Raw genomic sequence first — 72,089 nt, 5'->3', positions numbered from 1 at the left:
GTCGGGAAAAAAGAGAAAAAAGAAAAAGGCTTAAGGTACACTGCAGCGCTACCTAGCGGCCAGAATAAATCGCGCATAGGAGTCGGTTTCCATGAGACGGAAAATCTCCTTTTGCGCTTCGTCAAAGGTGGATTTGTCGGCGTTTGAGAGTTGAGATTTGATCGTGGACTTTGTGCGGAAAGTTAGGTTGATCTGGAGAAAGGAAGCACTTTGTTAAATTCAGATCAGCGAGCATGGAACTGGCATTTAGTTGCTATAATCTCGGTTCAAGTTCGCCCACTTTAAAAAAGGCGAAGAAAAAGCTGGTGTTGCCCCTACAAACTAGTCTGGCGCCGAAGCGACACAATTTTGTATAAGGGTGGGGAAATTTAACTTTGGTAGAGCAAAAGCTTACGCAAGACGCTGCGATGTTTTTCACCAACCCAGTGTGAAGATTAAGGCCCAACTGAATATCAAAACGCGTAATTTATATGCTGAATATCTTCCAACCATGTATTGTGGGTAGATAAGTTATATGACACCCCTATAAGTGGACAGCTGAATATCCACCGTATTTAGTTACGTGAATTAGCGGAATACAGGCTCTACAGTCGGAGCCAGATTGGGGGCTCGACGAAATCGCACATTTGGCCAAAGTCGGACTCGGGTTAGTTTTAATCGACTCGGCAGCCCTGACCCCCTTTGTACCAAGTGAAACACCCCAGTGCAGTGTTTGTGACTCTTACCTCGCGCGGCGAATTGGTCTGGATGTAGTTTGCGTAGATGATGGCCGCCAGCTTGGCGTGCTTCTCACAGGATCTGTATTCCTCCACGTCGTTCCAGAAGTCCAGGTTCTCCTCACTGTATTCCTTTCGCAGAAAGAGGCGGAAGTCACTGCACAAGCCTGGAAAAGAAAGATTGTGATGTTAACGAGGTGTGAAACAAAGATAATTTATCAACAAATTGCTTTATGTACTGCTCGTAGCCTACATGAGCTTGTGCCTAAAATCATACAAGAGTTTAAAGAGATGGCAACTGACATGATACTTTACTTCGTTCTTTACCTATAGTTTTAATATTTTAAAAAGACTTTCTAATTTGCGCTAATGTATTTTTAAATTATGTAAAATGGTTTTGTTGGTAAAAGACCAGTAACTTGCCATAGAGTTGTGTACCTAATCGAAAATTGGCTGATCACTTTTTGAACACTTTCATGTTTGTTTGATGAAACATGGAAACTTTTTTTTTAAATAATCCTTTAATTCTAATAGAGCCGGGCTTCATTACATTGTTCGCCGAAGAATAGTTTGGGTTGATTTCAACAGATGTGAAATTTAGACTGTTTTTTTTGGCAATTACAAAATACTGTGAAAAAACAAATAGTTTCTCACCTCTGTGATTTAGGACGTTTAGGAGGGAAGGTTGGCAGCCGAGTTTTAACAGGCTCTCGAGTTTCCTGGACAAAACAAAAAGAGAAAGGTTAAACAAACAATACGAAACCGACATTTTCAAATATTAAAAATAAAAACACCCTTCTCCATACAAGCAATAGGCTTCCGTCGTATCCCGGGTTTATCGTATGTACATTGTTTTTTTCTCATTGCATGGCGTTTTGAGCTTTTATTTGCTTTACCAAAGTGAAGATCAGATTTAGAATTTAAGGGGAACAATAAACGTTTCTCCATTCCTATATAGAGCATTGTGATTTTGGCGACAATGTTGACTTTGCTTGGAGCAACAAATACTTGAACTACGGGGCATTTCAACACTGGACGAACTTTAAAGATCAGCGCAATTGCGCCTAACCCTGTTTCACTTTGAGTAAACAAAAACGCTTGGCTTATTGTGTCACGCCAAGATATCATCCAATAAAGTTACAAGGTTAATCTGTGCTTGAACCAAAGCGAAGCTGTTTTGAGTTGTGAAGTTCCTAGGCATTAACAAAGTTTTCACCTTCAACTCTGATCCTTTATTTAATTGATTTAACCAACTGGTTTTAATCGTAACAAATGTTTATTTTATTTGACACCCTAACAATAGTTGACACGGCAAATTTACGAAAACAAATATCTCAGTCATTTTTAAGTTTAAGACTCTATTTTTGTACAATTTTAGACTCATTTAAATTGTAGATTATTTTTCACAAGGTAAAAACTCACGTTAAATGTGCCATCATTTCAATAGTGTTTTATTTTTTAAGACTCGTTTTTTTTCTAGAATTTCAGACTCATTTAAATTGTAGATTATTATGTCCCCCCAATTTCAATAATTTATGTTTTTTAAGACTCGTGTTTTTTTCTAGCATTTCAGACTCATTTAAATTGTACACTATTTCCAACGAAATTTCTTCCTTAAGATAAAAACTTACGTTTTCCACCTATCGTCGTTCGCGGTCACGGGGATGTCCCGATCGTCGGCGGCCCTGCTTCGCTGTAGCTGCGCCAATGACGTCACGGCGTGACGTGGAATGCGGAAGGAGAGGGAGCCGCGCTTGGACTTGGCGCGGACCGGCGCCGCAGTGGCCTCCGGAGCGGAAAGAACGCTCTCAGTTGAAGAGGAAGAAGTGATCTCATCTTTGGAGGAGTTTTTTTTGGAGGAGCGGACTCTGTTGAGGAACTGGAGGCGCCATTTTCGCGAGAAGGCCGCGAACCGCGCGCTGGGGGGTTTCTGCTCGCATCCGGGGGTCCTGGAGGAATCGAAGGAGGAAGAAGACGAAGAAGTTGGAAGGAAGAGACTGGCGGAGGAAAGGCGGTGATCAGGATCCGTGCTGTGCTCAAAGGCGGAAGAGTTGCGCTTCTTCAGTCTGAAGGACTTGTGTGAGAGGAGAGAGGAAACTGCCGACCTCCGGCTTCTACGTCTTCTCTGATCCTTGTTGTCGTCCTGACGACCGTCGCCGGCTACCGAGTGACGCTTCGGGGATCGGAGGCTCTTCTGGAGGAGAGAGGAAAAGTTTTAGTTGAAGAAGAAAAACAGTTTACAGGCTTTCTGTTCAATAAAAACTCTGCAAGCTGGCTTTAAAAGCAAAACAATTAAAAAGAAGGAGCTAAAAAGATTTAGAGTTTTTTTTAACAAAACATAAGACATTAGCATAATATGTTCGCATTTAATTAATATGAATCATGTCTTCGCAATGCTTATGCGAATTTCTCAAGCATTGAATAAATCTAGCTAAAAGTCAATCTCAATCAAAAATTCAATAAAAACTTCAACAAACACAAGGTAATTTTAACTTAACATACACCATTGTCCTCAGTATGTTCGCCTTTAATTAATATGAGTTTCTTCCTTTTAGACAAATAAATCTAAGTCGAGCTATTTATACACGTGCCGTATATTACCAATCTCGATCAAGCTGAAATTAATAATATAATCACTCTTACAAATTTCTCAGCATTGGATAAATCTTGCCTAGGATCAATCTTAATAAATCTAGCCATATAAAACGACTTTAGTCGGCAACACAATCAATTTGAAACAGTGAAGGTTTCCGAAACAATATAGCCAAACAGCGCATATATGAACTTACCCAATGCAAAATCGAGTCTCGTTTCATTGGTTCCAGCAGGGCTGCAGCCACAGAGCTGCTCACGTTCTTATTGATGTACTGCTCGGCCTTTGCGTATTCACTCCTACACGCGAACTCGGATAATGTGGATGTGTTAAAGACATTTTCAAGGCTCTCTTCAGAGGACACACTACTCCGGCTCTCCCTGGACTTGTTGTTGTTCCTGATTCCTGCATCCGATAACTCGTCTTCCTCTTCTTCTTCCTTAGTCGGCCAGACTATCTTTAAGCTCTCGCCACGATCGGGAACGGAAATGGACCGCATGACAAAGGGCGGGGGAGTTGCAACAGCGATCATTGTTTTGACTGTGGTATGTGCTGTTACTTTTTGATTGCTAATTAAATCAGATAAGGTATCTAAAAAGAGTAGAGTAAATACGTTAATAATCTCGAAAAAATACAGAAAAAGCAACAAGGCTTCAGAAAGCTTGAAACAAAACAAAAATCTTAAATGTTCAGAAAAAACCTGGGGGAGATCTGAACAAAGCAGAGTTTAGGACAAGTAAACGCAGAGATTAATCAGAAAAGTTGAACTTTAGATTGAGTTTACACGATAATAATTAGCAATTTTCCTGATTTTCTGCCTGAACTGTTTTTAAATGCATGTTTTTAAATTGCCAACCACTGTTAAACTGGTGCAATACTATGGCACATCGCTGAAATATAAACACTTTTGAACTAAAGCAATGTGGCCATGGCTAAACTGCTTATTGCCCAATTGTAAATCCTTGCCAAGATTTCTATCTCTCTTTTTATTTTGTTATTAATTTACCTTTAGATCTAGGGTTAGGTTTTTTTAATTTTTCGTATCTCGAGACTCTCTTTTTCTATCGCCTCAGCAACTGATGATTGTAGAAACGAGGGTCCGATCTCTTATACCAACAAAACGACAGGCCAAAAAAAAGAAGAAGGAAAGTCTCTCGGCCAATTCGCACAAAGATTACATTTGGCAGCTCGCATCAAACGGTGCGCGCTCGCTGCCAGTTGCCTTTGCTTATCTCCGCGGCTCCGATAGCAGGGGTGTTGTGACGTAACTCGGGTCACACGTCACCAGGGGTGTGGGAACTTCCCACTCGAGATTAGGTTGGCAAATTAGCACTTCCGACTTTGCGCCAGTGTGTTCTTATCTTATCGCGTTTGGCACGGCGACGTTGGCTTGTGCGCTCGTAAGGCGAACATGAAAAGAGATTTGTCCGACAGTAACACATGGCGTTACTACTCCGCGGATTAACCTAATTCTATTTTGCCTCTGACTTTATTTAAAACGTGCATTAGATTTTGATTTTTTTTTACTTTCATTTGAAGTGCTATAGGTGCAACGACTGTCTATTTTGCATTTAAGTTTACTTGAAACGCGAATTCTAGATTTTATTTTTTTTTCATTCATTTGAAGTGCTTTAGCTGCTGTCTTTGCGTGATGAGGTAGTAGAGAGAACTGTACTCTTCACGGATTTACAAAAACAAATTACGGCATTGACATTTTACTTCTTAATATATTGCAAACCGTTGGTAATTTACGCTTTTAGAAATTTATCTCAAGTCACGGCCGTTGCGACATATCTCTATGAAAAAAGAATATAAACTTAACTGCATTGTAAACAAACGATTGAATTTACAACGGCAGTTCTCCTAACGTAGGATATTGCCAGATGGAAATATGTACGTCAACTTAAAACAAAACAAACTGAATATTTCATGTAAAAAGTATTTAAGTTCGGCAGGTATCTGTTCTTAATAATCCTCGTTAACTAATTTCATTTAAAAATTGTAAAATAACGATTGTTTCTCTCCCAAACTTACAACGACGGTTCTCCACATACAGAAAATCACCAAACAGAACTTTACGCATAACATTATTAAACAAAATAAACCGAATATTTTATGTCAAAAAATATTCAAGTTCACAGGGTATCTGTTCGTGATAACACATAGAATCCTCGTCACTAATTTCCTTTTCACCACATCAAGTCGGAACGGCAGCTATTTAGATAAGGGCTCGCGACCCAACGATATCACCCTGCCGGTGTTAATTGGGTCGAGCGGCTCGTTATCAATTTGCCGTTGATAAATAACGATAACAGCATAAAATCACACCCGGCGGGCGACTGAATAAATCTCGGCAAACTAACGAAGCGCAAGGGCGAAGTGCTAAAACTTGATTGCTCTCGCAAAAGCACCGCGGTGCGCGTGCAACTTAAAACAAACTCCTATTTTTTCAGCATTAAAACTCGAAGTTTAAAAAGCCGAGTAAAACCAGGATCAGAAATCTTTTTAAAGGAAAATATTTCGCATGTACTGGAATAGTCAGTTCCTATACGTAGAGTAGAATACATATATGGCAGCGTAATGATAAAAATTGGTAAAAAGTACAGATTAGGTAAACGTTTAAAACGAAACAGGCTATCAAAAGAAAAATTAAAGCTATTTAAAAAAAAAACGTTGCCAATTCCAAATGAAGATTTACGGCGGCCTAAATTTAGCCTAATTTTTTTGAAACTGCAGCACTATACACGTGACGTCAAATACAAATACAAATTATTTTTTAACTAAAGCGCTGACCAGTTCCACAAAAAAAAAATTACAACGGTACCATTTCCATAATTTATTTTCAACTCTCGCGAACTAAATGTGTGATCCTTAAAACATAATAAAAAAAATATATAGCTTAAATTTTTATTTTTTAATTTTGCCCGAATTTTACTCAAGCACAGGCCTGCAAACGTTAGACAAATAAAATCATTTTAGTTTTCACAAGTTTTAACCTTGGCCATTTCTAATAAGGAAGTTACGACACCCAAACTTAACTTAATTTTAAAACAACCCTAAAATGGACAAAATCAAGCAAAACTACAATTTTCTATGCTGTTCGGTCTGACGTTTCTGACAGTTTCACCACCGCAGCGCTATTATTCTCAAACCACCGTATTTGTTTAACTCAATTCAGCGGCCTTCTGCTTCGATACACATTAAGTGTGTGCGGCATTCAACTTTACTCTGCGGGCGCCTACGGTAACAAAACGTTACACAACAGACCTCATCTTTGTTGGAACGCGCCGCTTTTGTCGGAATACAAAAGTTGGAGCCCCTAAGTGATGCAACAGGCGACCACGGAGATTAAACCAAACAATGGGAAGATGTGATTTATTGTGGGAGGACCACTTCGTCTAACGCAAACGCAACAAAAACTTGCTGTAACACCGCGTTCTTGTGTATATTGTAATTGACAATTATTACCGGTCCTGGGACTCCAGCCAAAAAAACCAGGTCCTAAATATATTTAGCCAAATACTGCCTGTTGATTTTGGAGCATTATGGTCGTTGAAACAGAATAAAGAGTTGAAAAGTTCAAAATGATACCTACTTCTGTATGGGCTTTTACATTCTTATTGCCTGTTGATTTAAGTCGGTTTTCGAAGAAATAATGAACTGGGTAAGCAAACTATAGGTCTGAGTACGATTTGAAGGAGTTTCTTCGAAATTTAAACGTTAGTTTTGTTGGCAAACTACCCTTTTCAAAAGCGAAAAAAAAACAACACTTAGAACGTGAATTAAACTGCTTTTTAAACTATAATCTGTTTGCAGACCGCCTTGTAACGATTGGCATTAGGTAAACGGTACTATTTTTCGTTTAAAGCCTGTTCAAATCGTTAATTCCGTATCTGTAGCTCTATCAGCTGACTGTTAAAAGTCATTTCAAAAGCTAAAACCGACATCATCGGCTTTAAATCAACTAAAAACGTCTTGTCCTTTTGCATGCTGCTGCCAAACAAGCGCTGAAACAAGCCTCAAGTGGAAATAACATTTAAGGCCTGACAACGCTTGTAAAGCCGTGTAAACACTGAAAAAGCGCTGAAACAACACTCAAAGAGTCTCTATGCCGGCAGTGACTCTTAAGACCTGACAACGCTGGCAAAGCGATTTAAAAATCAACCATTTTTCAACGTTCGGGTCATCAGCACAACAACAGCTAAAAAGAAATCACACAGCGCCGCGGCAATAACAATGAGTGAATCCATCCAAAGCCCTGAAACGGCTTAATCCAGCGTTTGTGCCCCGAGCGATAATCGCCGTGGTCTTCTTTGGTCCTCACGACCCTGATTGGCGTCGCTAATAACGCTCCCTGAATGCGCGCGCGCTTTAACACGAAGGGAGCGTCACGATTAAGACAAACTCGTGCTGGCAATTAAAGGACAGTCAAAGGCAGTGGGCACACGACTTACGGTGACTTCAAAGCGGCCTTGGACACAACGACGGTCACGAGGGTTGGATCCCACGCTTTCAAAAGGTCACTTTCGGAGTGGCTTTTTCGGTGCTTTCAGATCATTTCCAAATCCCCACGCTGGTTCCGGCTCTGCTCTTATTATGAGCGGCCGGTGCGGCGAATATGCACGTAGCACCGCCCCTGGCTATACTACGCTTGCACTTGCTTCGAATTTAGAAAGCGTTTGGAGCCGCGATGGAAAGTCAAACGCCGTTCACTGCCGCGTAATTGCCCTACACGTCACTATACTCTTACTGCCCACGTAATGGCCCATTGTTGTATTCCATTGTGAAAGACGGCGTCGCGGTTTTTGCGTCGAGCGCTTTTCGCGGTTTTACAACTGGGCGACCAAAAGTGGACCTGGAATTTTTTAAGAGGCCTTAAAACCGCCGAAAAAGACAAGTGGAAAGCATGACCTTTTGTGGTCTCGTCTTAAGAAAACGTTTTGTCATCGCGTTTTAAAGAAATGTTTGGATTACCGTCTCGTACACTTATAAGGCTTCTGCGTGGTATCACAGCTTTTACAAATCTGTAGGAAATTAGCTGAAAACTTTAGAGGTTTTTACCTTGACAAACGGAGGTTTTTGTCTTGACAAACAAATAAATGCTTCTGTGGCAAAGTTACAAATCTTCGGGATTTTAACTCAAAAATACTCCGTTTTTCCACTGATGCTTAAATTTCATGCTTAGCCTACCGTACCACGTAAAGGGTTTTTCTGTTATTTAAACATAGTAGCAAATCTAAAAATGGTTTACATTAATTTGTGGAACCAGGATATCTTGAAATCAATTACAGATTTAACTCTCCTTAAAATACCCGTTTGTGTTTTTAAAATTAATTCGTGGTTGCCTTAACTTACGGAAAGTGACGCTTAGTGCTTATTGCCCAAATTGCCTTGGTTTTGAATGAAACAAACTTACAATATTACTACATTTAAAAAGCTACATACTCATCGTTACTATGCTAAAATTTAGCATTACGCATTGAGTTGGAAAACGGCGTAAATCGAAAAAAAGAATCCCTGAAGAGTAGCAAGAAACGTTGACGTACCTGTAAAACGCGCCGTGGTTTTTCGACAGTCGGATATCGTTAACTTTAGCGAGGCCTCGTTAAGAATACGACAAGATCCAGGTCGGTCGTAATTGTCTGGCGACGAATTTTTGTTCTATTTACACGGCATTTTTGCCGAGCCAACTGATGTAAGTGCGGGGGATGAATTATGTCACTGTTTGGACACTTATAGAAAGGCCTTTCTTGCTTCGTAAAGCTGTTAACCCGAGAAGTATTTTGTAGGCTTTACCGCCCAGTGTCTGCCCAAGAAATTTTAGTGTGAGCTAAAATAGGCCAAAGCGGTTTTATAAAATCTCCGGTCGGTGCAAAAGTGACGTAAAAATCGAAACATACACCCTCAGGAGGAAATAGGTGTCTAACTTAAAATTTAAGAGCGTCGGAGCATATTTACATATGCAAGTTAAAAATATAGGTATTGCGTGTTGTGAACATGCGGCCTTTCCTTAAAACAGTTTAAACCCCCCAAAATCAGTACGTGTGGTAATTTACAAGACGCCATTTGTACATCGAGATTGTCTCATTCTTTAAGAAATTACGGAATATTAAAGTAAAGCTCAACGATTTAATGCAACTGTCCATTAATTAAGAAATTGTAAAAAAAAACGTATCTTTATAGGAATAGTACATTGACACGAACGATTATATTAGATCTAGTAATGAGTGTCCGATAATTTAAATCGGACCCTGCATCCGATGCCAAGTGATAGTATTGGTATACTCGACCGATACTAGCGAGATATCGCTGCCGATACGATACCAATTTGATACGTGAGTTTCAGCCATGATTAAATATCCAGCACAGCTATTCTCTTGTCAAAGTTTTCATTTACGAAATAAAATAAGTTCACAATTAATTAAAGTAAAAAAAGTTCTGACCGCTTAAGCGAATTTTAGTTCCATCGCCTGAAAAAAAAATCGCCTTAAACAAATTAATGTAATCAATTTTGCTCGTTTGACCGTAGGAATGACGCCATTCGTTATTGGGTCCCACTTTGCAAGGAATAAAATGCCAAATTTCTGACACCCCTACCTCCGAATATCTCTTTGCAATCAACAGCAGGTCCCCATTAGCAAACCAACCCGGGTTAATACGGGCCTGCAAAACAATATACCAAGACGTAATTCAAAGATAACTGAGCACTGTAATGTAAATGATAGTTTCACGACCCAACCCTGTTGTTCGGTAATTTGTCTAATCGCGCCTAAGTTCGTCGTAATGATGCATAATTGTTCGATTACGAGCGCCCACGAGTCTAGTGCTATTTTCCAAAAAGTACCGCGCTTCGATCTAAGACCAAATTATATATTAGTGCTATGTCATCACTAGAAAATGACGTCATTTCTATACAATAAGCAAAATTGATAAAATTCAAACGTTTTTATTTCATTGGTCAAACAGTTGTTCGAGATTTAAGAAGTTTACTTACTTGATAGACATTGTTGCATTGGTTTGTATTAATACTAAAATACCCACATTAACTTGGAAAAAGGCACCAATGCTATTCTAATATCGAACAAGTACAGATACTATCACTACCGGGCAACCCTTAACTAACTGTGACAAAGCACTGCGGCTGTAGATTATTCCAATCACTTTACATAGAAACTCTTCCAACTTGTAAACTAAAAAATGCATCGAGAAACAAAGCAAACGGGAATTTATTTCTTCAAGTTGTTAAGGCGAAATCTCGAATCCTAAACTTGACACCAAGTTACGAATTTCGCCACGTAGCTTAAACCACCGTTTGATAGGCAAGTCGCAATTACGAAGCAGAAGATATATTTTTGGAACACACATTCCCGCCTTATTGCTACCTTCGCATCAGACACTCACAGCACACATCTCTAGACGCAGAAGGTTAAAACGTGTACGAAAATGCCAAGAGCTTTGCCTAAATGTAATTACACCCAGTGCCTATACTTTTCCTCTTACTGAACACGAGTCTACTGTTACAACAACAAGCTCTAAGCTCGCCGCACATGCGTTTAAAAATTCAGGAGCGAACTGAAAGTAGCAGAGAAACCCCGTACAGTTAGCGCTGTTTCAACTGTAAAATGTCAAACTGCAGGTAAATCCACCGTAAACCAACAAGTGACACTTTGTTATTGCAAGCTGTGTTTACTTTGTCGCCCTTTATACGACACCGGTGTGTTTTTTGCGACCGCGGAACCCCACCCAGGAAAAACAATGTCTGCAGCCCGGCCCGTCCTATACAAAACCCAGTTGCAACTGTTTCGGAACGCGCACGCGGCCGCGCGAGCCCCGTTTATGACGTAGACAATGGACCGCGCGAGGCAGGTTCGACCCAATTGGGTGACGGACAACAATGGCCGTCGATAGCGCACTGCAATAGTGACGTGCAGATGCAAGAAACACGTGTCAGCTGACCCTTTCAAGGATCAACGAAGATCGATTTGTTATTTTTATCAGCTGCTGCTGCTGCTGAAATGAGGGTCGCGATCTATTGTTAAGTATATTCATGGGATTCACGGCGAGCGTTGTTTTTTTTCAAGTCTCCAAAATCAAATATTAATGTTTTTCGATTTAATGCAGCGACAAAAGTAAGCTGAAACGGTCTGAAACGGCATCCCGGAAAATAACTTTTGCAATTCCGCCATACCTGTAAGAAACAATGTTATTTTTAGAATTCCGACATCGTCAAACACATTGATTAGTGACGGAGGTCGTTATCTGAACGATTTGCATATTTGGGGGAATTATCACGACCGTTTCAATGTCCCATAAAATGGTGTGTTTTCATATTTTGACTATTTTTTAATGATAGGTGTGTGTTGTGTGTTTAATAGTGTGTCTCGGATCGAATGTTATGATTTCTGAGAACCAAATAATTGTTTAGCGATAAAATACCTTTATTCAACGTTGTTTATGTTCTGGGGAACCACCATGACAGTTCTTATGGTTCTATATTAAACCAGTGAAATAAATTGACTATTTTTAATTTTCGTGGTTTTGGTTTAAATGTTTTGTGTCTCATTCACAGTATCTCTCTGATATAATGTCCACAGAACATTGCTGAAATAATGAGCGGTGGTTTTAGACTATTAATCAAATTCGGGCTAACAGCACGTCAATTTGTAAGCTTAATAACTCAGTTTTAACCCAGAAACTGAAACAAGAACTCGGTGTTTATGCCTTGTAATAGGGTTAATATCGGATTGGAGCCGATACCCGATACCTTATTATCGGTACCTGTCTGATGCTAAGTGGTAGTATCAGTACTCGTCCGATACTAGGGTGCTATCGGTGCCGATCCGATACTAAATTGATATAGGAAATTCAGCCATGGTTGTCGCAGCGATTCTACCATGAAGGTAAATTAATAGACAAAAAACACTAGCTTCAATAACCGGGGTCAGCTAACTGCTAAAACAAACTTTACCCTGATCACCAGGACAAAATACCTCGTTTTAATTTCATCTATTTTGCCCATTTGAACATAGTGATGACGTCATTTGGCGTGATCGCGATACTTTTTGTCCAAAATATCGGGCATCTGTATCGCATTAAAATGCCATTATCGGACATCGCTAAACTTGGCATATGCGGTAAAAATTATACAAGGCGGTAAAACCATTACGTGGGAAATTAATTATCAATTGAGTGTTATTTGTGTCTTTAATTTTTTTTTACATTTTGTATCGTAGACCTAGCGCAAATGCCCTAATTTTTGGCAGTCCACGATTTAATGAGATTAGCGACGTTATCAGCTGCTAAAATGAAGGTCGCAATCGTTCAAGTTATTCTATAATCGGCGGAATCACCACAGCTGTCGACAGGCCGATTGGCACACTATAGCATTTTAAATAGAAGGATTTCGTCTTAAACCTGGGACGTGGATTTCGAAATACTATACAAAACGTTTGTCACGAATAGTGGGCGGGTTATTATTGTTGGTTATGGGTATTTCCTTATTTCTTTATATTTTTTCAAAGAAAAGTTTCGATTTTTACTATTTTTTGTATCTCGAAACAGATGTCTTAATTCAAATATAGTATTAGCTGACATTGTCATTTATGGTTGCCTTACCAGCCTGCAATTGAGTGTATCGTATTGTTTGTAAAGCTTTATTTGTTCTTTAAGATACGGGTAAACGGAATGCTATTCTTATAAAGAAAACCAGTCATTTGACTGAACAACAAACGGACGTAAAGTGTTAAAAATGAATCCTTAATTGGCCAGAAATGGATCATATATACACAACGTTTTGCCGCCATCGAAAAACATCGCTAATTCGTGTTCCCACTTTCTTTTAATCTACGGTACATCATCTACGCCATTTCGTTAGAGCAGTGGATCTCAAACTGCGGTCCTAGGACCCGTAGGGGTACGTGAATTCGTTTTAGGGGGTCCATGAAGGCCGAATTGAAATCGTAGGGTATGACTTTAAATTTTAAATAATTGTTTCAAAATTGTTTTCAAAAAGTGGCTTCTTCGTCAAACTACTGGCACATCAATTCGACCAAATATTTTAGGTCTATTTGTTTTTGAACTACCTTTATTGGTCCACGAAAGCCAAGGAAATATTATAGGGGTCAGCGATAAAAGAACGTTTAGGAACCTTAAGAGTGGTTTGTTTTAAACAGTTTTTAACCCGATGATGCAATACGAAGTGAAAAGCATTGCGATCCCACTGATTTCAGAAAAACTGGACAATTAATTAAAACAAAACCAAAAGCAAGGTAGAAATTTAGCTGCCCTGACGTTAGAACACATAATATTATTTACAGGCGCTACACTTGGCATATCGTCGCACAAAATAGTCTGTTAAACGCGTTCGCACAAAAAATCCGAAAAATTGGTACTGCGCAAGCACACGTCGGACTCGGGACTCGGGTAGTTTTATGTGGTCTTACTCGAGTCCCGAATACCGAGTCCGACTACAGCAAATAACCGACTCCGTCCAGTAACTTTTAGTTGAGCTATTGATTGTAATCAGCCAAATTTGCTCATTTGTTTCGTCAAGTGTTTTCTTTTTATGCCAAGAACTTGACTGGTGCATGACTTGGAAACTGACTTGTTATTTGTTTTAAAAGACTTGAAATTTTCTTCGCATAGACTTAGCCGGGACTTAAGTCATTTCTAGTAAAAATCTTTACACACTATTGGTGGTCGATCCGGAAACTCGAAGAAAACTTCGCGGGCAATCCAAAAAAAAACATTCATCAACGTCTTGGAATCGAGTTTCAAACTCGTCGGTTTATTTCCTGCGCGGCGGAGCGACCTTGAGCGCCTGGAGGCAGAAGATGACCTTGCAGCTCCAGTAGAGTCTCGTGGACCTGAATCGCTTGTAGCTGTCGAACTTCACCAGGTTGTAGATGAAGAGCTGCGCTTCGTCGAAGAGGTCGCGCCGGTGTCGTCGCAATTCCTTTTGAATATTCGTCACGCAAACCGCTGGCAAGTTGACCTGGATGAATTCGGTACCCGATCCGTTAGAACAGTCGTCGGGAACCTTTTTAGCTAAGGGGGCCATAAACGTCAAATGTTCTTGGTTGTATTTCCGTGAGAGCCATATTGTATTTTTTAAATCTTGTTATAGGTTGCAAAAAATAGCAATTTGAACAGAGCCTTTTGTTTTGTTCTCATTTAAAAGACAGCACATATTAAGCACGAAAAAATTTGTTAAGTTTACACGACTTTCATTCAGAGCCCAGTCGGAAGAGCAAGGCCTTTTGGATATAAAAAGATTTTATCAAACGGGAACAGTCCTGAAAATACAAATAGGATCCGCGCGATTCGCCGAAAACTTTACTACTATGTGTGTAAAGGAAACATAAAGTTAGGAAAGCGGCCGTGGCCTAATATTGATGGCTTATATTTATCTGCAAGCAAGATTCTTTCATTAAAAGAGCCATATGGCGTCATAAAAAACATGTGGCTCGCGAGCCTTAGATTCCAGACCCTGCGCTAGAAATTAGTGCAGTTCTAAGCAAGAAGGTCTACGACAATTAGAGCATCCAAGGACATAAATGTCTGACTTTTAGATCTCGAGGTCGTGGCAATGCACTAATTTAACCTTTAGTCAATCCTATATACCCTGGACGAGAAATTATTTTATGCCCACCCGAGTTTGGACGTTTTCCTCAGCATTCAAATACATATTAAATTAACGCACATTATTTGGGTTAGGGTTTGAGTTAGCGTTTGGGTTCAGGTAGGTCAAGTATTTAATTATTAATTCTATATCATATTTTTTTAATCTTTTGTGAACTTTTTTTTTTTTTTCAATTCTTCTAAGCCGGGAGTTTACCTATAAAATAGTTGCATCAGGAATCTTGCCAATTGAACAAAAATCAGATTCCTAATAATTCTCAAATACCTATCGACAACCTTGAGCATTAGAAATGGCACACCAGGGCGCCGTGGCACCCCGGTTGAGAACCACTGGGCTATACTGTAGAAAAAACGGTAGAAAGAAGAAGCAAACCTGTCTTGGCGCGTCGTCATGGATGTAGTGCTTTATGATGAACTTGGCTTTCCGACCTCGCCAAAACATCTGCTTCTTATAATCCTCCACGTCAAACCAGAAGTCCAGGTTCTCGTCGCTATACTCTTTGCACATGAAGGATTTAAGTAGGTCGGTAGCTTCTGCGCAAAAATAATGAATTGTAAAGCCAAAAAGGTCCAGTAGATCGACATCATCTTGATTAAGGAGTTTCGATACGAGCTTGTATCATCTTCAGTTAATGTGACCGAGAAGTAAGTCAAAACATTACTTATAAAAGATGGGACGCAATTGTTATCTATTTAACACCTTAAGGTGCTAAATAATGCTCTTAACTATAGAAACTTAGACTGGTAACAATTGCGTACCACCTTTTATAAGTGATGCTTGATTTACTTCTCAGTCTCATTAACTTAATAAATTAAACAATTTTTTTACAACTTGTTATGGCTGACTTTGGTTGAAGCGGTAAGCTTCTATAGCTGTGAGAGGTTCTACTGATAACCGAACAACTCTAATACACTTTTACCACCGAACTAACATTGCTGGCACCCAATGGATAACAGATTTAAATAAAAAAAACAAATCCAAATAGAAACCCTATTCTAAAAATTCGCCTGTGGTTGTTTTTTGTACGTAAACTGATGAAAAAAATCGTCTTGTTTGGGATTTTAAAAGTTTTGTACCCACCGTTGTATCTGAGTAGATCGGTTTCAATTTTAGGACAAAAACACGACATTCGGCCAGAGTACAGTAGTAATTTTCTAAACTGGTGCATGTGCTCAACGTACGAAAAAATGTAGTCAAACAATGATAAAACAACTGGCACGACGTAGAAATAATGTTTTGCTATTCGCAATAGTTACCTCTGTTGTTGAGTATTTGTTCGAGTGTGCATTGCATCGCTAGGAGATCGCTCAGCCTATAATTCAAACAGAGGTCATTAGATAGGCACCCACGTAATACAGCATAAATATTTTCTAGTTTGTCACCTAGCGAAAAATTAAGCAATATTTTTCCACTGCGAAGTAGCGCCCAGAATTCGTCTTGCATTTTTTTAAATCCGTTAAGTGGTGTTGTCCATTGTCGTGTGTATATTGTTCGTTACGGTGGTTAGGCCAATTTAACGCATTTGACAATAATCATAGAAATTTCCGATAAAAAATAAGGCCATTTCAAATTCTCTAGAATCCCAATTTTTGCTCTATTGGTAAGCTTCTTAATACAATTTTTTGGCCTAGACCAGTGGTTCTCAACCTTTTTTAGCTTACGGACCGGTAACATTTCAAAACAAATTTCGCGGACCGGTGGACCTTCAAAAATCAAAATCTATTCAAAATGTAATTACGACAAAAGTATGCAACTTAAAAGCATAAATGGAAACTTTAATTGAATGAGTAATTTGCTACTGTCTTTTTGATATCATATGTGTTGTACCTAACTTGTACGTGGTTCTATTAAAGTTTTCCACATAAAACTGGTCTTAAAGTTTATTGAGAACCACTGGCCTAGACCATATACTTACGTGTGTTCGTGTTTTCTCTCCTCTTCGCTAGGGGGATACCCGCTGTGCGAATGTCTCCTTGGAAGTCGGGTTCGTTTGACCGAAACCATTCGCACTTCGATCAGGACTGAAGTGTTCCTTCGGCGAAACAACATTTTCATCTCTGACACACACACGTGATGCTTATAAAATCTGTTGCTTTTTCTGCTAAAAAAGTAAACCAAGTTTGAGATTGTATCTGTATTACGCATGCGACTATATATACCACTGTATAGACTACACGGTTCATAAACTTTTGTAAAAAATTTGGCCTGGTTGATTCTCTGCAATTATTTTGATATTTCGCGGCCCTATCAAAATCAAAGAATGCTATAGGAAAAATACAAAAACACACAAATTAAAGAAAAAAGCAAAAACTATCAAATACGGTAAGCGTTTAATGGAATGCGTGCACTAGTTTTGCTGCAATTAACTACCCGAGGTAGTAAAAAGCTTTAGTACCGAATCACAGTTATTGCTATACATTACGGACCCTCTGAAACTGTTTAAAGATTTAAAGACTACTCTCATTGCGGGCCTTCTGAAACTGCTGTACTGACCCTAGTTGGTCCGCGGAACCCAGTTTGGGAACCACTGGTATAGAGCATTTGGAAGTATTGCCGCCACTGTAAAACATTTGGTCTCGGATTAACTCATACAGTGATTTTTATGATAGAGCCTACGGCACAAGTTTCGGTACTAAAACCATGATGTATATCTATATATAATATATTTTCTATTTTAAGGATTTTAATTGATATCACAGCTACATCCCGTCTTACTCTTTCGCAGTGTTGTAAATGAGCTGTTTTGAAATGATTATGTTTAATATAAGTATTTTGCCAAATACTAGTCCAGTCATTATTAAAGCAAGTCATTGGCATAAAAATAAAAGTTTAAACTATTAAAATAGGTAAACTTTTCCATTTTATAACACATATGTAATGAAAACAACACAATTCAATCAAATTTGTTTGATTAAATGACTTACGTCAATTAAGTCATTTGAATACAAGAACATAAATGCAAGTCATTAGAATGCTGCTCTTTAGTTTCCCGCAAACGCTTCCACAGCAAACTAAACTGACTGGAACCAAGCCGCCTTTCAGACAAAATGATCTTTCCACTGAAAATACCAACCCTTTTTTATCTCAATAATCGTTTGCACAGGTAGCCCGACTTGCAAATCCTATCGATTAGTTGTTTACGACCACCGGGCCGGGATTATTCATCTGTTTCACTGCCCGGCGCTGTCAAATATGACCTGTTGGGAGAAAACGTAGATCGTTTTGTCCTAATGAAAACCAACAGTGTTGTAATGACTTAAGTCAATGACTTGAGTTCACTTAAGTCACTTTTTTCAAATGACTTGACTTGACTTAATTCTTTTCAATTATTGTCCCTAGTCCTACTATATAGTTTATTTTAACGTTTTATTTCTAAGACAAGGGCGTGACTTGAAGTTGACTTGCTCTAATTACTTCTTGACTGGGGCTTGACTTGTTATTTATTTAAAACTTCTTGACTTAAGCTTAAGTTATTTTACAAATGACTTGACTTGGACTTAAGTCATTCAAAAATGACTTATATGCAACACTGAAAACCAATGAACACCATAAACGTAAAACATTTTCTGGACTGGTAGTTTCGTGAAATAAAATCTGAGAAATGTATTTAAAAAAAACTACTTATTTGTTATGTTTTTTTTGTTTTGTTTTAAGTGTTGGAAAGGTCTGATCCACCAATGTTAACATAATGCTCACAAAACCAGAAACAAACCACATTAAACAAGTTTTTATTAACAAGAGAACATCGGCACCTGGTCCTATGCAATTTAATTATAAAAATCGAATTGGATGTTAATAAATGTGAAAAACATAAATTGTTAATGCAAACAACCGATGGTTTAAATAAAGTTAAACGATTTTTAAAAATCACCCGCGTCAAAGCCCACCGCAAAGTAGGAATTAACTACATTTATCAAGTTTAACTCAACTTATGTCACAGTATTCACTAAAACATTTGGGTAAAATGACTTAAGTTGAGCCTGTCGGACAAATTTAGGACTTTGTACCAGTCATTGTGGCAAGCTGAATTTAATATTTGCTTATTAAACAGGTTACTCGCTAAATGTTACAATTCTGCTGTTTTTCAAACAAAACACGGGACTGGAATTGGCAAGTTTGCCAATTTTAAATACATAACATTTTGTTTTGAATGAAAAAAACTAGATTGAGTCTTTACTTGCTAATATAGCTAATGACTTGCCTTGTACTAGATTTATTTTGCACAACATTTGGCCGGCACTTCATTTAAAAGTGACTTGCAAACAATGCAGTGTTTTACAATGAAGTGTTTTCCTCGCTTTTCAAGAGAGCAGATGGCAAAAAGCTGGATTACAGGGATTTATCCTTATTTAACTGCAATTATTCATGTCATCGTGGAAGCGCCGTCGTCGGCTAGCTTTAAAACGATGCAAAGCAAAACCCGTTTGACCGTTAAGTACCTAATTGGGATCGCTGAATGAACGATGCTGCTTCGTCCTCTAAAATTTCACCTATTATTTCTAGTTATTTTAGGAAAAGCGAAACGATCTAAACGGACTCGTGAATACTTTCGTCTAATGTTTACATGGAATTATTTTCATGCTTTCCTGTCGCAGTCAAAGTCAACACTTAAACATTTATTAATGACTGACATTGACCCGGACAGGCTCCTGTTTGAAGTCAATGTCCCATTTACGAAATAAGCTAGCCATGCGGATTAACTTTGATATAAGCAAGTTTGATCCAGAAAGCCATGTTTCACGAAACTAAAAGATATATGTGAGCGAAAACGCTATGCTAACATATTGTACAAATGCAAAGTTTCGTGGATTTGCTGTTTTTAATTGAAAGTAAGGAGACATCTTCATATTTTAAACATTCAGTGTTTACACGTAATCAGGATTAAAGATGTCCCATAATATCGAATCGTAGCCTACAACAGATAACAGGTGGTCATATCGCTACTAGGACGATACTATAGGATCATATCGGTGCCGATCCGATACCTTATTTATTTGCGAATATCAGCTATAGTGTTTCGACCATTCAAAGTTCCTCAGAAAAAGTGAAAAAATCAGCTGGAAGGGTATACCCTGCTTTCCAACGCGAAATCAGATTTAAACTTAACAATCCACTATTAACAACTCCTATTTTCAAAGTTCCTCAGAAAATTATTTGCGAAATATCATTCAAAGTTCCTCAGAAAAAGTGAAAAAACAGCTGGAAGTATACCCTGCTTTCCAACTACGAAAAGCATTAGATTTGTACTTGTTTCATTTGTTCTTTTGTCACGGTAATTGAACTATTGGGTAGCGGACCAGAGGGCCGTGGTTTTCTTTAGTTTGTTTTGAATAAAGTGAATTAACTGACACACGTGAACTAAATTTTTTTTTCAAGTCTTTTAGAGTCTTTTAGACGTGTTACTTGATTTGACTTGAGTCTTCTGGACAAATGACTTGGGTTAAAATGATGTTTTCAATAGGAATTGTAAAAAATTTGTGTTAATTATCTAATTTTTCAACACAATCAGCGTGCCGTATGTTGGGTTTTACTTTTTTAGTTGATTAATTGGTCGGACGAGTTTACCAGTTTTAATGGTTTTACTTTTTGTTCTTATGACAGGACTTGAAGTTGACTTGCTTTAATAATTAATTACTTAACTGGAACTTTACTTGTCATTTATTCGAAATCGTTTGACACGGACTTGAGTTATTTCAAAATTACTTGTTTACATCAGCGGTAATTCTCCCCAAATATCATGTGTCGGTTTTTGACATTTTAATAGTCAGGATTGTTACAAACAGTCTTGGGTTGAGATTACATTTAGTCTGAGACTTAAAAAGTGCAAAAATATAGATTGACCGTAAGTTGTAAGCAAATATAAACGTTTGCTACCAGGCATAGTAATATAAATCGAAAAAACAGCTCCTCTGATAATTTTATTCTTTACCGTACTGACGATACTGACAAAGGCGGCTTGCATAGGTTGCCGAAACGTTGATAAAGAATTAAAATTACCAGAGGCGCTGTTTTTTTATTTATATTATAAGCAGATGTTTACGAAGAAAACACTCACAGCACGGCCTAATGCGAGAAGTAAGAAGCGACCGCGAAAACATTGCCTTGTGACGTCATCACGTGACGTCACAGACTCGTTGATATAGCCCGTCGCTCCGAACGCGGCCGCAGATCACACGTCACGGGCCTAATGTGCCACTGCTTGGCACCCGGGGTGTCCTGGCGTTCATTGGCTCGCCGAAAAGCACACACGTACCTACAGAGCACACACGTGCCTTCAAAGGACGCCGTGACCCCCCAGGCCAGCCGGAAATTCCAGGGGGCCCCAGGGACCCGTGTCCTTGCCATTTTCGCGCCTCCAGCGCTCTTAGAACTCGTTCCCGCGAGAGCAGAATGAAATGTGCGGTTTTAAGTGTTGTTGACTCCTTAGGCATTTAAAGCCTTTCAAGCCTGCCACGTATTGTAGCACCACTGATGCATACCAGAGCGTTATGTTAACGACCCTGTGGCTCATCGATATTGGGGTATCTCGGTTGGGATTGAAGAGAATTTCAGCCTCGGCTTAACATGGCTCGACTTGTGTATTGGATGAGCCCGATGTTATCCCATGCTTAATAGAGAAACTTAAAAACCTAAAAAAAACTTTAAAATAGCGACTATAGAAACTTAGAGTGATAACTATTGCGTCCCATCTTTTATAAGCGATGCTTTGATTTACTTCTTAGTCAAATTAACTGAGGTAAAACAAGTTTGTATCAAAATGTCTAAATCAAGATGGTGAACTATTTAAAAACAATGTAGAGTTGTATATTTTTACTTCAGTATTGTCTCGTTAAGAAACGCCATGTTTGAAAAGTTTTGACTTCCATTGGTGTTTAAACGTGAAAAAATTTAGTTTATTATAACGAGTTACCAATCGAAACAAGATCGTCGTCAAATGTTTTTCCCAGGTAATTTTCCCAACCTTTTTTTTTTCTAAGGAAATTTATTTAACGGAATCAAAATTGTCGTGTTTTAATCTGCGCTTTAAACCCGGAATAATTCCAGTTTATAACAATTGTAGGAGGTCTACCATTATAAAGCATACGTGGTTAACTGGGGTTGGCCTTTTGGGTTGGATGAGTAATAAATGAACTGAACTAAGGATGACTTCGGTTTAAGCGTCAGCAAAACGTAAATAGACCTGATTTATCTTCATGCCTTTGGATAATAAAGATTAAACTAAGTATAGAACTTAGCAAACCGAAAATCAGTTTGTTTGTATGTAATAAAAAGATAAATATATAAACAAACTGATTTTCGGTTTGCTAAATTCTATACTTAGTTTAATCTTTATCTTTGATGTGCAACCAGAATCGTTTGTTTTCACCATTCGGATTCAGGCCGATTTTGTTATTCGAAAGAATATTTGATTGCCTTTGGATAATTTTGAATTTTATTTAGGCTATAACGGTGTTCTTATTTCAGTTTTTTAGCTATAAACTGGGGTCCGTGAACCTCTTGGGGGTATTTAGTATAGTTTTAGGGGGATCATGAAGGCCTAGCAGAAATATTGATTTACAATTTCAAGTATTGAAAGATTGATTTAAAGATAAGAGTTTAATATAAAAAAAACTCTGTCGCGCTTTCGCCTAGATTGTATTTAAGCTCCATTTCATTTTTACATTTTTTAGACTAAAAAAGCCGGTTCTAAGTCTATACTTGTTTTAAGTCGCCATCTTAAATATTTCATGGCAGCCCTGGTCTACGATAGCAGGTTTTTTTGTAAAGTCTCGTTTATAATAACTCCTGCTATAAAGGTAGCTTTGCTATAGATGTAAATAAATTTCAAATTAGGGCTGCCTTTGCATTTTATTTCTACCATGCCGATAACCTATGTTGGTAACCTATTACGTTTCTACCTTATCTTGCATCAAATGTTAGATCTGCTTTCTGTAATAAATGACTCGGTTAAAAATTATGGCGGCCCTTTGAAACGAAAACGATCCAGCAACCATCCAAAATCAGCTGCCACTTTACAAATCAATTATGATCCGCAATCAAATATATATGTGCGCTCCATACTGACGGCTTACACAGACATCATTCTTGTTCAGCCAAAAGGTTAGCAATTTTCTACGGTTTCGTTTATTGAAGAAAAAACATGAAAAGACACCTGTATTTGCAGCTGCTACCGGTCGATATTCAACAAAGCAATATTGAGAGTTCCAAATAAAAAGATTGCGGTCCTACGTCATCGGCTCAACGTTCTTTTTGACTTTGATAGGTTGGTAATTTTTATGATAAAAAAATGTTCAACTGATATTGAGTATTTTTCTGATCGTTTGATTTATACGTAGAAAATAAATGCTGCATTTTTAATTTTAATTTTTTTTTTAATTTTTTAATTAAAAATGGTACTAAATCAATTTTTTTTCCAATTTTCTAATTAAAAACGATTTGAAATCAATCAAAAACTTGCGCGCTAAATTAATGGCGATTGCCTTTGTTCCGCCATCGGGTGAGATTGCAATTTCCTATGGTGCGTTTTTATAACAGATGATGTCACACCAACTGCCAACTCGTATGATTGCAATTTTCAATCAAAACGATTTCAAGAAGTGCAATTGCGAGTTGAACCGAGATCTTACATCGGTGATTCACAGTTTTTAAGTTTTTACATTCGGCCCTACCACGAAATATCCTGTGTTTCATTCACCCAAAGGAAAGGGTTAAAAGTAAAATTTTTGTTCTCGTCGCCACGCAGGAAAGTTTTCAGCAATTTCGTCACAAAGTTACGTCATAACAAGACGTCTGAAACAAGTCCTATGAGGTTGTCATTTGATGTAGTGCGCAAATAACAAAACAAAATCCTATGGTTTAAACACATTTAAGGGAATGGTATCTTATGTAATTGGGGGTGTGAAAACGAAATGATGCTAAAAAAGTCAATTAAAAATCTTCGCGAATATTTCTTCGAGTCTTAACTTTTAAAATTGGTTTGACTAAAAAAGGAACAAGGACGTTCAATTAAAAAGACATGCCGAAAACATTTCTTTTAAAATATGTGTTTTGTCTTTAAGAGATTTTTCATTCGAAGATCCGCAAGTCGACAATGTCACCATTTGTAGTAAAGGGTTGCGTGTGCGTGGCAGTGTTGTAAACAAGACATTTTGAAATGACTTAAGTCCAAGTCAAGTCATTTGAAAATATCTTAAGTACAAGTCAAGTCTTTCGCAAAAATAACAAGTCAAGTCCCAGTCCAAGTCATCGGTTGCCCAAGTCAAGTCCCAGTCAAATCATTATGAGAGCAAGTCAATTGCAAGTCATGTTACTAACATAAAAGTAAACTGTTAAACGATTGAAGTCGGTAAACTCGTACGATAATGAGCAACAATTTAACTAAAAATTTACACAAAGGAAATATGCAGCAATAAATTGTCTAGTGTGCAAAACTTGGGATACATTTTAATAAAAAACATTTAATTTAATCCCAAGATGTTTGACAGAATGACTCAAGTCCAAGTCAAGTCATTTTTCCAAAATACTTAAGTCAAGTCAAGTCATTCTGGTCAAAAGACTTAAGTCAAGTCAAGTCATTTTAAAAGTGACTTAAGTGCACTTAAGTCAAGTCAGTGACTTAAGTCATTACAACACTGGTGCGTGGTATATCAGTAGTTGTTCTCATCCGCGTTTCTGTCGTTACCCCTTAAAATAACTTCACTGTTTTGTGAAAGTTGTGAAGTTAAGGCCCGCACTTTATTAACAAATAAACAACATAAGGATGACCAATAACTTTTATTTTAAACCACATAAAATATTTAAACAACTGAAGGGTTGGATACTGATTTTTAATTGACAGATTTGTTCTTTAGAATTGCGAGTTTAAAGTGCTACAGGATAAGAACCACGGCTCTTAATTAACAGATATACTTAGTTATCACAAGATTCCACGAATGAATATTAAATAGGACTAGTAAGGGATAACAGTTGAATCATTTTCACACGGAACGCATAGCAGTTCTTATACAGATGACATTACAAACTTTCGTCATAACTCGACGTCGTAAAACAGTTACTGTGCGAAACTTTAGGTTATCGTTTAAATGTGTCTAACAATTCATTCAAGGCATAGGCGATGTTGCATTTGTGAAGCAATTTACCAATGGGGAGCATTCCAATTTTTTTTACAAACTGTAGCCTAATTGAAAAAACACTTCTGCGGCGGGCTTAATGAATGTCTTATCAGTGTTATGCAAGCATCCAACTACATTTGAACATCTTTGCGCAAGGGAGTCAATAGTATCTTGCACAGCTTAAGGGATTTTATAACGATGATCCCTTAAAAGCCAATGCGTGTGCCATAGGATTAGAACACAGAGATCAAACGACTTAATATTGTACCGTGAAAAGCCATTGCATTATAGATTTGGAATGTGAATGACGTAAGGTAATCAGTTGTATGCCTATAGGTTGTAATTTCCGAAGAAGGGAATACAAAGGATAAAATAATATGAGAGTTTTACCACGAATCTTATCTAATTTGTTAGCACGAGTATCTTGATTAAGTGTATGGTTTCTGTATTTAGGTTTGTAAACAAGGCCACATTAATTTATTGGTAATATTGACAGGCTTGGTACGGCTATGAGTTATTGCATAGTATTGCTAAGTATTTCATTTATAATTTTATATATCTGTTCAGTGTTCATCTTCCGATTTTCGAAGCAGAAATGTCGAAATCGTTAACTCAATTCTAAACTGAATTTCGCAGTCTTTTAAACGAAGAAGAGATTCCCAAACAAAAAGTTATGGTTAATATTTGCGAAATGTTTTGAGTAATTAAAATAACCAGTCACAGAAACAAGCCATGGAAACTGTGGATGGGGAATTTCCTTTGCTATGTTTTTACTTGCACATTATTTTATATTATTTTTTTACCTAAAAAATCTGCAGTGAGTTGCTTAGAATTTTGCGCCGAACGGCATTTAAATTTTCTTTCTTTGCTTTTAAGTTTTTACTTTTGCCAGATTTTTTTTAATTGACAAAATACATCTCACGCTGTGCTTAAATTAAGCCAGACTGGTGTTTAGGTGAAATAATTCTTGCTGGTACGCTGTTCAGCTAAAAATATGTTGTGTTTTTTTGCAAGAACATGTTCCGAAACTATATGTTTTGCTTATTTCAGTCACGGTGGTGATAGTGAATTGTACTATTTTAAGCAGTGTGCTGCAATTTGTTTGGCTACAATGCGTTAAGTTTGTTTCCAAACTGTTTTTTTCCTCATATATTTTTTAATATTTCAACCCAATAAAATATTTTGCTCGCCGCACAATGCCATATCGCCTAGACCAGTTGTTCTCAACCGGGGTGCCGCGGCACCCTGGGGTGCCATTTCTAATGCCCAAGGGTGCCACAAGATATTTGCGAATCTGATTTTTGTCAACTCTTACAACTTTTTGTGTAAGATTAAAGTAGACTAAATCCAATTAAAACTTCCAACGTTGTGCAGAGGTGTGTTGTTCCAGTTGCGTTTATCCTGACATTTTAGTGATTATTACCTACGGAAAAATCTTTTAGGGATGCCACAATTTATTTATTATTTCCGGGGAGCCACAAGCCATAAAAGGTTGAGGACCTGGAATGAATTTCGACAAACACATCGAACGATAACCTATAGTTTCGTATGTTACTGTTCTAGGTCTTCAAATTATGACGAAAGTTTGTGTATCATCTGTAGAAGAACTGTCATGCGTTCTCTTAAAAAAAATTCAACTTTCATCCCTTATTAGCCCTATTTAATATTTCTTTGTGGAATCTTATGATAACTAAAACGCTTTGATGGGTAAAAACAAGTTCTTGTCAAAATAGGGCAAATTGAAATAGAAAAAAGATAAAAATATCCAACAGTTAAAAACTCGTTTTGAGAGTTCAAAACGCTCAGTAAAAAATCAGCTAAATGCTTGATAAGTTGGGCCTTTAAAAATAAGAACGACCGCATTGTCATGAATAGTTTTTATTTAAATTGTAAAACGAAAAAGTATAGTCACAGTCTCGGGAAAACCCCGTTCATTCGTGCCACAGTAACCGGAAAGAAAAATAAAAGAAAGAAAAGAAATAAAGTGTCGAGAAAACAAACGAAATAAATTGCACAACATCATTGTGTACCCCATGGAACTCAACAACAACTGAACGAAGGTAAATTTTACTTGTTTTGTGAAACTATGGAAAATAGATTAAAATGTCGCTTGATCGTGGAAATCACAATCTTGCTGAAAACATAAATTTTAAGAAAATAACAGCTACATGTAAGAAACAACGAGCTGTTCTAATTCACACACGCGACAAGAAACACCAAAGACGCGACAAATTGTTGGAGAACGCGACATATTGGGGGCTAGAAAGTCTAAAAATGAATCACCAGCAGAATATAGAGTAAAACATTTTTTTTTTCGAGAATGAAAATATGTCGATCATCATTTTTCTTTTATCCTTGTATTTCCACTTTTCTTTATTGACTTTATCCTCTTTCATTGAGAACGCGACATTCCAACCATAAGCGTGACACTGGCGACACGCGACATATTTGACCACAAACGCGACACCTGTTCCAAATGCGACATATTGGTAGCGCGACATTCAGAGCTAGCAGTGTGACTTTACAGCGACTGGGTTCATATGGTATTGGCGCTGCAGTTAGGAACGTGGGCGCGACACATTTTCGCTTGGACTGAATGCGACACTTTTGAATCCCAACGCGTTACGTCGGAGTAAACGCGACACTATTGGATCAGCAACTTGACATATTGTACAGAAGTGCGACACTTGTCTGGCACCCGGCTTGAGTCAGTAGAATCAAACGCGAAGGAACGCGAACTAGCGCGAACGAGCGCGAACGAGCGCGAACGAGCGCGAACAACCGCAAACGCCGCAAACGACCGCAAGCGACCGCAAACGACCGCCAACAGGCGCAAAAGGACTCAAAAGCGCGATTGGACGCGAAACGGCGCATTACAGGTCGAGACGAACCGCCACCTGCTGGCTCTCAATGGTCCTGCCGTGGAACATAAGTCCAACGCTTGTGGCGATCACAGCGGCGCTGGAGGCCTCGGAGGCTGCTCGTTTCTGACTCCAGTAGCACTGCTTGAGTCTGGACGTGTAGCGCTGCTCCTTCAGGGGTATTAACGTCGGATGGAGAGCCATGAAGCGAGGAAAGGGGTCGCGTTCCATCAAAGCGAAGATGGCAGACGCGGCGAGGTCAAAGGTTATGCTGTCCGGGCTCTCCAAGAGGCTGCGAGTGATTTTGCGCGTCGCGGCGTCGATATTGATCTGGTTGGAGAGATTGCAGCACGGTTAGAAATGGGGAAAAATAAAATATTTTCAGCCGTTTATCGTTGTGTTAAAAATGAATAAACTTTTGGTAACGCTCTACCAATGTCCTGTCAAATGTGGACTATCCCTTAACTTGACCCACTTTTTAGCACTATTGCTGATTTTTGATTTCAAAATCGAGATTAAAAACAAAAATAGATCTATTCGCAGAATCAGACAGCTCTTTTAAATGTAAGAGAGTCTTGCAAACTCACTTCTCGACTAGACCCGACTTCAATGTAGGTCTGGAATATAACAGGGGCAAGTTTGGCCTGCTTGGCTTGCTTTTGCTTCCGGTAACCTTCCACCTTCATCCAGAACTCGAGGTTTTCGTCGCTGAACTCTTTCTCCAGAAACGCGCGGAAGGCTTCTATTCGAGCTGAAGTGAAAAAATACAACTGTTGAAACGAGCATAATGGTTGGAGGTTTTAGTTAGTAGGAATATGAAAGCCCATATAGAAGTAGGCGGTGTTGTAATGACTTAAGTCAAGGACTTGACCTAAGTGCACTTAAGTAACTGTTTTCAAATGACTTGACTTGACTTAAGTCTTTTGGACAAGTGACTTGACTTGAACTTGAGTAATTGAGTCAAATGACTTGGTTTGAAATTAAAGGCTTTTATCTAACATTTTATTATAAAATTGAGCTATTTATTAAGTTTTGCACATAAAACGATTAACGATCTGTTTGTTGGTAATTCTGTAATGTTACCGACTGCGTTGTATTCTTTGCCTCATGCTACTTTGTTGAATTACATTCTGTTCGGACATCGTGATTTAATTAGCTCTGAATCTCTTCTCTTTTAACGCTGTACATGACTTTTTATTAGCTTCTTGCAAATTTTGATGTAAATTCTTTCTAGTGTCCAATATTGAGTCATTATGTGTTTTCCTTAAAACCGTTTGTTCTTCGTTATAACTGGTGTCGCGACAAAAGGTTTTCTTCAGTCGTAAGACTGCCACCTGATTGTACATTTTCTAGTTCTTATTATTATTGCTTATTATCGGACGAGTTTACCAATTTAAAAGTTTATCGTTTTATTATTATAGGTGGTTTGATTTGGCATTTAAACCCGCCATCCACTTTGGAAAACTGCGCCAAGAAATCTTAATGATTTTGCTTGGTATAAAATAATTCAACTGGAAAAATAAGTTTAACAACGGGCTTCTCGGCCATGTTCCACAATGCAACTGCGAACGGGCCGCGTTACATCGTTCTCTTTCCATTCGAAAAGGATAGCAAGCCTACTAATCACCGCGTCAAGGTGACGACTCAAAACACCGTAGCTTCTGTTTCTAGCTCAATTAAATGCGCATTATATTCGTATGTTCATGACCTTGAATATTTATTGATAAATCCGACTTTCAAGGTAGAATCGCAAATAATCGCTTAAATTCTTATGTTTATTTGGTAACCGATACCACCTTCATATAGGACGAGTGCCGATATTGCATGTTTAAACTTTCGCAAAGCGGCGATTTGTAATCAGTTGCATAACACAAAGCAAAAATAGTATTTGCTTATTCATCCATTCTTAGTCATCTAACGGGTCAATGGTAAAATGCCTTTCGTTACTGAAGACCACAACGTTAATAATTAATCAATGCAAGGACATGAATAAATTTTCCCCATTAGCGGTTGTAGTAAAATAACGCTTCTCAACTACAACGCTTAACTTTTTTTAATTGTGGATTTTTTCCATGTAAAGTACCACTTATGAGCTATACCTTGACTATAGAAATCAACAAAATATTCTTAAAATTTGTTAAGGCTTACGCATAGTTTGGCCAGATTTTATGAAAGTTAAAAGGCAGAAATAATTTTTTCTTATTTTTTTCTCACGTTTGCAAAGTTTTGGCGAAATTTCGCAATGTCAAAAGTTAAAAATCGAAGGGTATTTTGAAAAGAGCTTCCGCCTTACCGGGTACGTTTACGGTTTTAAAAGATTGCGCACCGAGGTGCCAAATCACATTTACTGTTTCGCCTTCCTTCGCAGTATTAACTAATATAAACCGTTGTTGTGAAAACCTAGACCCGATGCTGCATGATGTGACGCATTCTGCAGCGATATGTCCGTGATTTCGGGAACAGGCCTTCGATTGTCAGCTGTCAGCAGGCTAAGGTTTCGCCTCGCAGCAGCGGTGTCGCATGTCGCTTGTCGCTTTATGTGGCAGCGTGTCGCAACGGTCCGCGTGTCGCGTAACTGGGAGAATAGGTGCACTGGGCGTATTTGAACAGTTCCTTCGAGCGGAGTCGTGCGATCCCTTTATAATTGCGGTGTATTTTTAGTCGCGCCTTGGCCTTTCGCTAAGGAGACATTTAATCGATATGTGAGCTTGCTTTCCGCTTGCTTAACCGACCGCCGTGACTGGCTTTTCCGCGCTGTCAAATCGATCCGACATAACAAACAGATTTAAAACCATTTTCGCGTTCCAACGCCGGTTATTGTCAGTCACGGTGGTTAACGAACGACAAATCAAACAAGCATAACATCGGCATTTTGCTGCGCTATTATAAATCACCTCCTATAGCGCTTTCTTTCTTCATGCTTGACAAAAAATTAAACCGAAAGTTTTTTTGACATATAATAATGATCAAACTATTTTAAAACGATATTCATCGCATTTTCGGAAGAAATTAATCTTGTACTAAAGCCTGTTTAAAGTAAAAGTATTTAAATAAGTTAGGAACTATTGAATGTTGGGTAAACCATATCACCTCACCAAACGGAATACCGCAATGATACCAAACGAAAGCCGGTAATTTTTAAGGGATTTTAAATAATTATATTTGAATAAACAAGAGACGAATGGTTTAATATTATAGCAAAATATTTTTAAAAAATACCAAACTTTTAAAGACAACATAACTAAAAACAGAGATGGAGATTGCGGTGATAATACTGCATAAAAAATGTTTTTCTAAACATATAATAAGATACCCATCTTTAAAATAAAAATAACGACATTGTACAGTGTCAGTTAATTCCGCTTAACTTAGCTTTAATCGGGTTCAGGTACAAGATTAACTTCCGAAAGGCTATACCGCCAAGTGTTTTGAACGATGAATTATTCACCATCAATTTAATTAAAGCGTATCGATCTAAAACTTAATAAACGCGAATAAAGCGAGGCAATACCGGTTCGATATCACTGTGTCGTGTCAATGTGCCACCCTTTGCGCACACATTATAATAATGGAAGAGGATATTCACCCAGACTCCAAAGTTGTTCAAATCGACATACAATCACTAACAAGTGCAAGCGTGAAACAGCGACCCGGTCAAATAGCCGCTCCTGAGGCTATTTAGCCGGCTAATAAATAATTTGAATCGATTTCCGAAAAATAAAATTATGCATAACTCGGAAAATTAAATCGAATAATACGACCACTGAAAGCTAACGCTAACCCAAATCAATGAATAACCACGTATTGGTGCAAGCCTAAAAATCGATCCGGCCAAAAAGTGACTTCCTATAATAATATCATGCGTTTATTCGCGACACTTTATGGGCCCGCAAACCGAAGCGACCTTTGGCGAACCGTCGCCGAAAAATCCGCGCGAATGTCAAAGCCGGGGTCGCGAATGATGATCATTGCCGAATCACCAGAAGTCTGACATTTGCAGCAACAGCGGCTGGTCGTTAAACCGGTGACTCATCTAAGTATGGCGAATATCGCGTGGCGCTTAAGGCCTCTGAAGAAGCCGTTCGGAAATTCACCGTGGAGCTTTCGACGTGCAATTCGACGCCTTTAATGGGCTTGCTTTGGACATGCGATAAAATTTGGTTATAACACGCGAATCGGGCTGTGTAATCCTAGAGATGAGTGCGTTACTCATGAGAATCAAATCAACGCTTGGATGCACAAGGTAGAGATGCTACCAATATAAGGGTGAAATGTATTTGTTTTACGATTATCGCCGTATGCCGATTCTTTGAACTAACTAAATGATTAAACCAAAATTTAAATGCACCAAGTTAATATATATTTCTTTTGAAGTGACCATTTTTACGATTGTAGTTTACACTACTGCAATTCGATTTTGGGGCTATAAGTGGAATAATTTAGTTTGATCTTATAGTTTAATTTAATGTGTACAAGGAATCGTTGTCTTTTGCACTTTGAACTTTTGTTTTTCGTAATTCGATCAAAGGAGGATTTTACCATTGTAAAACGAATTTAAAGTATTTTCAAGTTCAGGAAAACAGCCGTACAAATTGATGTGCTACAATAGCGACCCTGTCAAAGCACGTCGTTTTGAACAACGATACACGTCTTGTAATATATCGAAAGCCTTTTGAGGGTACCAACCGAAATTAGTCAATGAAGTTAAAATCAGGTACGTTATCCACGGGTGTGTAAAGTATAGCATAATAATGAAAAAGGTAGAGTAAATTGACATCAGTTAATGGACTAACGATGATACAAGCAGGTATCGCAACGTCTTATCAAGATGATAAAGTTAAAATTGATGTCTAAATTTGAAATCATGCGGTCTTTAAATGAATTTCCGCCGACGCTTAGTCTGGCCCCTTGTGAACCCAAACACCCCCACCTGTGAGCCCCCTGAGGCCCCGTAAATCACACACACACGCTCGCGCGAACATGACCTCTATGAAAGGGTGATCCCATAACGTAACCATATAAGGCGGGCTTAGAGGGAGGATCAAGCCAATCGGTATTATTTGTCCAGCTGACCCGAGGATTGTGTCAAATCTCCCAGGAGTTGACAACTTTGATGCTGGCGATAGAAGACGGCCGCCAACACTGTTGCCAGTGTTGTGATGACTAAATTTGCGTTTGCTTTCTGTATATTGCGTTTTTGGTATTTTTTATGACAAGGACTTGACTTGGAATTAACTTGCTCTAATTACAATGACTTGACTAGGACTTGACTTGTTATTTATTCAAAAATACTTGACTTGGACCGAAGTTATTTTACATATGACTTGACTCAGAGTTTTTTTTCAAATGACTTGATTTGGACTTTATTGCTAAACTATTCTTCTGTTATTTATCTGGGGTTTAGGTAACATTTGCTTTGCAAGGGTCAAAGTGAGTTTTAATATCACACATTTAATGCAACATAGTATTTTTGAGGATCGACTTTTAACGTAAATTCGGAGACATACTCAATACGTGTCGGAATAAAACTAGCACACATCGAGCTGTTCCAACTGCGCTATAACAAGTCCCCAGCCGAATTACCACTGCCACTTAAGCCAACACAGAGACCTTATTGATTTACTGGGAGGAACAATAATTTTATCGCAAAGAGCGGTGCTATTTTTACCCCAAAACATTGGTAATTTGGTCGAGGAGGGATTCTCCTCCGAGTTCGGTTTTGTCACGTAGGCAGCTCACGCTTAAAACTCGACAAGAAAAGCGAGCCGATCATTTGTGTGAATGCAAATTGGCAGGGTTTCAAAAACGGCAACAAAGGAATTTGGCAACGGCAAACCAGCCCATCGATTTCTTTGCGCGATGAGATAACGGCAATAATGAAAATATATTGTTGTACTAGCGTTTGCCCTATACGGGAAATGTCAGCTACTTTATTGACATTGTAAGTTGCACCACGGAGCAAGCTATTTAAACCTGTGGTGGCATTTGGAAAATTGCAACATTAACTACTGACATGTCTTGTTTTTACTGACTTGTCGTTTTTTTCTCAGAAGTAGCTAAACAATTTCTAAACAACCAGTTTATATTAATTTCCAAACAACCAGTGTTTTTTTAGGTTGTGCTGTGTTTGATTGAAAAATGCATCGCAAACAACCTGCCGAACATCCAAGATTTTCACATGTATAGCCTGGTAGCCTGGTAAATCTATGTACACTGGCATGCGTGGATTAACTCAATAAAGAATCGCAGTTAAATTTGCCATCGTTTTTTATTGTGTTTGCCTGACAATGTTGTTCTTGGCTTGGGCTTCTAAAACAGCCTTAAAATATCCATCGGAAACGCCCCACAAAGGTTAACAATTTCTCGTGCTCGGCCCCTGCGCCCAGAAACCTCGGGCAACGAAAGCAGCAGCGCTTTTCAAGTCACGAAGCAGGTCTTCACTTACATTTCTTTGCCAAAAGATCTGCGAGGGTGCTCTTTGCCGGCAACTGGAGTCCTTCTCTTAACGTCGGGAGTCTGAGAAGGAGTACAAAACGTAAGGTTAGATGAAAATCGTGGCACTTTAACATTTTGTTTTAGGAAACGAAACGTTTTCATAGAGATGCTCCAAGGTTTAATACAGGTTGTGGGATTTAAATATTTTATACATTTCCGTCAATTTAGGCCAATTGTCCAAAATCAGAGAACAAATCTGGGAATTTATGAGTTATATATCCTCAGACAAATAAGTTCGATAAATGTATATCCTATTTTAAGAAACATAAAGCCTAAAAATGTACCGTTGCCTTAGGTGCGGTTAGTATACGGCGTATTAGTTCTAACTACCCCATGTTTTTTGCAAAATAATCCAAATGCAGTTCAGCAAATCGTACCAATGACTGAGCCGTTACATTACAGTGCTGTATATTGTAATGACTTAAGTCCCATTCAAGTCATTTGTGAAAAAAAACTAATTCCAAGTCAAGGGTTTTCAAAAAATACCAAGTCAAGTCCCAGTTCAAGTCATTATACGAGCAACTCATCTCCAAGTGAAATCAACGATATCTAAATAAAACGATAAACTTTTAAAATTGGTAAAATCGTCCGATTTGAAACGATAAGTTAACTAAGAAATAAGAAAAAAATTGAGATAAACAACTCAAATTCATAATAAAGTGTTATAAAAATAGTCAATTTCGACTCAATATATTTGAATCAAAGAAGTCAAGTCAAATAATTTTAAAACGGTGACTTGAGAGTATACTCAAGTCAAGTCATTACAACACTACTACATAAAAAAACAACGAAAGCTTGGTAATTAGATCCGGCAATCGCTTCCATAAAAGTAATTGTAGACCATGACCAAGTCAAAACTTGTCAGCAGAAATAAGGATGCAAAGGAGATTCAGAAACTCACGATTTACTGCTCTGTGTCTTCTTGAGCACTTCCTTGCAGTAGCCGTTTCCGATCTCGACTTCGGATCCGCTGCGCTGATGCTTCTTGGTCATTTCGTAAAGTGCGCTGGCTACGAGAGGCATGACAGAAAAAAGCGCCACTACACAAAGTGTGAGCTACAGACTATACACAGCCTACTCCGTCAGGCGCCGAACTAACAGGGAAAGAAGAGATACCTATATCTGGAAAACGACAAAGGCCGGTCACAGGTTGTATAGGAAAACGGAAAAATGCGAAACTTAAAATATATCATATAATTCATTATTCATTTTCAACATCAAGTTATTCGAACGTTCAAAATGATACCTATACCTCTGAATGGGTTTTGATATTCTTACTACGTCTTACTACAATCTCCAACCAATATGCTTCTAAAATTTTCAGGTTGAGAGAATTCAGAATTCTGGTACTTACCAGTTAACGCCAATGACAAATTACGCAGTTAGAAAGTCAGCGAATCGTTTGAAGTTAATCGACTGTTACTTAAAGGCTCATTTATTTCCTAATACTGACCTTGCTCGTTAACCAAAGTAGAAATAAATCGAAAATTCGATACACAACAAAATGTAAAAGCGAATGATTAAAGAAAACGCAAAAAAATAGAGATTTTGAAAACGATGGCTTACATGGGTAGAGGGTTTAATTAACACAAGTTTTATTTTAAGCACTAATTTGACACTAAAACTTAACACACAGCGTTGACGACCACTGTAATCTAGCCCTTCAAAGACCGCCCTTTCGATCAGCAATAATGCATAATAATACATCGAATAAGGGCTCCAAGGTTTAAGAAACGAATTTCAACTAAAAAAGGTTGATTAGATTAAAACAGGTGCATTGGTTAAAAACTTCAACCTAAACATTTTGAAATAACAGTGATTTTTTGCAGATAAAAACAAAGAGTTCTGCCTTTTTACCGGACTTCATAGAACATTCGCACGTCAATTTCTATCCATATTTTCGATACAAAAAAAAACCAAGATACCAGAAACCCGTTGAGCGTCCCCGGGCTATCAGCACCTTAAGCTTTGCACGACAAACCATACCGGAACAAGGGCAACCGCAAAGCTCGTTAAACCTGGGTTCAAGTTACAAGGTTGCCTTCAGCTCTGTTTAACTTTGAAGCTGTGCGTCTGTTGTCGTTGTGTGCACCTTCCAGGCTTTGAAATGATTGCATAGCGTTAACGGATCCCGAAATTAAGTTTACAGTGCAAAATTAGAACCTCATTTTTACCACCCTGATTCCAAAGAGTTACTAATTTTTTTTTTTATTTTGCAATGTTTTCCGTTTGCGTTTTTTGTTGATATTGTTTTGTTGCTACATTGGTTTCCAAACGCTTCAGTGGTTTTTTATTACCGCTTTTCAAAAAACAAAACAAAGAAGCACATACCGTTTTCAAAAAAGTGTCACACTTACATTGAAGCTGACATTAACTGATAGTAAAGTCATGCCTACACGGAGGCTACACCTATAATTTCTTGGCAAGGTTGAAAGAAATATTGCAGTCAATCTAACAAAAGAAAATCGCTAAAGTACTGATAAAAAACTTTTGTCTTCTTTGCAAAGTTTTTATCAACTTTCATTCAACTCGCGTAACCCATACAACCTTATAAGACAGTGGTCGGCAAACTTTTTTTTTGCGGCCCAAAGTACTCTTTTCAGAGCTATTGAAGGCCCACTACGTAAGACCAATACGAAAACAGTGGCGGATTCAGGATATTTGTTTTTAAACTGAATTATTGCACGGCGCTTTAATGCCCAAAACACTGCTATACCATAATGTAAAACATACCAAAAAACGAAAAATATACGCGCGATGCTCGAAAAATTTTGCATAAAATACAGTTCGACAGGCTTTCAGGACCACATTTGGCACGTGGGTCTAAACCAGGCTGAGATAATATAAAAATTCCAAGCCAAACATTGGTGGCCGGTGGTTTACAGCAACGGCATATATTACTAGAAACCACGTCACCTAATATAAGGTGACGTTTCAACACCTTTTACCTATACACAAACATATCTCGGGTTATTAAAAATCGACCATTAACTCATGCGCTATTCTAATAAATACTATGTCAGCCCTAAACACTAAAGTTTTCAAGTCTCGCAAAATTAAAGTTTACTTATCCTACCTCCTACTACAGCTGTTAGTTTAGTTTCTGGCGTTGTAAATTTCGATTAATGTATTTTAGTTAGCATTTTGCGGCTATACAGAAACATCATCACTGCTATCAATTTGTACACTTTAATTTACACTTTCGTTTTTGCATAGCGCGTTAACATGTGACAAACATAATTCCAGAAAAGCCTAAAACTGATACTGACGCAAGCCTAAACCTTACTGCAAATATCAGCTGCGCTAATTGCTCGCGTCCACAAAACACGCGTCTGCCTTGTCGCATAGCCAAGTCCATCTCACACACAGTGCATAACGACTGCGCGCCTAAAACGTCCAGCATATTTCCTTAGGAGCGCCTTATGCAACACTGGCAGGCCCCTGATCAAGATAAAACCTTACAAAGAGCTGAAAATAAGCCCTATAGCAGATCTCCTTAAGCCAGCAGCGGCACCGACAGAGCCTAATGGCTGTAACTGAACCCACAGCAGTTTAATTTCGCATTATAAGGCCACGATCAGGGCGCCTGCGAGAGAAAAAGGCGCCCTGGCCCCTAAGGGATCGACCTATAGGTCTTCAAAGCGCATTCAGCCCAGGGCATTGATCTCACTGCAGGCGACGAATTCGCAAAGCAAGGATTGCTGCCAGCAGCTCGCCCTAGGATCAGTCGCAAACAAAATACTTCTCTCTGGTGTCACTAAAGCAGGTCTGTGTTTGCTTCGGGTTGCCAGCGGGGTGAAGCCTGAGGTAAAATACAAATAATGTGCTGATTGTCAGTTTTAAAGTTTTGTTTCTACAAAATTCTTCGTTGTTTTTATTTTTTGAGTTTTTTGTACGAGTTCCGGCACTTTTTAATTAACACTCAACTGTCAAAATTTGAGAATATTTAAAAGCTATAAATACAAAATACAGCCTCAATATCTCTCACAACTTTTTCCTTGAATTTGCTGAGGACATTGCGTTTGTTAAGCCGGACTAAGTGTTCATAATGATACAAACAACAGCAAAAACATTTTTGTGTGTTGAAATAGAATGTCAGTGTTGACAAATAACCAACAGTTGATGTTTAAAAATAAATGAAAATAAACTATAAAGTTGTTTCAGTTCTTTTAAAACATTTGTGATTCATTTCGGGTACTTTTAAAATCTCCAAAACGAACCTGACGTACAGCGTGTTTTATTGTGACACACACAAAAAAGGTCAAAATACAAAAACACTCATGTCAGGGTGTTCCCCTATCCCATGCGGCCACTGTGGTTTTCCATAAAGCCGTCATCATAAACATGCCCGACCAAGTTGCCTTCATTTGGTTGAAGCTGACGGTGGTGGCATATAGGAGCATTTGGAAAGCACCCTTCACCAATAGGATCAATATTTGCACCGCGTCTTTGCTTGCTGTAGCCAGGTTGTGCGGTGTAAAGACGACACCACTAATTAAATGAACAACACAACCAACGCTAGACCTGTTTGCGCAGCACTCTGGAAAGCATGTGATATTTCGCGTCTGTATGCCCCAGTGTTGTAATGACTAGTCAAAGTCAGTGCACTGTGGTTTAGTCATTCATTCTGTTTTAAAGCTATTTGAATGACTTGACTTGAGTCTTTCGGACAACTGACAAGTCTTAAGGTTTTTCATTAAATACTTTTTGTAAAATTTGGTTGGTTGTTGACCCCAATTTCTGCTTGTGAAGTAGTATGCTCACATTGCGTTACGTTTTTTATTTTTTTCAATCAAAATACACCCATTTTTGGATGAGTTTTTCCATTTTAATATTTCACCATTTTTAAATTTATAAAACGATTAGACTAGGACCTGACTTGCTATCTGCAATGGCAATGACTCAGACTCGAACTGACTTTTGATTTTATGCCAATTACTTGACTGAAAATTACGTCATTTTAAAACAGTGTTGTGCGAAAGACTTGAGTCCCGATAAGCAAAGACATTTTTCCAAAAGTTTTAAGTCAAAGTCATTTAAAAAATCAGTGATTTAAGTGCACTTCAGTAAAATCATTATAACACTGCTTCAAAATGAATAGTTTTTTATTTGATGCGACAAGCGTTGCTCTGACGATCTTGAGTTCATCTGCGGTGTTTTGGTGGTGAACTTAAGGCGAGTCTATAGATTAGCGCCGGCCATCGCGTATCGACTTATAGGCGGTTTTCCGCAAGCCTCGACTACCTTGAAAAGGCATGGAGGGATTCCCTATTAAATTTTCATGACGCGGAGTATGTCTGCATCCGAGCTTCCTGGCAATCTTGATCCGACGGAAACTCCGCAATGCGGCGCAACCTTTGCCGGTTTTTGACATCTCAACTGCGGTATTACCATTGCGGTTGCGTTTTACTTATTTATGGACAGTTACATTATGTTCGCGCTTTTTACACGATTGGAGATACTGGGAATTTTCCCGCGTCTTTAGGGCACTGAATTTTGATGTCAAAGCCGTTTCTCTGCGAGCCGAAATATAGTCTTTGGGAGTGATTTTTTAACTTTAGTTTTATGCCCATGCTTGCTTGTGAAACCACACACTTTCTCAGGGCGATATTTGTTTTAAGAGAAACAAGTTAATTTCAGATGAACAGATTTTTTATTTTGTGACAAAAATGTTAAAGCATCGTTTATGAAAAAAAAAACTTTAAATGAAATAATTGACACTTTTTTAATTTTTTTAGCTTTGAAAGGTATGCATATAATATGGAAAACAATTTGAGAAAAAAATATTTTTATCATTTTTTTGCTTTGAGAAAGATGCACATGGAGACATGAAACCTGTTATAGGCATGTAGGAATAAAGCTGCTTAATCATAAGGTAAACAATTTCACACTTTTTACCTGATATTAAACAGCCAAGAAATTCACGTAATAATATAGTTTTAAAACATGGAAAAAGCCTTAAAATTCGTCATTTTGCCTGTTGCCAATTACGTTAAATTTTTCCTCTTGTACAATTCGTACAGGATACAAATTGAAGTGAAACGTCTAAAAATAGAAATATTTAAATGCCATTCGCATTGAGCCTGATTGATCCGTATCCAAGCCGTCGATTCTAACCGGATTTCTGTCTCACAATTATATTAGCGTGAATTATGGCCTGTCAGGTCGAATTAATTCTTATCAGCGCCGTGCGGAAGAAATGGACAAACACGTGTTGTCCTGGGGTCTTGGACAGGGCGGCGGAATTGCTGCACATTGTGCAACCCAGCCTTGATTAGGAAAATAAGTTTGCAAGAATTTTTAACAAGAACCGTTTTGGTTGAAAAAAAAACGGGTTGTAATCGAATATACTTCGGAATTTTTAAAACAACACTTTTTATAAGATTATTGGAATTAATCATAATTACAATAAATCAGGTAAAGTTGATTGTTTAGTTCCACTTATAGTGACATTGCGGCAAATTATTTACCGAAAATTGTATACTATAAAAAATGAAATGGGCCCCTATCGATAATTTTTTATTTGCATGTGTAGATTTAATTTGCATGAAGTTTTAATCTTTTCCAAACTATCCTAGAAACGGCAGGCTTCTATGGTTAACAATTTCAAATATATTTTGTCCTAAATAAATTTAAGGAGAAATCTAATTGGGCCACAGGGCACCACCCGCCAAAATCTTCGTTGTGGCCTCGTTCGATTTCAAGCGCGGCCAGCAAGCAGGAGAGGAAAGAGCGGGCGCATAATTAATAGCTCGTGCGAAAATTCATTTATTATTCAAAAGGCCCGAGGAAAAGTGTCCTTTTCGACTTTGCGTTGACGCAGCACGTTTTTACCAAAAGAAAAATAATTTAATTAAAAGTACAATGGCGTGAATGGCGTACGCAGAGCATTTATTTTTAAAGTTAATGCAGCACGTTTAATTTGGATAAAACAGTCATTCAATTTGGCAAAATACTCTACATATTCGTATTCTCTGTGAAAAACAAGCAATTTATCTGTATCCGCAGAGTAGAATATTTTGGTTTGAAAATATAGACAAATGTGATATACTCTTAATGGCCACCTTTTTTCGCATCTGTCTTAGCCATATTTTTTTGGCTACAAAAAGTACAGTCATTCAGTTTGGCAAAATACTACAAACACAAAGCGTATTTTCGGTAAAAAGTAAAAGTAAGGCAATTTATCTGTAGTGTCAGATTATAATATCGTGGTTTGGAGAATAGTACAGACTGTCATAAGAATATCAAAGCCCATAGAGAAGTAGGTATCATTTTTTTTAACATATGTTGAAAATGAATAAAGAGTTATTCGAAACGTCCAAAATGATACCTACTTCTCTATGGGCTTTGATATTCTTATTACGTCTTACTACAACCTCCAACCATTATGCTCCAAAGTACAGAATGTGTTATACCCATAACGACCACTTTTTCTCGCATCCTTCTTCGACATAATTTTTTGCTGCAAAAAATAAAGCTTATATGATTTTACAGTGTTGGACGAATTTCAGTCGTAAAACTTCAACCAGCAAGGATAACTTAAAACCGACTAGGGTCAATCACAGTCCGTTAAAAACTACGCGGCTTCGTCATTTGCTAAACCAATTTCTTAGTTTAAGCAACTTAGGTTGACTAATCAACAAAAAACAATTTTCTTAAATAAACGGTGTGTAATTTAATATACTTGGGAACATAATGGATGGAGGTTGTAGTTAGACGTAGAACGAATACCAAAGCCTATACAGAAGTAGATATATTATTTCCTATATTTACGTAAAATGCGGTTCGTTAAAAACCACACGGCTTCGTATGTTGCTAAACCAGTTTGCCTTGTTAAGCAACTTTGGTTAACTAAGAAACAAAAACATTTTGCGTAAAAAAACGGTTTTTAATTTAATATACTTAGGAACATAATGGATGTCGCATTTTTTATATTATACACAAATTAAACCTACACGGCTTCGTCATTTGCTAAATCAGTTTTCCTTGTTAATCAAACTAGGTTGCCTAAGACTTCGAAATAAAACGTAGAAACGAATATAAAAGCCCGCACGGAAGTTGGTATAGCATTCCCTATATACGTCAATCTCGATCGGTTAAAAACTGCCCGGCGTCGTCATTCGCTAAAACCAGTTCGGGGTCAGCTTTTTCGAGAACAGCACGACACACGAATATTTCCCTTACATATCAATTTAGCCTCATGCAACTTAAGCACCCCTCGGAGTCGGTCCCCCGGGGGCGGCGGACGCCGGGGCGTTTCTCAATCGCGCGCTTGCATCTGTGACGCAATAGAGACGCGCATTGTGACGCAAATGCGCCGCGATAATTGCAACGTGTGCCGCGCGCAGTCCGCTCTAAGTTTTAATGCTGATATGGCTTAAATAAGCCCAATACAGAAACGCCGTGAATAGTTGATGGCGGGGCGTTGCTTTAGGAAAAGTCGCAACTTTGCGTCGTGCGTGAGTGACGTTACGCAAACCGTGCGAGATTACGTGTGACGTCATAAATTCTCGTGTAACAACAGAACACATGTCCGCCCATCTCGAACAAATTGCCAAAAGAGCTTTCGAAAGCAACTCCGCATCTCGGACAAAGGGAGATGGGAATTTAAAGTTACATAGCAAAATAAAAAAAATCCTCAAGTTATCTAGAAAATTAAATAAATAAATCCCAAAAATAAAATACTGTTCCTTAGCAAACATACGGGTGACCAGCATACTTTTACAAAGATGATACTGAAACATTAGTTCGCCTGTGTAAAAAAAAACTGCAACTTTCATAAAAATGTATTTTTTCAGATGCAGAAGTGATCACGAAAAATTCTATATTAATTTTGGTATCGGATCGGCACAAGATGAGTACCGATACTATCGTTGGCACAAGTGGAAGATTTTTCTCCATCGCGCGCTTGCATCTGTGACGCAACAAAAGCGCACAGTGTGACGCATAGTTGCGACGATAATTGCGACGTGTGCCGAGGAGTCCGCTTTAAGCTTTAATGCGGATATGGCCTAATTAAGCCCAATACAGAAACGCCGCTTATAGTTCAGGGCGGAACGTCGGAACGTTGCGCCGTGCGTGAGTGACGTTACGAATACCGCGTGTGCTTGCGGATGACGTCATAATGGCGCAGGAAGGGTGCACTTTGGCCGGCATGGTTTGGGGCCACGTTAGTTTGACATTTCACACCCGGGCTTGTTTGTGAAGCGACGCAGACCACGTTTGTTTATTTCGAGATAGAGAAAGTATCTTCCCGGGTGTTCCGATGACGCATTTGACGCATTTTAACTTTCGGCTCCAATGCACAAAAGCGTGAAAAACATTTTAACCTTTTTTTATTTCTAATTTGGGCTCTAGTGCCAAAAGCGTCGAAAACATTTTAACCTTGTTTTTTGCAACGGCTCGTTGCGTCGCCTGTGGTTTTTCAGGTCTTGGTTTTAACGACAAAAACAAGCTTGTGCGCTCGAGTTGGAAAAACGTCAAAATAGCTCTTGTTTCTACATTTATCAGTCACTGTGTCGATTGAATATAAAAGTGGAATCCACTTTTTAGATTAACCACTCGTTTCGCTGTTTGAATGACGAAACACTTGGTCAGTCACTTTGCTAAAAAAACACGGCGATTTGGTGTTTGTATATATTGGTATTATTTGTCTTAACTTATGCTGTCCCCAAAAAAATCAGAATACCCTTGGTAATAATGCAGGATTCTTTTCGGACCCGGAAAGATATACACAGGAAGCATGTTCCATTTTAAAAGCCAAACACTCAATCAATAACTTTGTTCAAAAAGCACTTGACGATTTGTGTGTAAATCTCAAATAACTTTGCGTTTGTTTTCACTTATGATAAAGCGCAAAGATCAAATCACATATTCATATTTATTTGTCTTTTGTCAATTGTCTACAATTCTACATCGTTTGAGACAGAGTGGAAAAAACAGTTTTAGAAATCAGCAAAATTCGCGAAAAAACTTTGCCTTGATGTAAACGAAAAATGTGTATGACTGTCCAAACTAAATTTTTCATAAAGTTGTCTCTTTGCTTTACAAATAAATGATGACGAAGACGTCGAATGAATTATTTAAAACTATTGTATGAAGCGTTATAAAAAACGATTTTATTTGGTATTTTAGATAAATGTATTTCGCATACAAAAACATGATTCGTACTTTTCGTACAAATTTCAAAGGTAAGGTTTAATTAATTATATCTTTCTTCGTAATTAAAATCGAAATATTAGAGTTGACCGAATAAGAAAGAATATTGTGACGTTTCATTAACGTCATATTCTCGAAATCCAGACGGTCTCTCGCGTCGGTCAAATTTTCACAATCAGTATAAAGACGTCACAGCAATGAGTTAGTAAGACCAATGCATCGTGAATCAGTAAAAAACAATTAGGGACTCTTTGATAAAACGATGTACATGCCACACACCAGCTGCGTACATTTAAGCACGAGTTTCTTAATTATATTTCGACGTGTGTGACCAACGGTTTTCTTTCGCCTTTCTTTCGCTAAAATCGTAGTTAAAATGCCTAAATATTTCGAATGACAAAAAGGCGATGGTCGCAGGTCGGATATTTTTCAAGTTGCTTTGAACGCCTGAAACAGTATTTTAATCTTTTTTTGCGTCTTTATCGTGAAATTTTGGTATTGTTTTGAAAAGCTTTGCACAGCGGCAAAAGTCTGCCACGTTAAATGCTAAGCAACTGTTTGTCTGTTGTAAAACGCACACTATAAAGTTTGGCTAAATGAGGGGGTGTCGCTGAATATTACGTTTGTCACAAACCACGTTTACCGTATAACTTTTCTAACCCAGTGGCCCTCATACACTTTCGGCTTCCGAAACACTAAGAAAATCTAAACTTAATCGGCAAGCACAAACAAAACTACAAAACAAAAGCACCATATCTTATCAAACGCCCCCAATACTCAGCAAGGCAATAAGTAAGCACCATAATATATCATCAGTCGGTTAAAAATAACCCGAGCCCAACTCCCTATAGTCCGACTCCGGCTAATAAAATAAACCCGGATTTGACTCTGACATGCTTGCCGGCATTTATAACGCGTGAGTAAGTTTACCTTTCGCGACCAACTTAACCATGTCTTAAGGAATACTTTTGTAAAGGAGCACACAGTTTGAAAAAACTGTTTTAAAGTATCTATAAGATAAACTCGACAGCACGAACTTGTCGTTTTAAATGGTCAACTCGACAGGGTAACTAGTAGCGGGTATATACTCGCCGAGTATAGTCGGTTTACTTACCAGCTTCAACAGTAAGTGTTTTATTCTGGGAAGATATATTTTCTTAGTATTTAAATAGCTACATATTGATTATATTTGTCAGTAGGTTTTAAACAGAGGTGAAAGTAGAATAATGTTCTCACCGAAGCCATAAAAAATTTCTTTCCATGAAAAAAAGACCAATTTTTTTTTTGTTTTTAGAGATGCCGTCAAACAGCTACCTCATAACGGAATGTCTAAACAAAGTAACCTTAGGAAAACAACCTTATCTCTGTCGCTGTCGTTGTCGAACCTAAATCCTAGTTTAAAATTTTAGTTTTTTAAATAATATACCTCTTAAATCGCAAACTATGTCGCACGTCTCACAACAGTTTGGTGAACCCTGCAATAAAGAAAAAAAAAGCATTTGTTTTTTGTCCGCAAGATGTCGCTACTGAACACTGCAAAACAGTCAAGCCAGACAGACTGATCATAAAAAAGGAAAAAAAGACCGTCTCATCAGCTGCAGTTTCTTTCAACATATACAAACTGTTGCTACAAGGCTTTATAATACAAACAAAAAACAGCTCTTTTGGTAATTCCAATTCAATTAAAATTAAAATTGCCAGAGGAGCTATTTTTTTATTTATATAGGCAAACTGACTATTTTTTGTCGAAGTGAAATGCACCTGCCCCCTAACAAAACTAATTTTTCGCCACCTTATATAAAAATACCATTCTTTTCGAGTTTCGTGCGAACTTATGCCTGTCTTTATTGTGTTTTAGTTCCTTTCAAGTAAATCTGTTAATATCAAAGGTGCTATGTATATTATAGCATGTTGCGCATTACTAAACTAACAAAATTTATCAAGTCCGATTTTTTGTTGAAGTATAACATAAATGCCAGTGTTTTTACCAATATGCGATTTTTTTTGTGTGCCCATTTTTTCTAATTGAAAGTTTTGCCTGATTCAAACATAATAAACGCACTTTTTTCGCGCTTCGTACGATAAGACTGCCCTTCGGTTCCATATTTTCACACGAGTTCGTTGGAGAACAACACGTCGTTTCAATAATTGTTTTATAGTCACGTTTTAATTCTTAACTTTTTGAAGTCATCTCTAAAAAATTAAACCGGCGTTCGTGAGAAAAATCAAGACTGTGAATGCGGTCGTCAACAGTTAAAAGGATGTCCCTGGTCTTGCGTCAAAATCTGTGACCAGTTCGCTGTTCACAAATTTGAAGACCATTCTTTTTAAAGGATGTCAGAAACCTTTTTTAATAAAAGAGTTATCGGATTTGTTTACAAAAACCAAAACAATATTTTAATAAACTTTTAATTAACTAACCTTTTTTGCTAATAATTAGTTTATTTTTATTAAAATATCGTTCTCTTAAACTCGGCTTTTCAAAGAAAATTAAAGTTTCCAAACGTTGCAATTATAACGACCTGTATGGCAGTTTTGATTGTTTAAGTTGAAAGTTTTGCCTGATTTCAACCCAATGAACGCATATTTTCGCACGAGTAGTTAGAGAATAAGATTTGTTTACAAAAAGCAAAACAATTGTATGATAAACAAAACAAACCTATTTTATCAGTAATAAATAGTTAAAATTTTCTTCGGGTTTTTAGAGACTAAAGTAAATGTTTTCAAACGTTGTAATTATATAACGACCTTCAGGAGGCAGTTTTATGGAGAAACGGAAAATAAATGTTGGAAACTTTTTGCAAGGCCGATTTCTCTTCTGTGTTAATAACTTTTGTGACCTTGCCTGTCCGTTCTCGGTCCAATGTTAACGAGAACGGGAGTAGATAACCTGATTACGATGAGCCCAATTAGCGCCGATATCGTTGACCTCGCGATATACTGCGGTCGCCGATAGCATTATCCGACGTCTTGATTGCATTATTAGCTCTGACCCTGTCTCTGCGTGGGCGAATAAGGCGATAGCGATAGAGCAATACGATACGGCTACTGCTGGACACCGAACAGCGTATCACAGTTGTTGATGATGTCCAAAATTCCTGCATTATATAGTGGGGTTAGTTTAGCTTAGCATTTTCCCATTCTCCCCTGTGTTAATTTACAAGCAACCGCGTGCTAACCGCAATGAGGCTGCTGGCCTCGGTGTGGTGTAAGGTTTCTAACTTGGAGCAAGATACCTTGTTTGGAATTCCTGAAGGGTCTTCTGACCCAAATATGACACCACTGCGCCCAAGGGATATTTAATTGGAATACTGTTCAAATTGAGTTTTACTCGTAATGCTCAACCAAAATGAAACATTGCTGTCTGTCTTTTTTTTTTTCTTTACGAGAAACGCAAGTAGAAAATAGTTCCATAACTTAATTTAAACAAGACTTGAAAAACTATTCGACGTTTTCTTAAGGGAGGAGATATGGCAAAGGACACAATCATAAGCGGGAATTTTATTTTAAAACATGTTTATTTCTTCGTTAATCTGTTCATTTGTATATTAAGCATTCTTACCACGTCAAGTTACATTTTAGCGTAGAATATATAGGTTATTAAACCACATAACTAAACATAGTTTTATTTTATCTCTTTTTAAAACTCAAGAGACCGAATATATTATATACAAATGTGAGAGCCGAAATCCGGGAAAAATATACACTATACAGGGAATCAATACATAGAAACGTTTTGAAACAAATAAAGCCATTCTGGTTAAAAAATATATTTTTTTGGCAAAATCACATGGATTACTTCAAAAGGTCCCATGCCCAGAACACTGCTCCGCAAAATGAGCATTACATTTGAGAGGCCGAATTGAGAACAAAGTATCGACCTATGTTCTCAACTCTAGCACAAAATTTGACGGATACCCCAATTTGGCGACAGGTTCTTTGCCTCAAAAATCAATGAAGTGGCCCCTATTTAGCGGCACAATGCAAAATGCACCTGGCGTCTGCTAACGTTATTTTACGCGGTAGCCTGTCAAATACAGTGCAAACAACGTATTTTTTTTAGATAAGATCGTTAAAAGACCAATCAGCCTGTAAAGAATTTGCCAATGCTTCTGGTAAAACTGGATTAGCCAGCAGCTGTGGTTATTATAGCACCATTTTAACAGCATCATCAAAAGTAAGACCTGATATCGTTGGTTGTTCTTCGATCATAAGAATAGAAACGCCCATGTACGGTATGAACCTACAGGTTTTTAAGTCGTGCCTTAAAAAAATCTTATTTCAATGGCACAAAAAAAGTATGGGGCACACCTTATCACGCGACCCATTAGTAAGAGCCTAAAACATGTTTTAATTTGGGCTGAAACTTTTCTGCAGTAAAAACCGCGAAGATTGGTATGTTGTTTAAATCAAGAATGTTAAATCATAGAACGTATCTTAATATCGATGGCATATTCGACTTTGTAATGTGCTCAATAACTCAACCTATACGCTAGACTTAGTATGTGTATAAAGCAAAACTGTGTTAGTTTGTATAGAATTTACTGTCTTTAAGAAACACCATTTTTAGCGATTTTAAGCAACCTACTTTTTGTCATTTTTTAGCTGTATTTATGCTATAAATTTTAAAATAGGCTTGTTAGGATAGTAAAGCAAAGTTTATTTCATTACATTTTTACATTGAATTTAATGTTTGATTTTTGTTTTTACATTCAATTTAAATTTCAGTTTGAATGCCTAAAACTGTTTGCAGATAGAAAAAGAGAAATCAAAAAATTGTGTCAGAAGTGGGATTCGAACCCACGCCTCCATTCGGAGACCAGAACACCCATGCAACCGTATCCGGTTAAGCTTTGCAGCTTGAGTCTGGCGCCTTAGACCACTCGGCCATCCTGACTTGGCAATAATGCTGGCAAATATTTAGTGACATTGGGGCGTCGCTTCGGGTTGTATCCAACAGTGAACTGAAATTCATGCTTTGAGGAAAGTAACACACAAGGTATTTCTTTGTATGGCGCAGCCAAACATCAAAGCAATGTTTTATAAGGATCTTATTTAGAGCTGGTCTACAATCTTACCACAGGGTTTAAGTTATGATATCAACAAACATTATTTGGGTTAGGGTGTGGGTTAGTGTTTGGGTGACGATCGGTCAAGTGTATTTATTTAATAATATTTCTTGACCTACCCACACCCAAACACTAACCCACACCCTAACCCAAATAATGTTCGTTGTGGTAGAATTCTAGATCAGCGCCCCTTTTATTTCGAAAATTTATTTTGTTTGATGTTACGTAAGGTTTCAGAATTTTTCATACAGGAACAATCAATATTTTCATAACTTGGCACATAGGCTATAGTTTTTTAGACATGCCACAAAGTTAAGTTTTAACAAATAACCTTGAGAAACCCGAGTTTATCGTTCAATCTCGTGCTAATATTATAGTCCCAAACGATTTACGAAGGTTGAACGATTACTTGTGCGACAAGAAAATTCGTTTATTGGCTTTAAATTGGTAAATAAATATCAAAAAAGGCAAAAAAACATCACATTTTTACCGATATGGCGTACCGACAGTAACCAATTTAAAGTAAGGCAATTCCGGAGCGTTCAGGCTTTATTTCACAACTGGTGTGTAGCATATATGATAATCACCTAAAATAATATTATGATGTATATAAAATATACCATTTTCAAATGAAAGTATAATTTTAAACACAACCTAATGATGTTCTCTGAAATCAAATCAACGATTTGTTTGCCACCGTTGTCGAGCCAATTCAACAGTTTAGAGGTTTTGTTTTGACTACGGCGCCGGTCGAAAGTGTAAGAGTCGCGTATTATTTACACACTCTGGCATACAATCCAATCCGTACACTCTCACTTTGGCAAACAACGTGTCTACGGCAGCCCTTATCTCTCCAAATCCAATATCGGCAGTGGGATAGGCGTATCTCGTGCAGATAAGGCCTCGCCTATCCAAAACCAATGTTTACGAATTGCCAATTGCCCCAAAATAACCAACAGCTGATTAGCGCGATAACGATTGCGAGATTTTAGTGCACAAAAAAAATCTATTTATAAAAGCAACGGTGTATGGGACATGCAGCATAATTCATTTTTAAACAGTGTCCAACTCAGGACAGCATTGCAGTATATTTTTGTTCCTCAAGAACAGCATAACTGCAATTACCGCGTGCAAATTTTAATCGATTTGCAGAATCATTGATTGCAAAAATTTTAAGACGTTGTTTGAGCCGAAAAGTGTGCTTTCTGTGCATTTGTTGCAGTATATGTGGTTAAATAAAATTCACGATTAAATGCTGCGATATAAAAATTAGAGGTTCATTAATTTCCTACCTTTATGAGAAAAAAACGAAACTATTGCCCCAAATTTTTTTTACGCATGGTAGACCATTGTGAAATCACAAATATTTGTTAAGGATGAGGGAGATAGGCAGTGTTAGGAAGATTAAAATTTTACTTGCATGTCCCCTGCGACATTTACCTTTACATATCAATAAAACGCTATTTTGTTCTTATGTATAGATTTAGTATTAGTAAGCAGTTAAAGCTAAACAGCAGCGATGAGCATCAAGCAAGAAACTTCTAGAAGCAACAACATCTTCCCTTCAAAGCGAAGACTCTCCCTCGACTTTCTCAGGCATCCCAAATCCGGTGGAGGTGAAATCTCGGGAAAAAGAAAGTCCCTCAACACTTCAGGGGAATGCGGAAAAACGACCATCGAAAAACTGGTTAGTGAAACGAATTTAGGTTTCGCCTCTTGATACTCAAAATAATGAGAATTATAGGCCTCGTACTGGTGCAGTTTCTTACTGGTATTTTGTACTTAGCTTTGAGAACGAGCAGACTTTTTTTTATATGTTTAAAACACGCAGGGTCGATTTTTAATCTGCCAAAATATAGATGGTTAAACTCCTACGCAAGTTCGTTACATTCCAACAAATACTGTATTATTGCATTATTCTAATTTATTTCGCTTCTTATTGAACAGAATTACAATGAAACAGAACAGAATTATTTGTAAACTTATTATTGAACAGAATTATAGCACTTTGTAGGCAGTTTTGGCGGTTTACAAGTAACCTCATACAATGAATCACGAATAAGTTCAGTGTAGTCAAGTTCATTCGATGACGGAATTATATTGAAGCGTAATGATTTCTTGAAAAACTCATTATAAACTAGTTGTCATTGGCCCCACTCAACGAGTGAGTGTTTAAATTCAAAGAACAAGCGTTGCGAGTCATTATTTTAGATTTTTAACCCAATCATGCCGTCAATAATCCTACCAAAGTACACATTTTAAAATGTTTTGATTTTCATTTGTCGATGAAAATGTGGTTTCAATTGAAACTGATATACCAAGCCTCAGCCTTTTTCTTCAAACGTCCATATTTTGATATTGAACCATATTATGTTTTATGGTAATTAATTTGTATTCTCGTAGTAGTGATTGGTAATTAATTGTCGTCTTCGCGACCCCCCAGAGAAAAGGCAAACGACCCACCCGGGGTTCGCGACCCCCAGGTTGAAAACCACAGGTTTAGATAAATAATCTGGAAAATCAATCTGGAAACAAACTTTAACAAGTATCTTTCTAAACCCTTGAAACCGTATTTTCGCAGCCCTTCGTCAGCGAGATCATCGTAATACAAATAACTTATTTTCAAAATTAACTAAAAGTTTAGCGGCACACTTGACAATCTCTTGAGGCACAGAGTATAATAATTACTTCATTAAACCCTTAAAACCTTCGCAGCCCTACGTCAGTGGGATGTCCTCATCATCCGGAAGACCCCGTTTCCTACGGGCGCAATCCACCTGCGTCCTGGAGAGCGTGCGCGAGACGCAAGCGGAACCGGGGAACTCATCCTTCCACCATCTAGATCAACATCCGGAGGACTGCTCTTTCTCTTCCGATTTTTCCAGCGTCTTCAATCTGAGCGACGCAAGTTTCTCAAGTGTTCTTAGCCACTGTCCGACTCCTCCTGCAAGAAGACTCTCGGAGATCAGCGTCCGGAGCATGGGAGCACAACCATATCAGGAGGACTCGACCGAGAGCAGACGAACAAGGAGGAAGAGCCTCTTCTTCACTCCTTCCCGGAAGCAGGGTTGGAAACTGGACAAGTCTTCGACTTCTTTGAACGCAGCGACCGAGAAAAAAGGCTCCGGCCAAAACGTGGACAATGATAAGACTCCAACTCGATTCAATCTTAACCCAAAGGCCAACAAAAGCAAAGCAAAGTGAGTATTTACTTTTGTTTATTGCAATAACTTGTGTAAGCAGTGTGTTTGACTTTAAAGAGGCTCAGCGTTTTTCCTAATATATTAGCTGATTCTTTAGGGCATAATGGTCGGAGGTTGTAGCCTAGTAAGACGTAGTAAGAATATCAAAGCACATACAGAAGTAGGTAGCATTTGAAACGTATCGATAAATTTAGTCATTTTCAACCTTTGTTTAATATTCTTATTATGTCTTAGCTGATTCTGTTACATTTGGTTAAATGGCTGGAGGTTGTAGTACGACGCAAACAAGCTTTTAAATTGTGTGTAGAAGTATGTGGGTATCGTGGTTATAATGCTTTTATTACGGCATCATTTTGTAAGAAGAGTTATATATTTAAACCTTAAAAAACAAACATTTCCCTTAAAAACCAAACTAACATTTTGTTTTAACTGTTTTAATAATAAATGCCTAAAAACCCAATTGAAACCATCTCACAATGTTGTTTGCTTACTTGTGTATATGGACTTGGAATCCTATTCCAAGTTTTACTACAACCTCTAGTCCTCGGTATTTACTATAAGACGCATAGTAATTTACAAGAAAAACAGACGAGTTGTGATAAGGTATCGCGGGAGAAGTGTACAGGTCGAGGCGTTCGAACTTATTTCAAAAGCCGGGCGCTCGAAAGTTATGTGGTCAATTTCGTCAGTAGAAAAAAACAAAATCATGCCCGAGTCTCCTTGAGAGAACTTCGCAGCTCGAGTTGTTTTTGCGCGCCGTGGCCGATTCCAAAATAACAACTCGCCTCGTTGGTTTTTGAGGGTCGCCCTTGCGTCTAAATGAACAACGTCATCTGTGTACACTATGGACAGGTCTGTAGTGTAGCTTGCTAGTATCGTCATCTGTTAATGTGCCTGAAATATATATCCATGTATAAGTCGCATTAACTGAAGATGTTAACAGATCGTTTCGGAAAGTCTTAATCAAGATGGTGTCGATCTACTCGACCTTTTTGGCTTTGAAATTTGTTATTATCATACGTCAACTAAATATTTGAGAAGTCGGCTTTTGAAGCTTTTACCTGCGTCTTATTGTTGGGCATCCGGTGACCGCTATCCGAAAACTTGACGCGTTTAAAGGCCTGACACGCGCGAGACAACAATACCCGGGTTTAATTTTTGCCCAAAGCGATGCCTGGAACGTCAAAGTTATGCGTAAGACACATCTAGGAAGCGCGTTTTAAGTCACATGGAAGCTGAATTGTCACTTAGAGTCATGCGTAAACGGCGTCAGAGCCGCCAGAATGTGCAAACGGTCACGTATACTGCTACCGCACTTCCAAGTTCACACAAAACTAGGTAAACAGCCCAAAAAACAGTTACGGGTGTTTTACGTTTTTTGTCTTTTGCGATGAGTTGATGATGATTTTGGCAAATATTGGCAAAAAAATGTAATTTTACCAATTTTTTTGTTAAAGCGAATTTTCCACCTGAGGGTAAATTTCAAATTAAAATATATTTTAAAAATGAAGAAAAAGGCCCTACAGGCAAAACTAAAACCTTTCTTGTAAATAATTCCGCGAAAAACACAGACCATTATTTTTTACGACCAAAACGCATTCCGCAGTTTTCACAGCTTCTTTCCCACAAACCGCACAATTAAAACAAATTCCTCCAAGGTTAAGTGAAAAGATAAAAATTCCAAAGGCCCAATTTAAATGGTACCCCAGGTGCGGCTTTAGCAACGTGACGCCGCATCTTCGGAATTGCTACACAGAACGCACATTGTATCAAGATCGCGCGCGACCCAGTTCTATAGAGGATACGTCACAAACGGCGGTCGATTGTTGCGCAACAAAGCCGCGCCGCGCGATGTTTACCTTGATTTTGCGATTTCGGTGAGGCACCTTATGTTTGCGTCGGAAATTGGTCCTAGTTTGTTCAAAGGCCGGTCGCAAAGGGATTTCCGGGAATCCGCTAATTCGCTTGACAAACAGCTGTTGTCGTCTTTTTGCGCGGCTTCATCGAAAGTTTACTTGGTTCTAGATACGAGGCGCATCAAGATACGTTTTTACAACAATTATCATACTGTATATGCGTGCTTGTTCTATATCCCTGTTTGTACTGGCTGGATGTACCAAGACTTAATAGGGAATGAACTCGTTATGTTGGTAGTCGATTAGGCTGCAAAAAATCCTGAGTTACCGCTCAAAAAAAAAACTTTTGATTTAACTACACTGTACAAGCGGAACACTTTGTTTTTTTAAGAGTGCAATTTCGGGTTAGTTAACTTGAAAAGCAGCTATGTGTTTGTGTTGGTTTGTTACTCCGGGAAGAATTTGTAAATACGTTTTTTGTAAATACAAAAAAAAACATGTCAAGCTCCAGAAAAGATTACGCAACTGCATGGTTTACGCTGTGTTTTAACTGACGGAATCTACCGAACATCATAATCGGTGTTTTTGTTGATTAGATGAATGAATCGGCCAGATCGTCACCCTTTAGTCATTACCAAAGCGATGTCTCCACCTCGTAAATTCGACACCCGTCGCTATAAATTCCTTTATCTAAAGCCGCAATTTCTTCCGGACACATTTTGTCACCATATTGAGATCGCAAAAATAGATGAATACCAGCTAAGCGTTGATTTGGGAAAATCCGCAGCGCTAATCGTCGCAATAAACGAGTGAAATCATCGGGGAAAGTCAATAAACGTTTATCAAAATTGAAGAAAACAAGAGAAAGGGCGTTTGGCCGATCACTAGGTGTCGCAAAGCGTAAGGCGGTCGAACTGCGAGGCTCGTTACATTTTGACAAACAAACGCGGCCTTTTGTAAAAGTTTTAACCCCTGTTTTGGGGTCGACAACCCCCGGCACTGTCGAGACCCCGTATGGAATAACGCGCCATGAACGTAGATTGCTGTAAAAGTTGGTGCCGGTCGCGTTACTAGACTGTGTCGTCATTGTCGGTTGGGTAAAAAATATCCCGTTGGACCGCATACCAAGCCTCTTAAATTCCAGCATTAAAGTGGTATCTAACTGGCACCGATACCACACTAGTATCGGACGAGTACCGATACTACAGCTTGATATCGGGTATCGGCTCCTAACATCGTTATATAGTTTACATTGAAATATTTTCACACTAAACCAGCCTATTTATTTTGTTTGGGGTGTCGACAACATAGGCTAAACGATTTATAAGAAAAAATTATTTTTTTGAAAAAGTTTATCACGTTGTATTTTTGATGAAGAAAAAAACACAAAAATATTTTCCTCGCAAAATTACTGTCATCGTGGGCTACTTTCTCATTACCAGACTCCATGGTTAAATTAGTTGTAAATCATCCCCAGAAACCTTCTGTTCAACTGCTTCATTGAAATCGTAACAGCACCAAAAGCCTCTTAAAGCAGGTTTTACAGCTTGTAGCGTATAAGTTAGAGTTAAAGCCGTTTTCTTTTTTACAAATGCGTGTTTTTGAACCTAGCGTAAAATGTGTTGGAATTAGTTTGTATGAGTGAGTGTTTAAAAGTCCGCTGTAAAACAATATTGTGTCTAAATCGGCCTGGTAAATTATATTTTACTTGCTGGTTTCATTGCACAAGCTAAAAGCAAAGCAAGCCAAACACTTTAGAATCGTTATAGAACTAAAATCGACCAACAGCCGCTCGTTTTGTATAGCAGCCCTAAAAGAACGGAAACTATGGGACACAAATCCCTTTACCAGAAGTGTTTTGAAACCGGCAACATTTCCTCGTTCCCTAATTTCCTCTTCCCAAGGCACTCAAAGCACCTATGACGTCAGCGCGATTCGATTTCGTGACGTAACGTCGGTCAATATTTGATTTGCTGAAACGCAATAAAAGCGAACCAGCGCTGAGGCCCAAACTCGCAGTAGTAATGGCAAAATAAACGAGCCTATAGTTTTTCTTTCGTTCAGAAATCGATGTTTACGAGAGAGATTTTTTGTTGTAAAAATGGTGCCTAATAAAACTTTTGCTTGCTTCTGTAGAGAAAAGGGGCATTTTAATGGCTATGGGCGCTTTCTCCTGTAAGGCACAGCATTGGTCGTATTAAGCAACTTGCGTTTCCAGTAAATGTTGTGTAGTCGAGTAATACCGGCGCTCATAAGGCGATGGATCACGCTGAGCAAACTATACAGCGCTTCGGTATCATTATTCTTTGCTACCGTATTTGTTTCGTGTTGAAGAGCTGGAAATCACGAGGCCGACACATGGTAGTTTAATGTTGACCAGCTTTCGCGCAACCGTGCTTTATCGGTTCAGAGTAAAGAAGCAAAACGATGAGCACACTGAAAGCGATAAAACTATCGGCGTTTGTGATTGTTTTTGGTTTATACTGTTAGGTCGTGAAGCAAGGTTGCGGAAAAGCCCAAAAATCACTAAAAACACATATTTTAATCTTTCAATTTTAACTTTAACCTAATAAAGCACGGCCCTGCGATAGCTACAGTCAACATTCAAATTACAACCTAAAAAACAAACGGTATTAAAACGAAAAAATCGCCTTTTGTATCCTTTTTATTTGTTTTCTTTCTTTGTTCCCGATAGATAGATCACGAGGGCCTGTCAACATTAAAATACAATCGGTCAACAGAGTGCCGGCAAGGTTTGGTGTTCGGTTGGTAGCAACTGGTAACTGTTTACGCGACGCGCTCAAACAAATACTTAGAAGGCTGTGACTTTCGCGAGTTTGCCTTTCGCCCGTGCAAACACAAACTTCGCGTCGCCGGCGCTATTTCAGCCGGTTACCTAACGCTCGACCCCCCCTGCACCCCTGCACGGTTGCGGCTCGCCCTCAGCGAGAGACAATGGGCCTTGTGTGTCGTCACAGCGGGCTGTAACACTAGCAGTAGAGCTTGTTTTTGCCAAACAAGGCGCCCGACTGTACTCTAGTATCACGCGAACTTTTCAGGGGCGCGGCCTTGCACAGACCGTCTGTAATCCCCCTTGTAAAGTGCAAGTACGAAAATCCGAGCGCTGAAAGTTTGCAGTCGGGCTCAGTGTGGCCGCCACAAAGCGATTATTCGACGCGCTGAACGGTGAGACTTTAACACGAAAAAACGCATATTTGACGAGTTTTAGGCTTGTAGCGATAACATCAATATTCGGAGATGCGTTTTCGTGATGCTATAGTACGTGGGTGTCGCACATCTTTATTAACGATTTCGCGCTACCAAGGCCTAAAACAAACATTGGCGTGTCTATTTTTGAATGAGTTTTACGCGTTATTTCCTGTTTGTGTTGTTAAAATCGGTTTTGCGGTCGTTCGAGTTCTTCGTTGGTGCGCGTTTTGCTGCGGACTGACGATTTATTTCGTAAAATACGTCTTTTCTTGTTTTGCTGCACAGGAAGTCTATACTGGGTCGAGTTATTGGCTTCAATGGAAAACAACCAACCAGTTGTCGTAGCTATATTAATCACAATGTAAATTGCAGAATAGCATTAAATATAAATGACTTGTTAGGAAATATTTTGAAATATTTTTTATCAATAAGGAGAAAATTGTGCTTTAACATTGCGAATATACATTTTCGCCTATATCTTGTCAGGTTTAAAAACAACTTTGAACGACATCAGTAAATAGCCGTATCGAAATGCGTCGTGCGCAGAACATTAGGGGAGAAGCAATTACTGGCGTAATCCTTGCCCTTTCGTAACGGCGCCAGCTAAACCTGAGCTTGACGCGAACTGACAAGATATGCGGCTTTGCTGACGACTGCGCAGCGTTGGTACGTCTGCAGCATCATCAGATATCACCTGCTAAGCGCAGTGCCACGCACAGCAAGCTTTCGGGCTGGTAGCAGACTGCGCTTTGTGTGTATTAGTGGTATATGACAACACGCGTTCGCGGTGTTTCGCGGACAAGTTCGCGAAAGCTCGCGTTCGCTTTCTTTCTTTTTTTCGGCGAGACGCCCGGCGCCTTTTTCTCGCGGCCTCTCTCGCTCTCTCGGCCGCATCGCGTACTTAGCGGGAGTGCGCCAGACCCAGTCGATGTATTTGCAGTCGCCCTCGACGCGACAAGTATGTGTTAGGAACGTAACCTAGAGCGTTAAAGGGGAGTCAGGCGGTTGCACGGGGCAACTTTTCAAATAGAACTGCGGGGGTCTAACCGTGTTTGTTTTTCTTGCCGTTAATAGAGCGACCAGGGTTTTAGGAAAAGTCTTTTTTACTGCCTTTTGTCCGCGTATAAAACTGCGTCAGCCCGCCTCGGATTGTGACATAAGCCTGATACCAGTTCTTCTGCATAAAAAAGCCGAACAGCCGATAAATATGCCTGTTGCTATCAGCTCTGCAGACCTTCTCGCCAGCCGACGACGACGTGACACCGTCGGAATCGAATTTGCAAACGACGCCAGCAACGCCATGACCTCGAGAAAGCGACGAAGCGACTGCTTTTACCTGTAAGTACACTTTAATTAAACAAACAAGCGTTTTTGTATGGCCCATAGCTTTGCGATTTATTGTTATACTGGCTGTGTTCATATGTGTTGTTATCCGAGAGTGTTTAAAACGCTAAGTGCTTGAAAGCTCAAAGTTTTCTTTTTTTGCATATGCGTGAATTTGGAGTTAACGTAAACTGCCTGAAATCGACTTTGATATTCATACAGTGTTGGAATTAGTTTGCATTAGTGAATGTTGTAAAGTCTACAGTAAAACATATTGTGTCTGAATCGGCCTGGTAAAATTATATTTTACTCGATGGTTACATTGCAATGGCTGAAAGAACAATTTAAAAATTAGCTATTTATCACAACATGGTTGCTGCATATTGAAAATGCGCATTGCTTCAAGGCTAACGAACTCTCTATACTTTGCAGCTTTTCCAAGAACGCCAAAATGACATCGTCCATGACGCTTCGCGAGTTCCTCAAAAAGAAATGTAAGTACCTACTCCCTAAAAAAATAAATTTGGCGCGGTGACGTGTTAAAATGACGCCAGCGGAAAACCGCGCGCCTTTCCAATAGATAGAACGTTCATTAGCCGCCGTATAGTCTATTGTTAGTCCTCAACGCCGTGCATTATTGATGCAACCGGGCGCTCACTTATCGCGAAATATCAATCCAAAAGTGAGTAAAGATCCTCAGAGACCTTCCTAGGTATTAAATAGCAAGCAGCGGGCCGCAAGCGACCGCAAAGACGCAAGACGCTTCCTGCAAGCGGATACGCGACCTCGACGATTGCACGCTCCAAAATATCGGACCTTTGGGGAGACATAAGGCCTCCTTTGTGGCGCCCAGATGTTTAGACGTACTTTGCCCTCCCCTCCTGTACCGTTGCATAATGCGGCGCCCCTCGGGCATTTTATCCTACACTGAAAATAAAACTGCGCCGCCGAAGTTGGACTTTCGCTCGCGGTTTCGCGCAAATGAGACACGATTCTTGATTTCGAGGGATTTAGTTTGAGCCTCGTACATCAAAGTTGACTTTTCGCAAGCCGCTAATGAGTTTAAAATCGTTTGCCTCCGAATCGCTTTAGCTAATCAACATCGAATCTTAACTGTAATTTTACAATACACAACTAATCACCTTCGTTATGCAACGAGTATTTGCGTTTGTTATGCAACTTTGGATTGTGTAAACAACACGGTAGAGTTTTCTCGCCGAGCGCAAATAGCCCGCAAGTTGTCTTTTCCAATTAATCCGAAGCTTGTATTAATACGCTTCAAGTTTAGTTTAGATTAAAGCGAAACAAAAATATTTGCGTATGTTATGCAACCTTTAGTTCTAAAAACAACAAGGCAGCTTTCCAGCTCAAAGTTGAAAATGAATAAATAATTTTTCGAAACGTTTAAAATAATACCTACTTCTGTATGGGCTTTGATATTTTTATTACGTGTTATGTGCATTGTAACTTGAATAATCTTTTAACGTCCTCTTCTTGTTTCCTCTTCAGCTCGCGTGGTGGCCTTCCGATCCTTTCTCCTGGAAGAGTTTAGCGAGGAGAACCTCGACTTCTGGATCGAGGTCGAGTCCTATCGAAAGCAGAAAGCGACCAAACAGGCCAAACTGGCCCCCGCCATCTTCGACACCTACCTGCGAGCCGGGGCACCGCGTGAGGTGAGCATTGTGACGTCACTGACGCGTGTTTGTTTTGTGCTTTTTTGGGGGCGCGATGAGAATCGTTTTTTTTGTACACGAATTGTGGGGGTATATTTGATTTGACAGCGTTTCGTTGTTAGCGAATGCGATATTTTCTGTAAACACGCTTCTAGTCCGTTAATGTGGGCCGAAGATTCCCGCAGAGTGCGCACTTGCAGAATTGGCATCGCGCATTTCGGCCGAAAATCGCCACAGTTTTTTATTGCCTCGTAACATGCCAGCGTTTCTTTTGATCCGAAAGGGGCGGCATTGACTTTGCAATAGCGCCCGACTCGTTTCACACGCAATTAAACTCGCCTTTTGTTTTTGTTTTCTTTCTACCCGCGTTTCAAATTAATTCGGGGGACTCGTTAATTTGGCCGCTCCTATTGTTTTCCAGTCGTTACTAATCTCGGCGTTTTTTCGTCGTTCCGTTAACGACCCAAGCCCGGTCATTATCGCCATTAGGAAGATTGATACCTGAAATTACAAATTGGTTTGACCCGGTTGTATTGCACCAAACGACTGGCTGTTATTGACTGTTGTTTGTTTAACTCATAACCCTGTAGTTTGCGGAAATTAAATTGCATTATACGATATATACGGGCGGGCGTTTAGTGCGGCTTATTGAAATAAATAAATCAATTTAACCCTTGCAGAATGCAGTCTTCTATATGGTCTGCTTTAAAGGCGCAGCAGTTATCGATTTCAGCTTAAAAGAGATAATAAAAATGCACGCCGCTTTTGCAAAAGATTAATCTCGATTTTTTGGCATTTCGAAAAGCTCTAAGGCGAATTAAAAGCAAGACGTTTTCACTGCGCGCGAAATACAAAGGTCGCGATAGCTGCGGTCTAGAAATAAAATCCGGCCTGACGGTTTAATGCGATTTGCGCGAAGCAATTAGACGCTGCGTCTGTTATTGCGATGGCCGCCACTGCGGCGCCAGATTTGCCGGCAACGCCAATAAACAAAATTAATATTTATCTCGGGCCATTTCGCGACGCCAGCTGTGTGTATTTGAAGACTAGGAGCTGACACGCTTTACATTCAAATTGTAAACCTCGCGAAGATAAGGGTGGTACCCAAAAAAGAAATACACTTAGCAATCAGCGTTTTTATTATTAACACACCAAAGGTTTAACTCTTAGCATTTTTTTAAACTTAAAATACAATACAAGGGTTTTTAAACATAGCTAACTTATGCCAAACGTGAGTCAACCTTCTTTAGATTTTAGCATGATTTGTAAACACTTGCATACTTACTTTAGTTTTTATGATACTCGACTGTCAATTGCTTTTTTAAACCTAATGAAAACACAAAAATAACCAAAGTTCTTCTTTAATTTCCCAGGTCAACGTGGACGCCATTGCGCGAAAAACGACCTTGAATAATCTCACCAGCCCCGACGCCTCGACCTTTGACCTCGCCCAAGGCAAAGTTCACGTGCTCATGGAGCGTGACCCCTTCCGACGGTTCCTGGTCAAGAGTTCCGGCGCGTCACGTGACAAGGTGGCCAGCCCCAAGGCCAAGAGCCAACGCAAGTCGATTTGCCTTGCAATCGATGCAAAAGACGGCCCAAGCGCGGCTTCAAAACTGGCGGCCATGCTTCAAGCCAATGTGACTGAACGAAGACGGAGAAACGCTTAGAGCCGTTGGCCCTTCTTGCGGTCCCGCGGACCCTTTTTTTTCTCTTTCTATATATTTTATTTATAGCTTTGTTTTATTGTTTTCTGGCGTCGCGAGGAACTGATTTTGTGACTCTTTTGAGGGCGCGACTTTGCTGGCAAAGTCCCCTAAAATAACACACGTGGAAATGCGTTTTGTTTGGATGGTGACCTAATAATGAAATTCGAAAATTGAGTCGTCTCCGTATGCAGTCGTGTCTTTTCCTCGTTTTGTCATCGCCCTTTTCTCGTTTTTCCCATTTTTTTATTGCACTATATTTATTTCCTATAAATATCTATTTCCGCCGCTCGCTGGCCGAGAAGCAATCGCGTTCGTTGCCTACCGTTTTTTAAAGATCCTGCACTGCCGCGGTTATACCGACCTACTGTTACACACCCGTTGCTGTCGCTGGCCTCCTGCCATTTTGAATCTGCTGCCGTCCGACCAACGAACACTGTTACTCTCGTGTTTCTTCTCTCCTTTGGTTCTGTGTTGACCAAATAAAGAAACCGTGAAACTCTAAAGCTCTTTAGTCTGTTCCTTGTTGCAAAGTTATGTCTTAGAAGCAAATCAGTGAATTCTCTAGTGCGAGGCGACGAAAAGTTTAATGACTTAGCAGAAGTGCTGTAAACAAGTCATTTTTAAATGACTCAAGTCCGAGTCAAGTCATTTGTGAAATAACAGAAGTCCAAGTCAAGTCATTTGTTGGACAGACTTAAGTCCAGTCAAGTCTTTTTACCAAAACAACTTGAGTTAAGTCAAGTCATTTAAAAACTGTGTATTCAAGTGATTCACTTAAGTCATTACAACACTGCTCAGCAGAGCTTGATATGAATACATAGGGTAAAAATGTTTGTTTCTGTCAAGCTGTGAGCGAACACAGATAGGATAAAAATTAAACAAAAAAATAGAAAACGGTTGTCGAGATTTTCGAGTTTACCATGACGTTAAATTAAATCCATGTGTATAATAAAAAATGAAGCAAAAAAACAAGAGTATTTGAAGTCTTTCAATGAAATTTAATTGCGATTTTCTAATTAAATCTACGTTATCATATTATTCAGGTTATTCCTATTCCTCGTGTGGATTGGAGGTAAACTTTAAATTGTGATAAAGCTAACATAGTGTTAGGCTACTAAAAAAACGTTTCATTATTTTTTACGTTGTTTGTGACAGTTTCACGAAACTTTACCCATAACCCCGTTGGCATTAAATCCAGCAGAAACGATTTGCTGGAATATAATCAGAATAACGAACGTTCAAACATGTCACAAAATGTAATTTGCGTCAAAACATCTGTGAGCTTTTACAGCACATATTCCAGCTGCGCCCCCATACATTTGTTCCGTTCTCACACTGTTCAATTTTCCAAAATATACATCACATCAGTATAGACGTTTTATAGTCTACTACTATAGACATTACACATGCGTATACAAATGTATATAGTACGGTGTTGCGTGGGCATGGTTGACCTTGCTTGTTTTCACAGTGGGAGGCTGACGGTTTTCATGAAAATCCATGCTTCTTGCTGGAAAAGATGTACAAAAAAGGTCGCCTTTTATGGCCGGATAACCTGGGCCAATGTTGCGTGCAGTCGTATTATTTTAACAGGGTTCGACATTGTGAGGACAGCCAAGTGAATAGTTCAACTAAGAATAACACGGGCCTTCGCGTGACTGTGGGCAGGCGTTTATCATGGTTTAGATGGCAATTTGCGGGAGTTTATTTTGAGAGACGCTTGAAAAAGCTTAAAGACGTCCTAGCGCCGCCTCAATACAATCCATCCTTTTTAAAAAAAATCAACGCTTTCTTCTGAATATAGTATAGGTGATCGGCGTACCCTGAGCAGTTTTGCATTTTGCGTCTTATCGAGCAAATTTGTTGACACAAATGGCTAGCGGAATAACTAAACAGCATATTTTGCGCGCCCAATAATGGCAAAATAATGGCAGCCTAGGCGGTTCTTTTTTAAATTGCACTATCGTGCTGTACGCTATGACTAAGCTTTTTTTAATGCTGTGCATACAAAAAATCCAAATAAAAGAGGTTGAAACGTAAGATTTTTTATCAATAACGAGGCAATCAACGTCAACAACGAGGCAAATCAACGGAAACTTACCCAAAATTATGAAACACATTTATGGCGGTTGAAAATTCGAGTTATTAGATGAACTTATCACAATAACAGAACAACTTATCCAATCAACTCACCAAAAAGAGACAAACAACCCATTATAATTACTCAATACTTTTTAAATAAGCTCATCAAACAATCAGTTTATTACCTGAATAGGCCATCTGTTTAAAAAGACCAGACCATTAGATTATTTCACATAAAAAATCCCACCAATTTTTTTCAATCAACGACAGAAAAAAAAACGCAAAATCAACCCCCAAAAATATTAATTTGTCCCAATAGCCTGGAAAAAGAAACTTTAACATTTATATATTCTATTTTGCCAAGTTAGTATCGTATCGGTTTGCGACACTTTTTGTCCGAAATATCGGGTATCCATATCGGGATAAAATGTCAATTATCGGACATCGCTACGGTTAGGATGGTACACGATGTGTGACAGTGTAAGGAGCTGATACACTTGGCAAGTGTGACTGCAGAAGTGATTGATTACCCAAAGCCAAAGGGACGAACAAAAAGTCCAACAGGTAACGCTGTTGTTTTGACGAGCCGGCCAAACTTCCCCGGATGCCCAAACACGCCCCCACAACGCCCAGAAAACGCCCTGAAAACGCCCAAGCGAAAAGCCTTTCCATTTTTCCATCAGGGTTTTGACTTACATAAGACAGGGGTCGAAGAAAATTGGATAAAACCAAGGAGCCTTGACTTACATTGCTCAGCCGAGTTCATTTGCAGCGCTGCCAGATGGTTACATCCAATTAGGCGGATCGATATACGATATACAGTGAGGAGCAGGTATTGGGAAATGTCGGTTAAGTCCCTATAGATGGTCGTCTGCATTCCTTAAGGGTCAAACAACAACGAAGTCAAGTCAAGTAATTTTGGTAAAAAACTTAAGTCAAGTCAATTTATTTACAAACAGTGCCTTGAGTGCACGTAGATCATTGCTTGAGTTGTTACAACACTGATTTGTTGCCTTTAAACTTGAAAAAAGGATCGTTTGGATTTCCTACAAAGGTTTTTTTTGGAATAAGCAATCTTCTAAAAAACTCTATGCATAACGAAAGTTATGAGCGACTAATTGTACAGTGTGTTCGTCACAAATATACTAAAATGTTTTCCGAAATCATAACGAGGTCTTTCAAACAGCCATTTGTTTAATAGCAACATGCTTCCTGGTCGCAAAGTTTAAATAAAACTAATTGTTTGGCAGGCTAATTTTTTCTACTGCTTTATTAAAGCGGTATTGTTTCTACAGTTTAAAATTTAGCGATAAAATTCCCATACAGTTTCCTCCATTAAGCAGGTTCCAATTGCCTTGCTCATATCTTTAATTGCAACAACACCACCTAGCGGTTTTAACCAGAATATTTAAAAAATGTTGGATTAAAACAGTACGGCCCAGCACACATTTATTACAGTGTTTTTTTTAAGCTTTTTCTTACCTTGTCCGAGTATCTTCTGGCTATTCTGGTATTTTATGAGCCATTTTAGGCTGATTTGATAAAAAGTGTTGCACCCAGTGAAACAAATTGTTGCACCCAGTAGATGAAAAAAAAATAAATAAAAGATGCACCCAGTAGATGCAGCTTTACTTCGTAAAACAACTTGTCGATTGAAGAAATATTCTAACATGTTCACCGGATATGTAGTGTGGGTTTTAGATTAGATAGTGAACTTTGTAGCATTACTCTTTGGTTGTGACATAACTTGTTTTTGTTTTAAAATGAACCATTTTGGTAGCAATATTGCTAAACTTCATTTCGGACAGGTCAGATCGAATTTGTAGGAGAAGAAATGTGGCGGCAAAAGAACGTCCCTTGGGAACATGAATCCCAAAATAGCTCGCAAAGTCATTAAACTGGAGTTGGGTCCTAATGTAGCCTTTCCAGTAACAAAGTTACGAATTCATTTAGTCTAGTGACCTCAAACCAAACAGTCGTTTCTTAAGTGGAAAGGTCCAAGCAAAACCACAAAGGTTTAAAAAAGATCCAAAACAACTTTATTCAACAAGGGCAGAATACTATATAGTTACGCAAATAGCATCGTCAGTTCTGCTAATATTCCCAATTCGAATAAATCTGTTTTTTGCTTGGATCTTACGATATGGAAAAAGGATCAACACCTAGAAATGACGGAACAGGCTTATCCTGATATTAACAAAAAAAAATAATAATGTTATTTTGGAGCATAATGGTTGGAGGTTGTAGTAAGACGTAATAATAATATCAAAGCTCATACAGATGTAGGTATCATTTTGAACGTTTCTCATAACTCTTTATTCATTTTTAACATCAATAATATTATTATTTTATCAACTTAAGAGGAAACGGTTTGTAATTTTTTTAAACTGCATAAAGGAATGTGTTCTATATACGTGGAAGCGAGCCGAAAAAGACATATTTCCGGTTACATCCTATTTTGGTGTTGTTTTTGTGGCATTTTGCGCCACGTCATTTCAAGAAATAAAACTCAAGGAAGTAAAAATGCAAAAATAACATGAGACTCCCTCCCGTCACGTATGCATTTCCAGCCTGATTTAATACCATCATATATAGCAGGTCGCTTCGAGCGTATCGCCAAGCGCCTGTCAAAGTTACCAAAATAACAGCAGAAAAATAACAACGCAGTCAGCATTCCACACAACAACAAAAAAAACTTTGCTGAGAAGACATTATGCCCGATGAGCGGGCCACGAAAGCGTGAGATCAGTAGAGACGATTAATTCAAGCTCGGCTGCCTTTACGCACAAAACGCCCAAATTGGAGCTCGTGAGGTATTCAGGCAGCTTGTAATAGACCTTGCGACGTACGTACAGGGTTCATGCCTGTTGACTACACAGGCTGCTAACTTGGTGATGGGGCGTTTTGCGCGTGTCAACGTCATACTGGGTAAAGATTTCCCCTTGACTGGGTAACTGCTCTGTCGCTTGGGCGGTTTGTTTACCGACGTAGGGTGAACACGTTGGCAGTTGATTTGAGCAATTCTAACCACTGAACGTGACTGTTGTTGTTGACTAGGACATACCATACATCCTATTTAGAGATGTTTGTCTTCTTTTCTAAAGCTGAAATTAAGGTTCCCTAAGGATACTGAAAAATGCGAAACAAATGTTTTCTTGCTTATATTGTTTTTATTCTTGATTATCTTTTTTAGCGTTATGGTAAATAAGTATCCGACAACAGATTAAGTTGGAAACATTGTTCTATTATCAAGGTTCCTCCGAAAATCTAGGGAAACACCAAAATTATGGTTTGATCTGCCGAATAAAGTTGACTCATGTTTTGTAGCTGATTACTTTTGCTCAGTATGGCTATAATTATTCAAAGAAGGGTAAATTTCCTAAAACCAAAACTCCAATTTTTGGCGATAAAAATGTGGTATACTCCTTTAAAGGTGAGACCTATTTTCCCGTCGTTTAACTCTTTTGAACGTTTCGAATGGCGGAATTTTTTTTGGTTGACTTCATTTATTATTATCCAGTATTTTTTTAATTGCTTTTGCCAAAGTGTAAATAATGTGCATTAGGTAGAGAAGTTTATTTACCTTCCAATGGTTAAGTTACTATGTTCTGAGCAATTTAAATTTCAAGTTAGAAAGCGTTGCGTTGGATCAAAAATTACTTCTGAAACCTTAATTTGTGAATGGATCGGCATCGATAACCAACTAGTATCGAATTATGGTAATGGAAATTTGACTAATTAGCTGAATGCCACTTCAATGGTACAATTGTTTTTCCGGCAAAAATTTATTAAGGTGCCAACGTTGCGACCACCTATTCGGGCAATCTTCTTCAGGGCAATATAAAACATATACGTTTTTCGCCATTAGTTTCTTTAGTTGCCCTGAAGAAGATATGCCACTTGATATCGGCTATTGGCTCTTGTCATACCTCCCATTGTGTAGAGGTCGTCAATGTAGTAAACTAAAATATTGCTGAAATCACAAGCTAATATCAGTACATTTCTATAAGATTTAAACGATATAGAAACCATGATTCCTATTCAGTTACCGTACTCCTGTTATATTCAGCCTAATTTCACCCATGCATCATACCTTTGTCGTTTTCTCATAAATGTTTACTCCATATAGGTCACTTAGTCAAGGTCACAACATACGTCAAAGTCGTGTAGCGATTCCTGTTTTATTTTAGTCAAAGGTGGCGACTAGACAAACGCCGCTTCTGTGCTATCAAATATCTCAAAAAACCTTTTTACCACAGCCGTAATGTGGTTTCAGATCTAATGCCTGCACAATTTTTTCAATGTTCGCTGCCTCTCCACTGATCTATATACAGGTAATTTTCACGCTCAGAAAATGTTGATATTAGTGGGGATCAACATGTGTGCGCTCAGTTAGCAAAGTGCTATTTTCAAGGGGAACTAAAACGGTAAAAAACATGTTGTGTATGATGTGATCAAGCCTTTCTGGAGTCATTATTTTGGTCTAAAGACTTTACAATGGACAGATGATTGACTTGAACATCTATTGAGCCAAATAACTTGAGTTGAAATAAAGGATTTTCAATAAATTTTTTCAAGAAAATTGTGTCATTTATCCATGCACGGAGAGCAATTTGCTTGCAATGTGTTGCGTTTATGTTGTTGCGTCTTTTAGATTTAAAGGATCGGTCGTTTTTCCGAAAGAAAAATACGAAGTCCTCCAAAGAAAAGAAAAAAATGCCCCAATTGTAATCCTTTTTAGTATTTTGCGATTTGTTGCTTAAGTTTTTTTACAGAAGTATGTCATTTAGGACTTATTTCGTTGAATTTAGGGCATATTCCGACAGGTTTACGTATTATTCAGACGATTAAGTTTTTATTCTGCCGTGGGTATATTACTGCGGATTGGCCTTCATTATGTCGTTGGTCTTAATACTATGGATTTATAGATTTTTCTGTTTTAGATATTGTTGCTTTTTAGGTCGTATTGCGTACTTCCCGTTAAACGTAATATTCTTAATAAAAACGTTAGTGATATATAAGGTCGGACATTATGCGTTTTGCTAAAAACGAGGATCGGTATAGAAATAGTACAGTATATTTGGACACCTACAAACGCAAGCTGTCGAAAGTAACAACAAATGCAAGCTGATACATGAACCGCAAAAGCCAAGGTTTTTCAGGTCGGTTGATGCGACCGAGTGGCGTAAAAAAGAAGTCACATTTATTAACTGATAAAACAGGCGAAAACAACGTATTGACTTACAATAACTTGATACGAAAAGTTACCCGCTTCACCTACTCGGCGTGTCTTGGCTATGTGGTAGCCTATTAAATTTGTAACTTTCGAAGTCTGTGAAGCTATAAATGGAAACAACTTGTGGGTTTTTTTGCGGGCAATTACGACATCTCCCGTCACGGAAAATTGCTGAACACTTGCGTGATAAAAAAAAACAAAAAAAAACGCGAATAATCGGTGGGCGAGGTTAAATTTTTGACTGGCAAAAACATAAAAAGTCTGATGGGCAGTGTTGTAATGATTCAAGTCAATGACTTTACTTAAGTGCACTTAAGTCACTGTTTTTTTAAATGACTTGACCAGTCTAAAGTTTTTGGACAAATTACTTAGGTTGAAAACATATGTTTTCGTTAAGCAGTTTTTTAATAAAATTTAGGAATTCATCTTAATTTTTGCACATAAAACAATTTGCTTGCTATATGTTGCGTTTTTATAACATTTTTGGTTCATTTAATGCTCATAGTCGTACGAGTCTGAAAAAATTCTAATAGTTTAACGTTTTACTTTTTATGACAAGGACCTGGCTTGGAATTTGACCTTATTATTAATTCTAAAAGCCTTGACTTGGATTGAGTCATTTCCAAATAACTTGTTTACAACAGGGCTGATGGGTGATTAATCCCAGTTGCATACGTGACCGGATTTCAATGTGGTTTGGAGGAGAATGACAGGTAACAGCAACAAGTCACGTTCTTCACAGGAGAAATAAACGAAACCGAAAATATTGGGGAATATTGCCTTGCCTACGTGACACATGTAACGTGGCTTTGACTAATTAAGGGCTGAGATAATAAATTTACAGACAAAGAAGCGTAGACAACGCCATTTGTGTGTGCGGTTTTTAATTTCGAAATATTGCAAATAAAAAGATCCAAGGCGAGCGATTTTTTGCTTCTGAATTTTGAAGCAGTGCAAGGAAATTGTTCTCAAAAATGCGTCCAGAGCCAGAGAACAGTCGGATCAATATGGCAATTTTTACTTTTTCTATAGTGTTTTGTTTTAAGTAGAAATTAATGTATAGAAAATAGGGATGTCCGGTAATATCGGGTCGAAGCCGATACCCGACGCCAAGTGGTGGTATCGCTACCCGCCCGATACTAGTGTGAGATCGGTGCCGATTCGATACCAAATAAATGTAGGATTTTTTTCATCTGTGATTTGCATTTCAACCTTGGAAGGTAAATTTATCGAAAAAATTTAGGCTGACAATTGGAGGTAACTAAACTACTTACCACTTAAGTTTCAGCCTAATAATCTTACAAACATTCCCGCCGACCGTTTCAATTTTAACTGTTTTGCTTATTGGAGCATAGTAATGACGTCATTCGGTATCGGATCCGATCACGATATTTTTGTCCTGAGCATGTGGTATCGTGATCGGAATGAAATAACAAGTATGGTTAGCAGTGGGGCATCCGGCATTTTTGCTTCATGGGGCGTGTAAATATTCAGAGAGGACCGTACAACAAATATGCCGTTGCTAAAATGCATGTGAAAATAAGTTTTTCCGGTACTTATTTGTTTTATCAATCGTTTCGGCTACCTACTTATAGAATAACCTCTTTTCAGTATAGGACCAAACAACATTACGTCATTACGTGAAGTCGCATAATAATATTTGGAACTTTCTGTTCCCGGACGTTTTTAACCGCCAGAGGATTTTTTTTCGCACCACAGATTTTTTATGACCCACTTTTTTATCATTTTTCATGACCCACTTTTTTATCATTTTTTAATGACCCACTTTTCATCTCTCTAGAAATACCGAAATGTTATCAATCTTTTATATAAAAGGATTAATTTAAAAAGTGTTTTAGAGTGATGAGTAGGCCTAAATTAACTGCACCTCTACAAATGCGCACAGAAAGGCTTTTTGTTTACCGATGTAAAACGTAAAGGGTTGGAATCCTTTGAGAAAAAAAAATGTGTGTGCAGACTAAAAGTTCTAAAACCCTGGTTAAAGCAACAAACCATGCTGAAAATCTTTCTGCTGAACTCTTTTCTGCCATAAAAATTCTGCAGCATTTGTTAACTATTTAGCTTCTTACTATTCGTGGGAATCCGAATTTGGAAATCTTTCAAAAACCTTGAATTACCAACCTAGACAATA

At 38.4% G+C, this 72,089-nt stretch overlaps 2 protein-coding genes and 1 non-coding gene across 3 annotated transcripts; 1 reads left to right on the top strand and 2 right to left on the bottom strand.

Annotated features, from left to right (window-relative positions):
- Window positions 1-27,786: 27,786 nt before the first annotated feature.
- LOC146133605 (regulator of G-protein signaling 5-like) lies at window positions 27,787-35,529 on the bottom strand. Its single transcript, XM_083397384.1, has 4 exons — window positions 35,320-35,529; window positions 34,369-34,439; window positions 28,511-28,674; window positions 27,787-28,253 (listed from the first exon to the last, which is right to left on the bottom strand). The coding sequence occupies exons 1-4, from the start codon at window positions 35,439-35,441 to the stop codon at window positions 27,936-27,938; spliced, it is 675 nt and encodes a 224-aa protein (XP_083253510.1). The 5' UTR covers window positions 35,442-35,529; the 3' UTR covers window positions 27,787-27,935.
- A 13,826-nt stretch (window positions 35,530-49,355) lies between these two features.
- Window positions 49,356-49,473, bottom strand: Trnal-caa (transfer RNA leucine (anticodon CAA)). Its single transcript has 2 exons — window positions 49,436-49,473; window positions 49,356-49,401 (listed from the first exon to the last, which is right to left on the bottom strand). It is a non-coding gene; the product is annotated as a tRNA-Leu (tRNA).
- A 9,519-nt stretch (window positions 49,474-58,992) lies between these two features.
- On the top strand, window positions 58,993-63,103 carry LOC146133603 (regulator of G-protein signaling 21-like). Its single transcript, XM_083396908.1, has 4 exons — window positions 58,993-59,252; window positions 59,670-59,731; window positions 60,747-60,910; window positions 62,284-63,103. The coding sequence occupies exons 1-4, from the start codon at window positions 59,122-59,124 to the stop codon at window positions 62,578-62,580; spliced, it is 654 nt and encodes a 217-aa protein (XP_083253034.1). The 5' UTR covers window positions 58,993-59,121; the 3' UTR covers window positions 62,581-63,103.
- Window positions 63,104-72,089: the final 8,986 nt, after the last annotated feature.

The sequence above is a fragment of the Ascidiella aspersa genome, chromosome 9 (assembly GCF_963924565.1).
Source record: "Ascidiella aspersa chromosome 9, kaAscAspe10.2, whole genome shotgun sequence".
Classification (NCBI taxonomy): domain Eukaryota; kingdom Metazoa; phylum Chordata; class Ascidiacea; order Phlebobranchia; family Ascidiidae; genus Ascidiella; species Ascidiella aspersa.
Note: the sequence above shows the minus strand (reverse complement) of the source record. Positions and strands in the feature narration are given on the sequence as shown.

Bases quoted from the DNA above. Each gene is read 5' to 3' on its own strand.
- LOC146133605 (XM_083397384.1), bottom strand. From the start codon at position 35,441: ATGCCTCTCGTAGCCAGCGCACTTTACGAAATGACCAAGAAGCATCAG. The intron at 34,440-35,319 runs GTGAGTTTCTGA...ACTCCTTCTCAG, and splicing joins AAGACACAGAGCAGTAAATC to ACTCCCGACGTTAAGAGAAG. The intron at 28,675-34,368 runs GTAAGTGAAGAC...TTTTCACTTCAG, and splicing joins AGATCTTTTGGCAAAGAAAT to CTCGAATAGAAGCCTTCCGC.
- LOC146133603 (XM_083396908.1), top strand. From the start codon at position 59,122: ATGCCTGTTGCTATCAGCTCTGCAGACCTTCTCGCCAGCCGACGACGA. The intron at 59,732-60,746 runs GTAAGTACCTAC...TTTCCTCTTCAG, and splicing joins CGAGTTCCTCAAAAAGAAAT to CTCGCGTGGTGGCCTTCCGA. The intron at 60,911-62,283 runs GTGAGCATTGTG...TTAATTTCCCAG, and splicing joins GAGCCGGGGCACCGCGTGAG to GTCAACGTGGACGCCATTGC.